This window comes from Phascolarctos cinereus, unplaced genomic scaffold (genome assembly GCF_003287225.1).
Source record: "Phascolarctos cinereus isolate Bilbo 61053 unplaced genomic scaffold, phaCin_HiC Scaffold_2;HRSCAF=192, whole genome shotgun sequence".
Classification (NCBI taxonomy): domain Eukaryota; kingdom Metazoa; phylum Chordata; class Mammalia; order Diprotodontia; family Phascolarctidae; genus Phascolarctos; species Phascolarctos cinereus.
The window spans coordinates 19,487,595-19,559,683 of record NW_027555625.1 but is presented as its reverse complement, the minus strand read 5'-3'; the positions used below and the strand labels follow the sequence as shown (position 1 = coordinate 19,559,683).

The 72,089-nt window shown below is 40.6% G+C and overlaps 1 protein-coding gene across 1 annotated transcript; it reads left to right on the top strand.

Moving 5' to 3' along the window:
* Positions 1 to 19,188: 19,188 nt before the first annotated feature.
* Positions 19,189 to 69,534, top strand: ADAM7 (ADAM metallopeptidase domain 7). Its single transcript, XM_078149101.1, has 21 exons — positions 19,189 to 19,259; positions 22,165 to 22,243; positions 24,511 to 24,587; positions 25,974 to 26,160; positions 26,973 to 27,035; positions 27,870 to 27,941; positions 31,509 to 31,678; positions 32,622 to 32,706; positions 35,402 to 35,532; positions 39,862 to 40,036; positions 42,224 to 42,313; positions 43,771 to 43,966; positions 46,651 to 46,753; positions 49,309 to 49,495; positions 54,494 to 54,574; positions 55,713 to 55,788; positions 56,998 to 57,103; positions 57,234 to 57,327; positions 59,888 to 59,953; positions 61,871 to 61,936; positions 69,340 to 69,534. The coding sequence occupies exons 1-21, from the start codon at positions 19,213 to 19,215 to the stop codon at positions 69,532 to 69,534; spliced, it is 2,346 nt and encodes a 781-aa protein (XP_078005227.1). The 5' UTR covers positions 19,189 to 19,212.
* Positions 69,535 to 72,089: the final 2,555 nt, after the last annotated feature.

Here is a 72,089-nt window from a genome sequence, read left to right as displayed (position 1 = left end):
CATCTCAGATCATTTCAGGGGGAAGACACCATAAGTTGGATCACGGAGGACTTCATGGAATAAGAGGTGCTTGAACCGAGGCTTGAAGGAAATTAGTGGTTCTATGAGGCAGAAAGGAGGACGGAGAACATGCCAGGCATCAGGCACAGCTCACGCAAAGGCAGGGTGATTGGAAATTTAATGTTATGTCTAAGGAAAAGTGAAAAGGCTAGTTTGAATATATTGAGGGACACAGAGTATGTGAAGGGAAGTGATGTATATAATTAACCTGGAAAGCAAACATGTATATGAGTGATAAGGCCAAATATGCTGACATACTCCTTTTCTACTTAGGGGAAGTAAACTAGCCTATGTTGGAAAGAAAGACTAGAATAAGATTGTGAAAAGCTTTAAATGACAAATAGAGAGATTTATGTTCTTTATTGAATGTAACACAGGTCCTGGTGTTTATTAAGTAGAGGGGAAACATGGACTGAAATGGAATTTAGAAATATCGCTTTCCCTAATGTGTGGAAGATACACTGGAGTGGGGAGAGCCTTCATCCAAGGACACCAGTTAGGAGGTGATGGCAGTAGTCAAGGCATATGGTATGTCAAGAGACACAAATTCTAGTCTGACTTTCCTGCTGACTCATTGTGTGACCTTAGGTTTAATTAACTCTCCCTGGGGCTCAGTTTACTCCTTTGTAAATGAAAGGCTTCAAGTGAACCATGTCTAAGGTATTTTTCAACTACTTCATAGGGCTAGGCTAGGCTACAACCACTCCAGCACATTGTGATCTAATCCAAAAATAATTCATTAAATGCCTATTTTTTGCAAGGCATTATGAGAGATGTTGAGGATAGATGCAAAAATATACACCCTCAAACTTTATTTTCTTCAAGGACTTTCTAATCTACTGGAGATTGGAGCATACAAGATATCAACAGATAAGTATATGCATCATAATTAGAGGGGTCAAGCCCAACAGCTAGAGGTATCAGGGAAGGATTCCCAGAGGTGGAGGTACATGAGTTCAACCTTGAAGAAAGCCAAGGAATCTAAGAGGAAGAAAGAGGAAAAAAGAATGTATTCCAGGTATGGTATACAGCCTGTGAGAAGACATGGAGACAGGGAATCAGGTGCCAAGTTTGGGGAGCTAAAAATAAGTCAGTTTGGTGTCACAAGGCAAAATAAACATTTTTGCAGGATGATCATGGTGATGATGATAATGATGATGCCAATGACAGCAATGATGATGGCAATGATGGTGAGGATGGTGTAATTTTGATAAATTATTAAGTGGCAATTGAACCAAAAAGACATTAGCCACTTAGTTAAAAGTGATCTATTTCCCCTTACACATATACAAGTAGGAATAAGGACTGTACCCATGATTCATTTGATATAAGGTACTGCTAGAAGAGAAAATTCCCTCAACACATGCAGGTTAGCACCTTCTTTGCAACCTGCAGTTTTAAAGTTTCCTAGAACAGCAAGAAGTTAAATGACTTGTACAGGGTCACAAAGCCAGTAAGTGTCAGGGACAGGACTGAAATGCAAGTTTTCCTAGGTCCCAGGTAGCTCTTTACAGCACATTGATATCCTTTACAGTAATGAGTATGTAAAAAACAAAACAAAAAAAACCACGAGAGACAGATAGACAGACAGACAGACAGACAAATAGAGAGACAGACAGAGACAGAGACAGAAAGAGAGAGAGCTCAGGCTAGTGAGTCCAAATGCCTGGGTCTAGTATTGGTTCTGTCAATAATCCCCTTAGTGTCTGAGATTTTGGATCCAGGTCTCAGAAGACCCTATATTTGTTCTCTTTCATTCCTTCCCTTCCAGACCTAAGTTTATACATCAGATAAGAGAAAGCAAAAGAGAAAGAAATAAATACATTACTAACAAGCTTGTGAAAGAAGTTGCTCAGTCCAGAGTACTTGTCCTCCATATTCTGAACAAAATCAAAGCTTTGTGTTCTTACTTTCTAGAAGATGAAAACCCTCTTATCTGAGGCAAAAATATTTGAGGCAAATTCTGAAAAATAAAAACATACTGAATTATTAGGAGTTTAGGGCTTGGGAGCTCAAAGGCAAAGACTCTGGCCAGACAAGTCAGGATGACTCTTAGAAAGTTGTATAATGATTTCAGGGAACACTTCCGTGTGCCTGCACAAGAACATCACATATCTTTCAGGTTCTTCTCCCACCGCCACCCCCACCTTGGCGCAGTACAAGGTAAGCCAAAGGCCAGAGGACACACAGCCCTTCTCCAGTTTCTCCCAGCCACCCTGCCAGTGCCAGGACCGTCCAGCATGCTCTTGGGCTTTCTCCTGTGGATATTTCTGCTCATTTCTCAGACTAAAGGTAGGATTTCAGCTCTCTATCAGTGGTTTCTGCATATGCCTTTGGACGGATGGTGCCTATTGGGGTATCAAGGCTTTGAGAATGAACTATTCAGGAAATAAAGTAATCAATCAACCAGCAAACATTTGGGTGGCTGTTATATGTGCTAGACACTGGGAGCACAAAGCCAACAATGAGATAGGTCCTGCCCTTGAAGAGCTCATGGGCTAGCATGGGATACGATGCATCCATATATAAGTAGCTACAAAATATATGTGAGGTAAATGTGAGGTTGTTTCTGAAGAAGGAGGGCTCCTGGCAGCTCCGCCCAGCTGAGTCCTAGCTGGCCTCGTATTAGCAGCTTCAGCAACCTTGCAAGCTGTCTCTGTTCATCAGAGTGATGGCAGAAATCTCCATTGAGATGAATTGAACATAACTTCAAGGCTGATGTGGGAATAAAGACAAAGAATGACCACAAAAAAAAAAAGACGTGAAATCATTCAAGTGTTAAACAAAACCTTGCATATAAATGGTGATTACGGTTGACATTGATGGAAGTTTAAAAAGAAAAGGTAAAACAAAATAATACACTGAGAACAAGATGAACAGTGTGCAGGAGAGCTTTGGTGAAGCAGAGGCTTGGAGATTTAGTTTTCTAACTATCTGAGGTTAAATAGAAATAATCTCACGGCATCAATACAAGCTGCCTGTACTATAATTCTTTCTAATGAGTTAGCTTACTTAATAAGCAGTCTGATATTATGGACAAAACATTAGACTTGGGTTCGAATCCTGCCTTAGATGCTTGCTAGCTGTGTTTAGGTTACTACGCCTCTCCAAGCTTCAGTTTCTTTGGTTTACAAAGAGAACCATAATACCCTCATAAAATGATCATCGTTGTTCAGTTGTGTGACATCAGGAAGCAGAAGTCATGACCTGGGGTTTTCTTGGCAAAGATACTGCAGTAGTTTGCCATTTCCTTCTCTAGATCATTTTACAAATGAGGAAACTGAGGCAAACAAGATTAAGTGACTTGCCCCAGAACACACAGTTAGTTAATGTCTGAGGCTAGATTTGAACTCAAGTCTTCCTGACTCCAAGCCAGAGCTGTCTCCACTGTGCCACTTGGCTGCCTAAGCATAGCATCACAGATCTGGAATTCAAAGGGAACTGGGACCCCTCATTTTACAAATGAGGGAAGCTGAGGCCAATGGAGTGGAAGTGACTTGGCCAAGTCACACAGGTAATGAGAATCTGAGGCAGGATATGAACTCCGAACCTCTGAATTCAGAGCTGGTGCTATTGGCCCTGTGTTATGGTACTTCCTTGGCTACTTAATAGGATGATAATGAGGCTGGTGACTTTGCATAGCCCTGCCTCACTTCAGTCCAATTCACTTGCAAGTCATGACAGCTCTTTCCTGATGTCGTGGTCGTCTTTGAAATTGAAGGACGAACAATAATACCATAGGATGGTTATGAGACTCAAGGAAATGAGGTACAAGGAGGCCATTGCCAATGGTAAAGTGTTGTGAATGTCAGATATTGTTATCACTTCCTGCCTTAGTCTATATAGTATCTCAAACACCATGAATCATAGCATCTTAGATGTAGAAGGCTCAAGAGCTTGAGCTGACTCTGAGAGAAAATAAATAAATAAATGAAAGTTGTCTGAGGCTGCTTCTGATGAGAAGGGAATGTCTGACATTGTCTTGGGTGACTAACATGTTTGAAGTAAAGAAATCTGGGAAATGAAGTCAACAGCATCTTTGGCCACACCCTGTGAAGACACCAGTGGTGTTCATGGCAGATATGGCCTCTCTGGTTTTGTTACTAGACCTAGGAGTCATGTCTTCTTCTTGCTTTGGAAATGCAGATATTAGTGGGGTCTGTTGCCTCACTAGGGTAGTAAGATCACAGATTTAGAGCTGAAATGCACCTGAGAGAAAAACAAGTCCAACCATCTTATTTTACAGATGAGGTCCATGGAGCTTCAGTGATTTGTCCCAAGTCATACAGTTAATAAGCATCAGAATCTGGAACCTCCTATTGCAGATCTCCCACTTCCCCCCACTTCCCTCCCACTACTGTTGACAAGTGTGCAAAGATTCGAATGACCTACTTTGGCTCCCAGAAAATTTTTTTAAAAATCTAGTTTTGTCCCTCACAACCAGGACACTGTGACAAACAAAGGATAAGCATCATTTGTCTGATGGAAATTCCAGAAATCCACCATGGGTCTCTCCATTCCAGGGACTAATTTAGGCAGTCAAAAAACCCCAGAAAATCTTTGAAGCTTGGGGATTGGGGATCATCTAAATTTGCTTCTCTCACTCTTCTGTTCAGAAATATCCAGTGACTGTTTACTGCCAATTGAGGTATTTCAAATGTCTCTTGCCTGGCATTCAAGGCCCTTTGTAATATGGGACTGCATTCGATGTCTAGCAGGGTAGAGAGGGAAATTCAAAGTTGGATATTATCTAGTTATCACATGTTAACCTAGTCCAACCCATTTGGTTTATAGGTGAGGAAACTGAATAAGAGAGTGGTTAAGAGACATGCTCAAGGTCACACTGAGCTGAGAATTGATGCTAGCTTCTGACACGAGATGCACCAGACTTTTTGCTGGACTAAGTATGTTATTGCTTTCCTGCGTTCTGCACTCAAGCCACCTCCCTGATGCCATGATCTTCTTTGGGAACAAAGGATAAATCACAAGTCATCAAAGTGGACTATTCTCTACCCCCTGAACGAGCACAATGCTTCCTTGTCTCTGTACATTTGCTCAGGCTCTTCCCTATGTCCTAAACTGCCCTTCCTGTCCTCTTCATCAGCTGGAATCTAATCTTTCCTTTACAGCCTGGCTCAAGTTGTGCCCTGTCCATGAAGCCAAGCTATTCAGTGCGGAAGCACCACTCTGGCTTCACCCTTGGGCTTTCTGTAGTATTTTTACATGCCCCTTTCATGAATTCATCATGCATTAATGATATAGATTATGCTATTCTGTGCTTGTATTGAACCTCATGAACTCCATGAAGAAAGGGGCAGGTCTTATCTAAACTTTCTATCTCTCTAAATGTCCAGCACAGTGCTCTATCACAAGTGCTCAGTAAATGCTTTTATGTTGAATGAACCTTGTCCAGCCTCCCACACATTGCAGAAGCCCTTTCTGGTGTCAGTGAGCCAACATGCCACACAGTTCAAAAGCCACCCACCCTCCTTGGGTGTAATTACTGAGCAGGCTTGAGCCCAGGTGTGAAACTTGACAGGCTTCCATTGATAGGCTCATGGCTGGAAAAGAACATGTCTTAGTGGCTCTTCTTTAACACCCTGATGTTCTTAGCCCAAAGGCTTCCTAGGACATGTGGACTTTTTTTTTTTTACATTACAGAAATGGAAACTAGTCCATGTAGAGTAGATCAAGTTCCTGTTGTGATTCATAACATGGAAACAACATTTCCAAAAGGCTAAAATGCATTCCTGGCATGAGGACACATTCCAGTACAGTTTTCTCTCTTAGCTAGTTATGTGATTTTGACAAAGTCACTTTGCTTTTTGGGACCCTAATTTTCTCATGCATAATACGAAGGAATTGGGCAAGGCAACCTCTAAGATTTGCTCTAACACTCTTTTAATCTGATAAACAACTTGTTATTTAAGCTGACAATCAAATCTTCCCAATTTACTTCCCTTATTTTATTTTCTTCTACTAAGCAATTCAATTTAATTTGATAAGCATTTGTGACAGATACAAAGTTTGAGAGACATAGTTTCTGGGTAATTATTTTATTAATCCTACTAGCTATAATTAGTAAAAGGGGTCAGTGACAGTCTCAAGTACCAAAGACCCTCATGGAACCCACTCAATGCTTGTATGGACTTTGAAGAGTGGATGTTCCTGAGGATAACAATTAACTCTCATTGGTTAACAATTAATTAGAAGAATGAATATTATAGTGAGAGGCAGACCTATTATAATGAGAGGAGCTGGGGGACATGACTCTGATCACTCAGTCTTGGACAAAAAGAAATTTCCTATCCAATCTACCTGCCTCGGGCAAGCTAGACAAAAGGGAGTCCACCTCTGCTCAGACCTGGCTGAGTGGAACACAGTGGGCTGGAATTCACTTTAGACTACATTCGTTGTAAGGTTTTCTAGTTGGGTGGTACAACATCTCCCAAAAGAGTCAACCCCTGGAATTTGAGCAATTTTATCCACCAACAATGTCCTTCAGACACCGACAACCTCCAGGCTTCTGAAAAAATCCTGGTCCTAATTCAATAATTGGTTGGTATAAAAGAGAAATAATCATTTCTTTCACATTTATTAAGTCTCTGCTCCTTGTCATATATTCTGCTGAATGATTTGGATACAAAGACAAAACTGAAATCATCCCTGTCCTCAAGGAGCTTCCATTCTACTGGTGGGGAAGCATGTGTACATATAAGCAAATACAAAATGTGCATAAACTAGATACAAAGTAATTTCAAGAGGGATTCAACACTATGTGGGGGTGGCAGGAATCAGGAAAGTAACAATGTTATTAGTTGAAACACTGACTTTGGATTTATTTTTCACGAAAGTTCTTCCTGTTTAGATTGTTGTAGTGATCATCAATATTGTTTTCTTGGCTCTTCTTCACTTTGCATCCATTCATGTAAGTCTTTGCATGCTTCTCTGAATTCATCATATTCACTTTTTTTTTTTTTTACAACACAGTAATATTCCACATGGGCAGCAAGGTGGCACAATGAAGAGAGCACTGGGTCTAGAGTCAGGAAGACCTGACTGTACTGAAATGTGTCCTCACGCCAGGAATACATTTTAGCCCTTTGGAAATGTTGTCTCCATGTTATGAATCACACCAGGAGTTTGATCTACTATACGTGGACTAGTTTCCATTTCTCCAATGTCAAAAAAAAAAAAAAGACCTGAGCTCAAATCCAGCCTCAGACACTTATTAACTGTGTGATCCTGATCAAGTCACCTGTGAATCATTACAATTTTGGAAAGCAATATGGACTTATGCAAGTAAAATAGTTAACATGCCTATACTCTAGCACTAGAGATTCTACCACTGTGCATGTACCCCAAGAAGGTCATTTAAAATGTGATGTTTAAAAAGGTTTGAGAGACATTGCTTCTGGGTAATTTAATCTTTTGAGATTGTCTCAGATCATTGAATTACTGAGAATAGCTAAGTCATCCACAATTCTTTATCAAACAATATTGTTGTTACTGTGTACAATATTCTCCTTGTTCTGTTCACTTCACTATTCATCAGTTCATGTAAGTCTTTCTAGGTTTTTTTTTCTTTCTGAAATCATCCTGCTTGTCATCTCTTACAGCACAATAATATTCCATTACAACCACATACCACAGCTTGTTTAGCTATTCCCCAAATGATTGGCATCCCTTTGATTTCCAGTGCTTAGTCACCACAAAAATAGTTTCTGTAAATATATATTTTTTTTTTGGTAAAAATAAGCCCTTTCTTTTGGATGTCTTTGGGATATAGACCTAGCAGTGGTATTATTGGATCAAAAAGTATGCATAGTTTTATAGCCATTTGGGCATAGTTCCAAATTGCTCTCCAGAATGGTTGGATCAATTCACAGCTCTACCAGCTGGCATTAGTATCCCAGTTTCCCACATTCCCTCCAACATCCATCATTTTCCTTTTTTTGTCATATTAACAACTCTGACATACTACATCATACCTATCAGAGTGGCTAATAGTTTAACACTAATTTCTGCCTGCTTGCTTTCCAATATTCCCAGAATTTCTCATTAAATATCAATTTGTTTCCTAGGCAATTTATGATTTTGAATTATTAAAAACTGAGATTGGACTGTATTTCATAACTCTTTCCAAATTCTAATTCTATCTTGTCTAGTTGTTTCATCATTATGTTCTATTTTTTTTTCTTTTCTTCACCAACATCGAATCATTTTGATGACTCGTATTTTGTAATACAGTTTGAGATCTGGAAGACATATTTTTCTTTTCATTTTAAAAATTATTTCCTTTCACATACTAAGTCTTTTGTTTCTCCAAGATAATTTTGTAAATAATGTTTGATATTTTATTAAGTTCTGTCAAGCATCCCTTTGATAATTTGATTGATATAGCATTAAAACTATAAAATACCTTTTGTAGTAATTTTAATTTTGTAGTATTTTATTGACATTGATGACACAATAAATGAGATAAAACTGTCAATATTATTTTGAACAGGGACAGTTTTATTTCATCTTTCCTTTCTTTATGCCTTTGCTTTCTTTGTATTGTCTTATTACAATTGCTAGCATTTTTAGAATTACATCAAATAATGGTATAGATAGGAGACATTGTTAGTTATTCCTGCATTTATCAGGGAAGTTTCTAGTGTTTCCCTACTGTGTATGGTACTTTGTTTTGGATAGCTATAAAGATATATAGAAAGATAGATATGTAGATAGATATCAATATTAAAAAAGGTCCCTTCAACCTTATGTTTTGCAGGGATTTTAGAATAAAGTAGTGATATACTTTATCAGAGACTTGTTCTGTGCCTATTGAGATTATCTTGTGCTTTGTGGATTTTTAGAAAAATACAATTAATTATGTTGATTTTCCCATACCATTATACCATCTTTGTTCCCCTGATATAAATACAACTTGGTAATAATGAATGAATTCATAGCATGTTGGAAAAAAAAAAGAACTTTTGATATAATTTCATCCAAACAGCTCAGAATCAATGTGGTACTAATGGAGAGAGAGAGTTATATTTTTACATATGAGAATCAATTTTCAAATCCAGATCCACTAGACTTCAGATTTCAATCAACCAATCAATAATCATTTGTTACACACCTACTATGTGTTAGGGACTGGGGATCCAAAGAAAAACTGAAACAAGTTCCTGTCCTTAGGAAGTTTACATGATAACGACAGAGACAAAATTACACCTGCATACATGCATTCATTCTTACACATCTATTACTATGTATGCATATGTGTATATACCCATATATGTAGCAAATATAATCCTAGGTACTGGTCATTGCAGGGATGGGGCCATTAAAGGCTTCATGTGGAGGGTGGTGGTTGCAACAGACCAGATGATAGATGGTGATAAAAACTTAAATTATGGGCTTGGGGTGGGGGAGGTGGTGAGGATGGGATATTTGTGAGAGATACTGTGGTGATAGAAACAAGATGTGTCAAATGATTGAATATATGGGGTGAGGAGTCAAGCAAAACCTGGGTAATTGGGAGGATGATGTTTCCCTAGACCAAAAGAAGGAAGGGAATCTGGGAAGAGGGGTGAGCTTGGGGCAAAGATAATCAGGTCTATTTTAAATATGCTGAGTTTCAGATACCTTTGGAATATCCAGCTCAAAATGTCCAAAAAACAGTTGGGGATGTGAGTTTGAGCTCAGGAAAGAGATCTGGGTTAAGGGTCATCTGGATAGAAATGATAGATAAAAACTATAGGCGCTAATGAAGTTACTAAGTGAGAGAATCCAAGAAGCACCTGAATCCTTTTTCCTTTGTGCCATTCAACCTATGAAATCTTTCAGGATACAGATAAAAAGTAGGCCTATGGTTTCATCATTATAGGGCATTTCCAGGCGAGAATAATTCTTCTATCCACAGAAAGCAACACCTTTTCTGTCAAATATGACTCAACCCATTTCCCATCTTTTCCAAGAGGCTTTTCCAACTGCCCATCCAGTACCTTCCCTCTGAGATCACTTTCCACTTCAATTATAAATATGTGTTTATATATTATATACATATGTGTATGCTTATACATATGTGTATGTATAATTATGGGGGCAGCTAAGTGGTACAATAGATAGAATGCCCAGCCTGAAAGCAAGAAGACTCATCTTCCTGAGTTCACATCTGGCCTCAGACACTTACTAGCTGGGTGACCCTGGAGAAGTTACTTAACCCTCTTTGCCTCAGTTCCCTCATCTGCAAAATGAGCTGGAGAAGGAAATGGCAAACCACTCCAGTATGTTTGCCAAGAAAACCCCAAACAAGGTCATAAAGAGTCAGATATGACTGGACAACAAAAATATATAATTGTGTATAGTATATCTATAATAAACATACATATATGCATACACATGCATGTTTCTATATATACATATATGTATACATGTGTATATATGTATATATTTACACACAAACACAGACATAAACACATATACATATATACATATATATGTTCTATGTACATAGATATTAGCATGATGCCTCTACCATTAGAATATTAATTCCTTGAGGTTAGAGACTGTGTTTTGCCTTTCTTTGTATTCTTGTAGTAAGCACTTGGACAGCTAGGTTGGGCAACAGGTAGAACACCAGGCCTGCAGTCATGAAGACTTAACTTCCTCAATTCAAATCTGACCTCAGGTACTTACTAGCTGTGTGACCCTGGGCAAGTCATTTAACCTCATTTGCCTCAGTTTCCTCATCTGCAAAATGAGCTGGAGAAGGAAATGACAAACCACTCCATATCTTTGCCAAGAAAACCCCAAAGGGATCACAGAAAGTTGGACACAATTGAAAAATGACTGAAATTACAATAAAAAGCCAAACCTTAGCACTTAATAAATGCTTGTTGCTTGGAAGATTGGTTATAATGTTAGACATTTGCCAGGGTCAGAGAAGGCAAGAATCTTGCCCAGGGTTACGCAGCCAGTACTTGTTAGAGACAGAAGTTTAATTCAGCTCTTTCAGACTCCCAGACTAGCTCTCATCCCACTAATCATGTTTCCTCTCCCCCCAGCTGACAGCAGATTTCAAATGCAAATCTATCTCTGATGAGGTCAATATTCTGCCTATTCACACTAAAACGTAAGTGACTAATATCAGCTCCTTCTGCAAGAGCAGGTTCTTAGAGAGGAGCATAATCTAAGACAAGTAGTCCACTGATGAGGAGGGCCATGGTATGGTGATAAAAAGTATTGTACCAGTAATCGAGGGAGACTTGGTTTCGAAGATTATTCTCAAAAAACACTACCAAACTCTGACTCCTAAAGAACTATAAAGAAAAGAGAGAATGTCCAGAGAAAGTGAAGGGGGAAGGCAGTGAGTCAGTCAGTCAATAAACATTTGTTAAGCAGACTGTATGACAGGCTTCCTAATAAGCTCTGGAGATACAAAGAGAGACAAAGTCTCTGCCCTCAAGGAGGGAGACAATGCACAGAACTCTATACAAACAAGCTCCATAGAGTGTAAATGGGAAATAAGCAACAGAGAGAAGTCACTTTACTCTAGAGAGAAAAGAGTGTGATCAACAGAGGAGAAGAACTGAGAAAAGGCCTGAACACATTTCTTCAATTTTGACCATCTTTCTTAAGGTTTCCTGTCTTCTCACAAATAACCCCAGGGGTATGACAGGCACCTACTGCTGCTCATTCTTTTCTGCTGGGGAGACATTGTGGATGTTAACTGTTTTCTTTCCTTCTTTCCTCTTCTAGCAGCTGAAGACCTCAGGAAAGAGGCCTATGAAATGGTTTATCCTCAAAAGCGCCCTGTGCTTCAAAAAAGAGATACTGAGAAAAACCAAAAGCTTGGCCCACAGGTAGGACTTCTTTTTAATCAATCAATAAACATTTATTAAGTGCCTGCTATGTGCCAGGTACTGTGCTAAGTGCTGCAGATACAAAAAAATGCAAAAGACAATCCCTGCCCTCAAAGAGATTACAATCCAATGGGGGAGACAATATATAAACAAATACATACAAAGCAAAATGAGAATAAATAGGAAATAATTAGCAGAGGGAAGACACTAGAATTAAGAGGGGCTGGGAAAGGTTTCTTGTAGAAGGCAGGGTTTTAGTTGGGATTTAAACGGAGCCAGGGACGTCAGTAGTCAGAGCAGAGGAGGGAGAATGTTCCAGACATGGGGGACAGCCAGAGAAAATGCCCAGATAGATACTAATACATTGTTCCTTTTAGGGGTCACTGAGAAAGATGTCCTGTGCTTCCAGTCTAAAAGCCCACCCTGGTCCCTAAGCAAAGGAACAGAGATGTTTGTGACCTATTCACTGACAGTAGGCCTAGGCCTGGAAACAGACTTAGGGTCACAGAAAAGACTTGCTGTGAGAAGTCAACTCCCTGTCACACTGAGTCCCAGAGACCTCTATGGCCTTGGTTTCTGCTAGGGACATTTTCTCTTGTGACTTTCCATCAAACAAGTCTCAAAAGACCTCCTAGCAGTACGCAGGTCACACAATTCCCATGATCCAAATCTTCTACCCAAGTCTCATTTGCTCTCATAACAATAATTACAACACACATTTATATCAGGTCTGAAATAGGTTTTTTCCCTGAAGGTTCCTCTACATTTTGCAACAATCACTAAGGCAGATTAAGAACTAATTAGCTGATATAATTTTGCATCTTCACTCTTTTTTATTCTTTCAGGTAAGGAATGACTCTCTGGGAGAAGGAGTTCAAAACAATTTAGATGATGTAAAATGAGAGATATCAGTAAAATTCACTTTTAAACTGTTATATAGATTTTTAAAAGGCATTTTCCAAATATATTAGTATTTGTTTTCTCATTCTGAAATTATTTGTATAGACTGGTAGGTCATAAGTGGTTTTTTTTGGGGGGGTTGAGGTAATTGGGGTTGTGACTTGCTTAGGGTCATACAGCTAATAAATGTCTGAGATCAGATTTGAACTCAGATCCTCCTGACTCCAGGCTGGTGCTAATAAGTGTTTTAAGTAAGTTCTTCCCATTGACCTTGGATTTCAGGATGCCAATGAGACTCAATATTTAGTCACAGTTTTCTCTTTGGTAATTCTATGTTCAATGCATTTTGCCTAAAAAAGACTAGAGGATTATTCTCATCTCATTCTTCTCATCTTCTTTAATAGTTAGAAATAGCCTATGGATGAATCAATATTCTATTATTCTTCTTCTGTGTTTTAGTGTCGTGTGGAATATTATGCAGATAGATAAATGATTGCTTTCTATAATACCATAATTTTGTAATTGACTATAATTTAATTTTTTCTGCCCTTTTGATGGTTCACTGAGAAAATGTTCTAAAACAAGTCATCATTCTTGTTTCTTTATATTTAAAATCTTCAGATTATTGCACATGTGGATAAAATGACTATTTTAAAATTCAATAGAAGTATCAATGTGAACTCATCTTTCTTAAGCCCAATGAAAGCATCTTGGGGACAATTCCTGTATCAGTTAGAACAATAAGGATGATATGTACACCATCTGACTCCCACATGGATTTGATTTTTTTCTGCTAGGACTTCATATTTAGAACCTTTTTTATTCTGCAGACTTTGTAGCCTGTGACCATTTGGTATGGCAACACATATTAAAAACATTGAAATCAAATTTTAATGGTCCAATATTATGCCTGGGTGATTGCAGGCAGCACTTTTGTCTGTGATGATTCTCTGGCCTCAGTAGAATTTATATATTTGGTTCTCAAGGGTATTTTGAGATGTATATGTATAGACATGGATTTGTCTTCCATTAGTTTATGTAAGAAAGCTCTCCTTGACATGCAAGTCTAGTCAACAGGTTGTATTTACTAGGTATTTGGAATTAGTTTATGCTAAATTGGTACCAAGAATTATGCTAGGTTGTTGTCTTTTGTACTCAAAAAGGATCAAGATGCCATCACTATGTAAGCTTCAGGGCACAGTGTGTCAGACTGGCCTATCCTACCAATATGAGCTTTTAAGGCTCTACCACAGATCGGGCACAAATAGTCTGTATGAACATTTGGGACAGAAATATCTATTAATGTGTGCATATCACATTTCTTTTGAGCTACTAAAGTTCTGCTTTGCTCATAGAGCACAGTGCCTTCTTTGATGTGGGTATGATAGATGGTCCTGTGCCATTATCTCCCATGTCTCACAATTGAAACCAAAGTTCTTCAGAGAGACTTTAAGAATGTCCTTGTATCTTTTCTTCTGACCATCATGTGTACACCTTTCTTGTGTGAGTTCTTTGTAAAACAGTGTTTTTGACAAATGTGTATTTGGTAAATTTGGCATTCAAACAACGTCGCCAGCCCATTGAAGTCGCCCTCTCTGGAGTAGAGTTTGAATGCTTGGCAATTCAGCTAAAGAAAGTCCTCAGTGTCTGGTACCTTATCTTGCCAAGTGATCTTCAGAATCTTCATAAGGCAATTCAAATCAAAGTGATTCAGTTTCCTGGCATGGTGCAGGTAGACTGTCCAGGTTTCACAGGCCTACAGCAATAGTCAGCACAATGGCTCTGTAGACTTTCAGTTTGGTAGTCAGTCTAATACCTTTTATCTCCCACACTTTCCTTTGGAGCTTCCAAAACATTGAACTAGCTTTGGCAATGTGTGCAACAATCTCATCATCTATATGTACATCTCTAGAAAATATGCTGCCAAGGTAAGTACACTTACCCACAATATTCAAAATGTCTCCATTTACTGTCATTGATGGTTCTATGTATGGATGGTGTGCTGGCTGGTGGAGAACCTCTGTTGTGTGTGTGTGTTAAGTGTCAGGTCAAAATTAGCACAAGCTGCAGAGAATTGGTTGGTACTGTGTTGCATCTCAGCCTCAGAGGCTGCACTGAATGCACAACCATCTGTGAACAACACTTTACACCAACTCTCTCTCCACTTTTGTCTTCACTTGTAGTCTTTTCAAATTAAATAATTTACCGTCAGTGTGGCAGCTGGCCTTGATGCTGTTTTCATCCTCACTGAAAGCTTCCAACAACATCACTGAAAATATCATGCTAAAAAGTGTGGGAGCAAGCATACAGCCTTGCTTTACTCCACTGGTGACTGGGAAAGTGTGGGAGCATCATACATTATACAGAATCTGTGCAAGCATGATGTCATGGAACTGGTGCACAATGCTGATGAACTCTGGACAACCAAACTTTGCCAAGATCTCCTATAAGCCCACACGATTGACAGTATCAAAGGCCTTGTCAGATCAAGAAACATTGAGTACAGATCTCGGTTCTGCTCCCGGAATTTCTCCAGTGATCAGGCAACAAACACCATAAGAACCATTCCTCTGCTGTTCCTGGCTTTCAGGTAGATGACCATTTTCCAAGTGAAGGATTAGCCTATTAAGGATGACTCTGGCAAGAATCTGCTGGCAGTGACTAAGACAGACTTCCCTATGATTGTCAAAAAGGGCAACCTATTTCCTTTTACTTTCTAGAGATGGACACAGAGGCATCCTTGAACTTTTGGGAGAATAACTTCCTCTTGCCATATAACCCAAAAGACCTCAGTTAGCTTTTGAATGGGCAACAGACCCTCTGCCTTGTAAATCTAAGCTGGAATAGAATCAGCACCAGGTACTTCTCCACATGAGGGGAGCCTAATGACATTCAAAGCCTCTTCTTCAGTTGGAACTTCAGTGAGACTGGAATTTACTTCAACCTGAGATACTGAGACAACAGAATCAGCGTTGGTAGAAGATAGTCTGCTGAGAACATTATGCAAATATTTAGCCCATCTCTCCAGGATTCCATCCTTCTTATTAAATGTGGCTCCATCAGCACTGAGTAGTGTGTCTCAACAACTAGGTCTTTGGGCCATAAATAGCCTTCAGGACATCATAAAAGTGATTTAGATGGTTACTATTAGCATAAAACTGAATTTCATCTGCCTTCTTATAGAGCCAAGAATCCCGCATCTCTCTAAGCTTCACTTCTTTCTTTTGGATGGAGTTAAACACTGCCTTCTTAGAGATGGATGAACTATCCTGCTAGCAAACCCTGTGGAGTTCTCATTTTTCATTTAGTAATTTCTGAATTTCTCCATCATTTTCATCAAGCCAACCCTGATATTTGTGAGTGTTCTAGATGAGATAGAAATAAAAAAGAAAGGTAGTCCTTCATGCTGTAACTGGGGCGAGACAATACATAAAGAAGAATTCCCCCCTGAGGAAAGTAGAAGTGCCCCCACATTCTAAGGGACTTTGGTAGGAGAGATGACAAGGACATGAGGTCCTAAGAATGTGTGGTTAGATCAGATGGCTCTAGCAAAGATATGGTGTGCAAAGCAGCCGGCTAGATGTTAGGACCCCTGTGACTTCCTGAAAGCATCTTAGTTGGTCATTCCCAGGTCATCCAACTCATATGAACAGCTATATCCATTCCTCTGGACAGAGAGCATGGAGGAGTGCAGCTCACCATCATTGTGAAGTAAGACACTGAACTGTAGTTTTTTTAATCATTTCTACTGGGAAGAGGCTTGGGGGAGGGAATGGTAATATTGAGGCAGGAGAGAGGAATGATAAAGTAGCATTGACATACAAATTGGGTGAAAGAGTCACTTCCTGACATTTAATTCTTCTGGGCTTCCAGTATCTGCCTGGGACCTGATTAATACCTGTTCTTATTCAAAAACGAGATGACGTCTGGATGGCCTGGGAATGTAGAGGCAGGAAATGAAACAACCTTGTTGTTTACTCAAGACTAACTGGGAACAGGGCCCTGTAAGATATCATGTACCACCCCTACATGGATGGATTGTCTGAGATTGTCTCAGAGATGGCTGAGATTGTCTACTATAGTAAATCAATGTGAAGAGAGCTAGCAGGACCAACAGAAAAAAAGCAGCATAATGACAATATGGAATGACAGCAGCATCTGTGCAGAACCGGCTCTCCTTATGCATGCCCCAGACACAAGCATCCTCTGCATGGCTGTGCTCCACACTTGGTCATACATGTTCACTATATGTGTGCCCCTCTGTGAGTAGGATGGCAAGTTCAGTATAAGTCAGCAGCATGTGGTGGAAGTTTTCAACTGAAATTGAAATAATGGGCAGCTTTAGGGCAGACCTGGCTTCTCAGATTATTATATTGGAATATTGTGTTGAGTTATAGGCGCTGTGGTTTAAGAAAGACACTGAAAATTAATAAAGACATTCTCTAGACTGAGATAATCTAGAATGGGATAGCCATCATGTTGAGGTGCCTTAACTCCATGGTGTATGACATGATCTGAAGAAGCTGGGAAGGTTTATACTGGAGAAGACTCCAGGTTGACATGGTGGTTGTCTTTAAGTGTCTCCTCTGCTTGGCCTGGGGAGGGCAGGTAAGAGCCAGAGTAATGGGGAGAAATTGTGAAGAGGCAGAATTTATCTTGTTGTTGGGTAGGATGCCCCCAAATTTAGAGCTGTCCAAATGCAGAATGTGCTGCCTGGAGAGGTGAGGCCTTCTCCATCCTTTGATGTGTTTGAGTAAAGCCTAGATGACAACTTATCAGATATGTAATCGGGGATTCCTTTTTAGTGTGAATTTTATTTGACTGCAATTTTCCAATTTTGTCATTCTCTATGAGTACCCAGCCACATCTTCATATGTGTTAGCCCCTCCACCGATATTCCCTAGGAATTTCCTTTGCTGTGACTTATATTGTATATTTTTGTGAGAATTGGTATCTCAGGTTTATGGTGTGAAAGAGAAGGGGAATTTGTTACTATTTTTCTTGCAATATTATTTCATTAAGTATCTTACACGATGTCCTCTAACTAGAAAAAAAGCAAATGTATTAGACAACCCCCTTGTCATTCCTTTCGTAAGACATTCCATCTCCAGGGCATTTTCAGTGGCTGTCCCAAATTCTTTGGATCCTCTCCACCTCTAGACTTCCCCGCTAAAGTCCCATCTTCTACAGGGAACCTTTTCTAATCCACTCAATCATTCCTACTGCTTTCACTCTGTTGGTTATCTCCACCTTATCCTGTACATAGCTTGTTTGCACATATATGATTTCATGTTTTCTGCCACATTGAACTGTGAGCTCCTTGAAAGCAGTAACTCTCTTTTGTCTTTCTTTGTATCCCTGGAGCCGCACAGTGCCTGCTATATTATGAGAGCATAATAAATGCTTATTGACCAACTGATTGAGACTGGGCTTATCAGTGATGAGACTAAGTGAATTCCCTTGAAGGAACTGAGGCTTAGAGAAGTTCAGTGACTTGCCCAGAGCCATAGGGCTATTAAGTATGTGAGCTGGATTTGAATTCAGGTTGTCCTGGCTCCAAGTCACTATGTCTATATTCATTATGCTCTGAAACTGCCACAGATTTAGACTTTAAAGATTCTTTGTAGTCATTGAGCACCTACTATAGATGATGGATTTGAGGCCCAGGCAGGTTAATTGATTTGTCCAAGATCACATAACACACAGCTAATAAGTTACAAAGCCAGGATTTGAAACCTAGGTCCTCTAATACAAATCTAATGCTTTCTCCTGCTGTACCACTCTCTCACTAAAGTCATGTTTGAGCATTGTGAACACTGTGCTTGTCAAAGGAAATTGTTGCACTAATCTGTCCTTTATTTTAATAACAAAAACTCTTTTCTGTATTGTCAGGGTAAGAGCCAGAGAGGTGAGAGATCACTCAAAGGATATCAATGTCTTTTGTCATGTAAGAGACTGACATGCAGGCTATACCAGGAGCTTAGGACAGCTTAGGTTACCAACTGTTCCTTTCCTCACCATCACTGTCTCACAGATCTTCCTTGGTATCCTCATGTGTTCCATAGTTTTCTTTCTCAGTCAGAGTGATTACTTTTGTTTTCCTTTTTATTATAATGAAATGAGAAGAGTTCACTCTCTCTTTCCTTTTTATAGTACTTACCTTGGAGAGTTCATGCCCTGAAATTTGAGTAGCATTTGGTCTCAAATGATCTATGTAAAGTTATAGAAGAGAAAGAAAAGACATAAGGAAAACTGAATTAATTTCACCAAATTTTAATTAAGTGCTTACCACTTGTAAGTCACTCGGTAGGTGCAGATTGTCCTAATTACCATGAAGTAATTGGAATACCTATTTTTCTTCCAGGAAAAATATGATGCGGAAGTCTTCTATGAGATGATTCTTCATGGTAAACAAATGGTGCTTCATCTGAGAAAGACAGAGTGAGTGGCAGAATATTGAAGATGATAAGGATGCTTACATGGGATTATCCAAATTTTGCTGAATGTCTCTCCGGCAAACAAATATCCCAAATCTTCCTTTCTATTAGGAAAATTTTCTTTGTTGTTGATTCAGAGATTTGTAGAATCTCACGTTACCAGTTATCCAGTCTGATCTGTGTGTGGCCAGTCTTGTGCTCTATATCAGACCAGGTTGGACTTGAAAACCTCAGCAGTTGTAGGGGATGGGGGTACCCTGTAGGTCCTATAGCATCCAATTCTATTTCTGGAGTGCTCTAATTAATAGAAAGGTTTTCCTGGCATCAAGTGTCCATTTCCATCTTTGCAATTCCCTCTTTCTCCCCCAGTGATCACCATTGCTTTTACTTCTTCCTTCTAAGGCCAATTAATCAACCAAGAAGCATTTCAGGATTAGAGATCATAAAGCTGTTGATCCAGGGCTAGAAGGGGCCTTAGAGGCCATTGAATCCAGTCTACACTGGAGGTGCAGAAGACTTCATTGTCTACTCAAGGTCACACAGCTAAGGTAGGATTTAGAGCTAGGTCCTTCTGACTACAAGTCCAGTACTCTATCCCCCATGCTGCAAGGCCCCTTTAAGTATCTACTACATGGCATTGAAGATACAAAGAAAAAAAATAGTGTTCTCTCCCTTAAATAGCTTACATGTATTCAACTGGGAAAAAATGATATGTACACATAGAAATAAATAGAATATATAGAAAAGTGATGGGGAGGACATTCACATCTAGATGAATCTGGAAGGGTGTTGCATAGGAAATGAATCTAGAGCTAAGCTTTGAAGGGATCTAGGGATTCTGAAAAGCTGAGGAGAGGAACATGTTCCAGACATGGAGGAAAACCTGCACAAAGACAGAAGAAGAGATTGAACGTCATGAATGATGAACAGAACAGTTTGACTAAAATCTAGAATGAGTGGCAAGAGGTAATGTGTAATATGTTAGCAAGGCAGGGCAAAACCAGGGTGTGAAGGGTTTGGGATGTTGATCGGAGAGATTTGGTTTTGACTCCAAAAGCAAAAGGGAGGCATTGCAGGTTTTTGAGCAGGGGACTGACAAAGTCGGACGTCTGCTTTAGAGATATCACTTCCACAGCTGTGCGGAGAATGGATCTGCAAGGGAAGAGGTGAAGAGGAGGAGAGAATCACATGGCTTATACCACACATTCTAGAAGACACACAGATAAGAACAAGGCAGTGTCTTACATAGAAAACACACTTGAGAGGTAAAGAGCAAAGTTCTAGGTTATGTTCAGATCAAAAGAGAAAAGGTCGCTATTGATGGGTAGCCAGGAAGACTTCACAGGGGAGGTATTTGTGTCAGGCCTTAAATAACATGCAGGGACATAATAGCAAAAAAGGAAGAGAGGATATTCCCAAAGGTAGGATCAGACAATATCATAGATCTAGATCTGGAATAGACTTTGGGTCTATTCCTCATCATTTTAAAGATGAGGAAACCGAGGCCCAGGGAGTTAAATTACTTTCAAGTGTCCAAGGCAGGGTTTGAACTCATCTCCCTGACTCCAAGTCTAGTGTATGCTAGTGTGTGAGTAAAGGAATGGAGACAAGAGAATGCAATTTATGTTCCCGAAAAGCCACCTAGTTTGACTGGAACCTAGGGAGAGAGAGAGAGAGAGAGAGAGAGAGAGAGAGAGAGAGAGAGAGAGAGAGAGAGGAGATTAGCCCCAAAAGATTGTATATCCACACACCCCAACCTGAACTCATCCTCTCTCTCTCTCTCTCTCTCCTCTCTCTCTCTCTCTCTCTCTCTCTCTCTCTCTCTCTCTTTTAGGCAATAGGGGTTTAGTGACTTGCCCAGGGTCACACAGCTAGTAAGTGTCAAGTGTTTGGTCTGAGGTTGGATTTGAACTCAGGTCCTCCTGACTTCAGGGCCGGTGCTCTATCCACTGCACCACCTAGCTGCCCCAATGGACTCATCCTCTTAGTAATAGGTAACATTTACATAGGGACTACTATATACCAGGCACTATTCCAAGCACTTCACAAATGTCTCATATGAGTCTCACAACAACCCTGGGAGGCAGGTGTCATTTTACAGATGAGGAAACTAAAGCAAACAGAGATTAAATGACTTGCACAAGGTCACACAGGTGGCAAGTCTCTGAGGCTGCATTTGAACTCATATCTTCCTGACTCTAGGCCCAGTGCTCTATCTGCTGTGCCACCTGACTGCTGACAAACCTTCCTTCCATAATCTTGTCTCCTTCCCTCCCTTCCAATCTTCTCCCTTTTTCTTGTAGGCACTGCCATCTGCTTAGGCACGCAGATGAAAAACCTCAATCGTGTGTCATTTTTGCCTCTCTCTTATCTCCTATTTCTAAACCATTGCTATATCTTGTCAATACTTCCCCTTCCTCATCCCTTTTATCTGTCCCCTCTTTTCCACTCTCATGATCATCAGCCCACCATGAGCTCTTGCAACAGAGTCTATTGATGGAACTACTCTAATTGTCTCCCAATACCGGGAGGTTTCCTTCCTAGTTCTGCCAGAATCAATGTCCCCCTGATACTTACATTACTCTCTCACATGTTACAAATCAGGCCCTTCCACCAGATCAGATTCAGGCATTATTATCCCCATTTTAAAGATTAGTTAATTGAGGTTCCAAGATGATGTTACCTAACCATCAAATTACAGGCTCCTCAGCCAATCACTTATACTTTCATCTCTTGAGAAGATTAGTCTACTTAAACTGCTCTTAAAACATTATGAGTTTCAGCATCCTCTCTGACAGGAAGAAAAAGGACTTCACAAAGTATTGAGAACAGATGGGGGAATACTCCCATGAAAGCCTTTCTTGTTGGTATTATAACAAGGAGTAATTATCTTTTTGTTCTCTTTTCAGGGACCTTTTATCCCCAAACTACAGTGAAACACATTACTCCCAAGGAGGGGAGGAGATCACCATGAATCCTCAGTTCATGGTAGGAGACACAGTGTGGGGGTAGAGTGTGTTATACTGGACCTGGTGAATTTGAATCTCATCTCCGATATTGGCCAGTTTTCTCCTTTTGGTTGTGTCATGGGTGAAATTCAACAAAGGTAGACTGAGGCAATTTACTTCAAGAAATAAAATAGTTTATTAACAGGGCACAAACCTGTTAATAAGGCAGGTTGATGGCTGCCTCAGTTTTAAGACAAAGAATTGTAGCTGCACCTCATTTTTATAAACATAGACCAAAGAACAAAGTAGGTGAAGGAAATAATGCAATTTAAGATTGGCAGTATCATGGGGGTGAGGGCATCAAGATTGGTTACTTTATTTTTTTTGTCTTGTTTTGTTTTTTGCTAGGCAATGAGGTTAATGCTTGCCCAGGGTCACACAGCTAGTATTGTGTGTCTGAGGCCAGATTTGAACTCAGGTTCTCCTGACTCCAGGGCCTGTACTCTATTTACTATGCCACCTAGCTGCAGCATGGATTGGTAACTTTAAAGGAAGTCATTTACACTCACTTGTGGGACCAAGACCCTCCCTGTCTTAGAGGAATGTTTTATGAATAGAAGGGACCCAGCTGCATCCTCAGAGTGCTTGAGAGTAGTCGATTCACTGGTGCCTGGGAATGAAATGAGACCAACTTTAATCAGACAATGGGACCAGATGTGGGACTAGATCAGCTTGTATGTCCTCAAGGATGACATACTCATGTCATGGAATTTCTTAGGACATGAAATTATGAGGGATAACAAGTTTCCTGGGCACAAAGTAATTTGCAGGTGGTGCTGTGATAATAATTCCTTTGAATTAAAGTGTTTTATGAGAGTCTTGAACCTCTAAACCTAGCTCAGAGTTTTTCTTTAAAAGTCATCAATAGGGAGAATAAACTTTTGTCTCTATGAAAAAGAGAGACAACTTTTTTATTTTTTTTATTTTTTAATTTTTTTCTTAAGGAAGACAACTTTTGAACTCATGAGCTTCTTTACTCAGGGACAAAGAAAAGGCTTGGGATTTTATACAAAAAACAGAATAAGGTTATAGCATAGAATAAATTGTGAAATGGAATCACATATGAAATACAGAATCAATATTTGGTTTCTCAGGCAAGAAAATTATCCTACCAAACTTTTAGTTTCTGCATCACAGAAGGGTAGACCATGATAACTGTACGGATTATTTCAGTTAGGCACCAACATTTTATTAATTGTCTGATGAGTGTCATTGTGCTAAATGCCTAGGATATGAAGAAAAAAGGGCTTTTCCCTCGAGGATCTTCTATTCTCTTGAGTTTTTGTGTGACAAATTCTTTGTAATATTCAAAGTTAGAAAAATTTGCAGAGTTAATTATTATGAAAACATGCTCGGTTAATAACGTTAGGGTAGCAAAAAAAAAAAAGAGGTTTCAACTCATTCTCCTGTGAAATCATCAGTCCCTGATGCCATCTTCAGGTTCTTTCCTCTGAACCCAAAAGCTTTATCTAGACCAGTGGTGGGGAACCTGTGGCCTCGAGGCCACTTGTGAAGGTTAGATACAGTCAAGAGGAAACACTTGAGGACCTAGAGGGCTACATATGACCCACCCTATACAACCACCCCAAATGACCAAACTCCACTGCTTTCTCTTCTCTAAAAGAAAGATTTTGGAGTGGATGCTCCAAGGAGGCAGCCCTGGCATAGGGGAAAGAACCTTGACACTGGAGTCACAGGACCCAGGTGCAATCTCTCTGCCTTTGATGATGATTACCTGTGTGACCTTGGCCAAGTCATTTAACTGAACTAGGTCTCAGTTTCCTCATCTGTAAAAGAAGGGATTGGACAATTTGACCTTTAAAAAGTTTATTACATATTGAAATCTATGATCCTGTGAAATTGCAATCACAAAGATAAAGTTAATTCAGAATCCAAGGCTGTGGGGCAGCTAGGTGGTGCAGTGGATAGAGCACCGGCCTTGTATTCAGGAGGACCTGAGTTCAGATTCGGCGTCACACGCATAACACTTACTAGCTGTGTGACCCTGGGCAAGTCACTTAACCCCATTGCCTAGCCAACAAAACAAAACAAACAAACAAAAAAACAACAATCCAAGGCTGGTTTATGCTACATGTAAAATTAGCAGGTATTTGTTACTATCATTGTGATTGAGTAAAGTTGAATTGAAATGTGGCCAAGAAAACCTTGTATATAATATTATAATATTTCTCTCCCTCTCTCTCTCTCTCTCTCCGTCTCTCTCTTTCTCTCTGTCATCTCTGGTAGGATCACTGTTATTACCAAGGGCATATTCTTCATGAAAAGGACTCTGCTGCTAGCATTAGTACTTGTGATGGCTTGAGGTAAGAACCAGATCTTCAATACTCCCTCTGGTGAATAAGCATACTTGATAACAAATAGTGAATCTGTTTGACATCTGATGGACCGGAGTGTGTTTAATATCCAATTAGAATAGACTACCTTGATTTGTGGGGGTGGGATAGTTCTGGTCTCTTATGGTTCCTGGAAATACAGACATTTCAGGAAAAAAAATCAATAAATTGATGTGTTATTCCTGGACACCATACCAGCACTATAGTAATGATTCATGGGCCTCCTTTATTCACCAATCTGTGAAAGTGAAAGGTTGATGCTATAGAGATAATGAGCATAGCCTGGTTTTGTAAAACTTGAGAAAACAAAGTTGAAGGGGGGAAAAAAAGCATTTTTCAGCAAGAGGCTGTAGATTGTCAGAGCTAGAAGGGATATGAAAGTTTTATAGGGAAACTTAGATCCAAAAAAGGGAAGTGACTCACCCAAGAACCCATGATAAGTAGAGGCTCAGCTGGAACTTGGACTCAATGCTTCTGACTCCCAGTATGGCACTCTTTCCACTATACGTATTACCTCTCAGCTCCTTCTTAAAGGGCACACTGAATTCAACTATCAAATGTCTTTGCCTTTGGGGAAGGAAAACCAGTCATCTGGGTCCCAAACTTACACTTGGCTTTAAGTTCTCATCATATAGAACCAAGGTACCAGTGGGTGCTATTGTGATTTTGAGAGGAAAGAAGGTACTAAAAAAGATGGCAAGAAAGGAATGTGATGTGATGAAAAGACTCTACTATCTAGTCACCTGTGTGACCTTCAGGAAGTTATTTAGCTACTCTGGGCCTCAGTTTCCTCATCTGTAAAATGAGAGGGTTAGATGGCATGATTTGCCAAATAAATTCTTTCTAGCTCTAAATTTATGTTCCTATGAATGGTAGGAAGTTAGAGCTGGGCATTCGGGATTTCCTTTTCTTCTTCTGTGGTCACTTCATGTTGTGCCAGAGAAAAGACAGAATTAGGGGTGGCATCCAGGCTTCCGCCATTGAGCCTTCAGAAAGAACTGACTCAGCATCCTGGCCTGGCTGGGAGTTGGTTTTTTTTTTTTAAGAAGAACATTATTTCTGAGGCATCTAGGTGGTACTGGCACCTGAAGTCAGGAGGACCTGAGTTCAAATCCGGCCTCAGACACTTACTAGCTGTGTGACCCTGGGCTAGTCACTTAACCCTGATGCCTCATTTAAAAAAAAAAAACACGTTTCCCACATCTTCCCTACTCAACTACTGCATCTGGAGTCATAGTTTCCCCATGTTATTACATATGATTCCTTTTGAGTTGAAGCAATCAGAACTCCACGAATAGAATATGGTCACCTGTCCACAATCCCTAGGCAGACAGTCCGCATTCTCATGCTCCACAGGGGATACTTCAGGAAGCATGATCAAAGGTATCTCATCGAACCTCTAGAGCACTCTGATCAGGGAGAGCACGCCATCTTCAAATATGACCACAAGACCCAAGACACAAGCAATGGGAGCTGTGTGGTGGACAACTTCTCCAAGGCAGATGCCATCACTCAGGCCCCCAGGTCTGGCCTCAGTTTAGAAGTGAGTAGGCTTCTTAGCTTTTTATTTGTTTGCTTGTTTTGCTAATTCACAACACTTAGCACAGTGCCTGGCATATAGTAGACACTAAATTGTTGTTATCAACTTTCATGGTGGAAAATTATGTGTTTTATACCACAATCCAGAGAAATAAGGTGAAATACGATGGGGGGGAGAGAAAAAGACAGACAGAGAGAGACAGAGAGACAGAGAGAGAGACAGAGGGAGACAATGACAGAGACAGACAGACACACAGAGAGACAGAGAGATAGAGAGGAGCAAGACAGAAACAAGAGAGAGAGAAAGAAGAGAGAAGCAGGGAAAGACAAAGAGAAATAGATGAAGAGAGAGAAAGGGATAGACAAAAGGAATAAGAGAGAAAAAGAGAGAGGAGAGAGTGGTAAGAGGTAAGAAAACAATTGAATAAGAGCAACGGAGGAAAAAGCTAAAGATAAGAGAAAGTGAAAACCAGGAGAATGAGGAGAGAGATAAAAAGAAAAATAGGTAAGACTGAGGGAGAGGGAGATAGACAGGAGAGAAAAAAGTATAGTAAGGAGACAAAGAGAGAGAGACAGAGACAGAGACAGACAGACAGAAAAAAGAGACAGAGAAAGAGATATGAAGAGTCAGAAAAGAGTTGCATTTGTATTGTAGGTATTACTCTTAACTTCTTTAGCCAAGCCCCTCTCAGATTCCATTGCTTTATCTATGAAGTATTAATTAACAGATCTCTCCATATTGTTGTGGGATTATTCAGATGAAAGTCATTGGCAAGAAGGGCCATATTAACAGTTTCCTTTTAATCTGCCCCAAAGATGCAAATGTACTTAAAAGAAAAGAAGTATATTGAACTCTTCATTGTTGCTGATCATGCCTTGGTAAGTTTCCAGAGGAATGGCCTTCGGTCATCCAAAAGTTCAATAAATGCCCTTTTACCTCTTGGAGATGGTACAGGGTCCTGGAGTGGGTTACCTTGGAGCTTTATCTGAAGGGCTCCAACCTGAGCTCCACTGAGACGGTCTCTGCAATGGGTGTTGAATCTGTTTTTAGGGCTCTGTAGTACTGTAGGATTAGGAGCTGGAACAATAATGAAAAATAACAATGCACTTATGGAGGATTGTGAGTTTTACAAAGTGCTCTTACAACACTGAGAACACTGGCCACCCAGGTAGAAGCAATGTCAGTCAGTAATGAGGTCAGACACTGTTGCAGAGGAGTGAGAAGGGTGTGGGAGTTAAGAAACTAGAAGTAACAAATAGTCCTCCTCTGCCCCTCCCCTTGGACTTTGCTAAGAGATGAGAGACCTATGCACTATGGCACCACCTAGCTGCCCCAGGAATTTAAACTAGAATTTAAATAGCTGTAAATTCATGTTGTAGAAGGATTCTTTTTCAAATATACATAGCATTATGTGATGTTTAAGGAGCCGATGACTCTTTCATTCCTGACTCTAGGACCAGACTTTCTTCACGAACTGACTAAAAGTCATGATAAAAGGAAGAAAAAGACCTTTTTTTTTCTTCCATGATTGCTTTCGAATCTTTTCTTAGCTATAGGCATGAATGGAACGTTACCTGCCTCAATGGAGGAAACACCCACATTGATAAGGTCCCAGAGCCACTGTTGTATTGGGTCATCTCAGAATTTATAAGCTCTTTTCTAGAGCTTTTCTCTTTGTGTCTAACAGAGGCTTCCCAAAATTGTATTTCCAGTACCGAAGACATAACCATGTGCAGAAATGGCTGCGTACCCGGATTTTCAGCATGGTCAATTTTGTCAACATGGTAAGATGCATTGCAGTCTGACAGAAGTTCAAGTGCCACTGGACAGACTTTTCAGCCTAGGTCCTGCATTTTCTCGAGCAGTGCTGAGGAAGGAGCACAAACCACACAAACCGAGACAAATTCTGCTTGTTATTTTTATCATAAGTTATTTATCATAGCTACCTCAGGCAACTCCCTGGGACCAGATGGGTTGCAAATGGGCTTAATAAAGGAATCTTCTATTCCAGGAATCCCCAGGTTTCCAAAATCAAATTCTTCCTTTATTTCCCTACCTAAATGAAAACATGCTGATTCAGAATAGTTTGCCAAGTTCAGTCCTCACAACAGCAAGATGAGGTGTCACAAGTATGATTATCGTAATTTTGTTGTTCAGTCATTTTAGTTTCTTCCTGTCCCCATTTGGGGTTTTCTTGGCAAAGATACTTGAGTGATTTACCATTTCCTTCTCCAGCCCCTTTTACAGAGGAGGAAATTGAGGCAAAGAAGGTTAAGTGACTTGTCCAGGGTCACACAGCTAGGAAGTGTCTGAGGCCAGATTTAAACTCAGATCTTCCTGACTGTAGGCCTGGCACTCTATCCACTGTGCCACCATTACTGAATTTTACAGATGAGGAAATTATTGCTCAATCAATTAATCAACAAGTAATTATTAAGCATGAACAATATGTCCCTCTGATTCACAATTGATCATTTAGCATATATTGATCACCTACTGCATACTAGGCACTGTGACAAAAAAAAACTGGACCAGTGCTTGCCGTCACAGAACTTGAATTCTACTGGGAGAGAGAACATGTACATGTACCAGCTGAAGGAGAATTAATGACTAGATTTGTGATTTCACTGGTTTGGAGGGAACTCCCAGGCAAAGAAAGCTCCTTTACCAGTGCTGTCGTCACATTCTCTATAATACACAGTCGTAGAGAGTTTCCTGGCTCATTGAGAGGTGTAGTAACCTGCCTAGGGTTTCACAGTCAGTATGTGTGAGAAGCAAGACTTCCACCCAGGCCTCCCTGGTTTTGAGATCAGCTCACTGACCTTATACGATGCTCTTTCTCATATATAAGAATATACAGAAGAAATGAAGATCACACACACACACACACACACACACACACATACACACACACACGCACGCATACATGGGCAGCTAGGTAGTGCGGTGGATGGAGTTCTGGTCCTGGAGTCAGAAAGACTCATTTTTCTGAATTAAATCCATCCTCAGTTACTTACTAGCTGTGTGACCCTGGGCAAGTCACTTTACCCTGTTTGCCTCAGTTTCCTCATCTGTAAAATGAGCTGCAGAATGAAATGACAAGCCACTTTGCCAAGAAAAACCCCAATGAGCTCCAAAGAGTCAGATACAACTGAACAACAACTACCCCCAGGCTTCAACTACTGCTTTGTCTACACTCTTTTCCCTTCCCATTCTTTATCCCTCAGTGAATTGGTCCAAATCTACACTGTTCTGTACTCCTGAATCTCTTCTTCCTTTGCTCTACTGCCAGTCACCCCTTGCCAAAATGAAACCCTGGTGTATTCCACCATCTGCTTCTTCTCTTCCTACTCAGGTTCTGCTTCACAGAGCTGAAGAAATTTCCCATGGAACTGTGCAGTCTAGGCCCACTACAGCTGCCTACTATGGATTCAGTAAACACCTCTGTGATGAGGATTCTTAAATTGATTTGTCCTGCCCTAATCTTCTTCCTGTCCTCTAGTCTCACATCTCCAACTGTTTATTGGACATGTTGAACTGCATGCCCTGTAGACATCTGAAATTCAACAAGTATAGAAATAAACATCTCCTGTGGAAGGCCTTCTGCTCTTCCTAACTTCCATATTACTACTGAGGGCACCACCATCTTCCCAGTCACCCAGGCTTGGAATTCTCAGTGTCATCCTCAGCTCCTCACTCTTTCAACCCTGCCCCCACTCTATATTCAACCTATAGCCAAGGCCTGGTGATTTTCCTTTTATAACACCTTTTGAACATACCCTCTTTTCTGCTGTTACACGACCACCATCCATATCACCTCATGGCTAGACTATTGCAATAGTCTTTCCTCACTCCAGTCTCTCCTCCCCTCACCTCTCAAAATGATCGTAAAACTTAGGTCTGACCCTGCCACACACCTACTCAATAAACTCCAATAGTTTTCTCTCTCTTTCTCTCTCTCCTACAATAGAAATGGAAAATCCGCTGTTTGGTGGTCAAAGACCTTCATGACCATCTCACCTTCACACACATCTCCAGTCTTCTTAAACCTTACACTGCCTTCCCCCTACCTAAACACACTTGCATCTTCTCTGTGGCCTCTCCTATTCCTCAGAAGGAGACTTGATCTACATGGGGATGCTCTCCCTCTTCTTTTCCACCAGCTGGCTTCATTCAAGTGCCACATAAAATGCTCTCTCCTACAGGAAGCCTTTCCCAGTCCCCTTTAAATCTAGCACCTTCCCTCTATCGATTATTTCCAAGTTATCCAACATATAGTTAGCTTATACATATTTGCTTGCATACTGACTCCCTTATTAGACGATAAGCTCCTCATTTATTGTTGTTTTAGTTGTGTTCAACTCTTCTTGACCCCATTTGGGGGTTCCTTGGCAAAGATACTGGAGTGGTTTGCTTCTCCAGCTCATTTTACAAATGAGGAAACTGAGGCAAACAGGGTTCAGTGACTTGCCCAGGGTCATACAGCTAGTAAATATCTGAGGCTGCATTTGAACTCAGGAAGATGAGTCTTCCTGACTCCAGAGCCGGCACTCTGTGCACGATAGTGCCACCTAGCTTCCTCTAGGAGATCCTCTAGATCAGAGACTATTTTTGCCTATTTTTGTATTCCCAGTGCTTGGAACATATTAGGTGACATATACATACGTACATATACATATACATGGATATGCATGTGTATATACATATATATATGTATATATATATATATATATATACATACATATACACATAGACATACACACACACACACACACACACACACACACACATAATCTCTTCCCATTATAAAGTAAGCTTCTTGGGGATGGCACTGCCTTGCTTGTCTATTTGTTGTCCTTAGAACTTAGCACAGTGTCTGAAACCTTAGAAACATTTAATAACTGCTTTATCATATAATATCATACTATGTGCAAGATGCTGTGCTAAACTCGAGGAATAAACATAGGAAGCATGTAGGATAGTACCTACCCACAAAGAGCTTACATTCCAATGGGAAGAGGTAACATATAAAGTAGAGCTGCAAGAGGAAGAGGGGCTAGTTTCCACAGAAGTGGGGTATAGAGATGGCCCAGAAGGAGTTTGCAGGTCCTGGTAAAAGCACTGGAGAATACTAAAATTGGTAACTATGGATTTTCTTTTCTTTAAAAAATCTTTGATTCCAAAGAATATAATGCATTTTAGGTCAAGGAATATTTTGCCTTTGTCCTTATGTACTTCACATTTAGCTTAGTGATTAAAGGAAATTAGTAAATGTCAAAAAAAGGGAGGAAGGAAGGAAAAAAGGAGGGAGGGAGGGAAGGCACGAAAGTGTTTTTTTTTCCTTTGGACAGCTTTATAAGACCTTGAATACTCGAGTGATCTTGGTTGGTCTTGAAATGTGGACAAACGGAGATAAAATAGAAGTCAATTCAAACCTGGGTACCACCCTCCTTTACTTTGGTGGCTGGCAGGAGACAACCTTGAAAAAACGAAAGAATTTTGATCATGCTCTGCTACTCAGGTAGGTGATCCTCCTCCTCTCTGCTATTGGACAGGACATCCATCGGCTGGGAGACTTTCCCCTCTGCTCTGCAGACAAAGGCCTCTGGGAGGGAATTCATTTGGATTTGTTGGAGGTGGGAGGAGTGTATGGTTTAACACAGTACATTGAATCACAGTAAATTTCCCAATGTTCTCTTTTGTTATTTTTAGGAAAGCATTTTTTTTTCCTTCGCAATTCTAATGCATAATAGATAAAATGAAGCTGACATTGGAATTTGTCTTACTTTGGCCAAGCGATACAAGAAGGAAAAAATGCCTCTGAATTTCCCTTATCTCTCTCTCAATGCCTCTCCTCTCTCCACTGATGTTATCTGTGGCCTGTGCTCATTCTCTGGCCATGAGGATCCCCATGACCCAGCCCCTGTTAGGCTTGCCTCTACTTGGACAGCACCTGGGAGCCACAGATCTGGATGGAGTCTTTGACACCATCCAATCAAAACTCATCATACAAACGAAGACCCTCAGTCTAAGGGGGTGCAAAGGATTTATCCAAGGTCACATAGCTAGTAAGCATCAAAATAGGGAACTTGAAGCCAGATCTATGGACTCCAAAGCTATTATTCTCACCAGTTTCTTAAAAGGAAGGGACAGAGGTAAGGAAGAAATATATTCCAGGCATGAGACATAACCTGGACAAAGACACAGAGGTGGGAGATGGGATGTCCTTCATGGGGAATGGCAAGCCAGCCAGCTGGGCTTGAAGTGGGAATCATTATTACCCCAACTTTACAGGGTCATTGTGAGGATCAAATCCTGTAAGACACGCAAAGCAGTTTGTAAAACAATACACTATTAAAATGTCTGTTGTTTTATATTATTATTCTTTTCACACCAACAACACTGATTTGAGAAATGGCTGACCTCTTGTCATCATGAAGAATGTATTTCTCTCTTGCTTACAGCGGAAACTGGCTCTCACAGACTGCTCAGGGAACAGCATTCCCTGGAGGGATGTGTGTGCCCTACCATTCCTCCAGTATTGTAAAGGTGAGTTCTATTTAAAGTGACCAAGTGTGGTTTGGAGCAAAGGTGAATTTTCTGTTTTGTAGGGAATCCCCTCAGGAAGAGGCATAGCATATATGTGGGCACTTCTTCCTAGTGGGCTGAACTAGGGACGATTAATGGATCTAATGTGCAGAGGCAGATTTGGGCTGCAAGTCAGAGGAGGAAGGTGGCATCATTTAGTGAATAGAGCATAGGTTTGGAGTCAGAAAAGAACTGGGTTTGAATCATGCCTCAGACTTGGGTTGTTCAGTCATTTTCAGTCATGTCTGACTCTTCATGACCCCATTCGAGGTTTTCTTGGCATAAAGCTGGAGTGATTTGCCATTTAATTCTCCAACTTATTTTACAGAAGAGGAAACTGAGGCAAACTCAATCAAATGACTTGCCCAGGGTCACTTAGCTAGTCGGTGTCTGAGGACAGATTTGAACTCAGGAAGAAGAGTCCTTCTGACTCTAGGCCTGGCGTTCTGTGCTCCATGCCTAGCTGCCCCAGGCACTTGTCCAACCTTACGCAAATTATCTTATGTATCTGAATCTTAGTATCTCTTCTGTAAAATGAGGAGGTTAGATTCAGTGATCTTTAAGGATCCTTGCAATTCTAAATATGTTACACCAATATGCTGTTGCAAATAAAATCCTAACTATTAGAACTAACACAAAGTACAATAGGTCATCCCCTTGAAGCAGTGAGCTGCCCATGATTAGAAGCTATGGAGCTGAGGCTGGAGGATTACTTATCAGGTATGGGCTATATTAAGTGACCTTTGTGGTTTCTTCCAGCTGAGAGCCTGTGAAATATCCCCCAAAGTAGAGTAGGCCCTATCCTTCTTTTCCTTGGCAAATATGGGATGGAAGTTTTATAGATGACTTTAATAAAGAGGGAGGGAGAAAAATAAAAAAGTAGTTAGAATAAGGATTGTCCAAAATAAACAAATGATCCCTAAAGTCAAAATATCAAGATTATAAAATGTTGCATGCCCATAAATGGTAATTATTTATAACTACTTTCTATGGGACTTGATCGCTGATGCAGCAAAGAGAGAAGCCGTCCTTCTTTCTGATGAGAAAATACAGTGTAAACAACTTCATACATCATGCTCAGACATCCAGACAAAGACTTTCCAGAAGGCTCCAGGCCTGCTGAATATTCCTGGGGGATCTTATTTGCTCCTATTTCTTCCCAGCCAAAGCACCCTTTTTGACTTGGATCTCATATTTTGGCATGTACTCTGTGGAAAATCTCCACTCTCAAACTTCACTACACAGATCCCTAGAGAAAATAAAGATGGAAAAAATGATTGTAAGCCACTGCTCAGTGTCAATTACACTATCTTGAACCCTTTCGACTTTAGCTTTCCAAATGAGTATGTCCAATGTGCAGCCATGTGAAGGGTTCATGGTGTTATTCATTTTTTTTTTCAATATGACATTTCATGAATGAAACTTTGGCATCATAGACATAGGATGACTTGGTCTAGGCTGTTGTCAGTATAATGTTTAGGCTAATCACCTAATGATGTGGCATCCACTGACCAGATTGCAGCACTTTCCTCTAAGGCAGTAGACTCAAAGGACCAACACTGGGCCGCTAGGTGACCTCATTTGGATCCATCTCAATGTGTTAAAACAGATATAACTTGAATGCCATTCTTAGACATTTGTTAACCAATATATAGCCAAGTCACCTGACCTGTGTATTAATCAGATAGCTCCCTAAGACTTATCAACCAAGTCATAGATAGGTTAAGTTCTGGTCCAGTGAAGAGAATGTGCATATAAAGAGAGGACTGTGCTTTATTTATCTTTATAAACTCCACAATGCCTTGCACATGATAGGGGCTCAGAATATATTTGGCAAAATTATATATAAAAATAAAAGGAGATCGGTGAGCTATTTGATACCACAGAGCTTTATGAATCCAAAAGAATACAATTATCATACTGAGTGGCCAAATTATAATATCATAGAATGTCAGAGCCGGACAGCCCCCAGAATACAGAATGTCAGAATTTGAAGGGACCTTAGAACAGAGCCTGTGAGAGTTGAGAGAGAACTTAGAACACAGGATAGAACTTTGGGAGACATTTTAGAACACAAAACAGAACTAATATTTTTTTTTTTTAGAAATCTGGTCCAATACCCTCATTTTACAAAGAAGGAATTAATGTTAAAGAATGTGTTTTAGGTCATGAAGATAGTTCAGGGATTCATAGATCATTAGAACTGAAAGATACTTTAGAACAAAGAATGTCAGAGTGTGGAGACACCTTAGAACAAAGAATGTCCAAGCTGGATGAGACTGGGAAAAGAGAACATTAGAGCTGGGAGATATCTTAAAGCAAAAAATGGTAGAGCTGGGAGGAACCTTAGAACAGAGCACGTAAAAAATTGGAAGGGCTGTGAAAACAGAGAATATCAGAGCTTACAACATAGCATGTCAAGAGTAGGAGTGACCTCGAAATATGAAATTTTTCAGGGAATCTTAGAAATGATCTAGTCAAACCTCCTCATTTTAAAAAGGAGGGAATTGAACTCCAGAGAGGAAGTCAGTTATCCAAGATCACTGGGCAGCAAGTGGCAGATCCAGAATAACTCCCCATGCCTCATGCCTTCTAGGCCAAGTCTCTGCTCTACCCCATTGTATACTAGATATTACTAATGTATGTATTGTGCCAGGATCACTTACATGATACCAACATGGTGGCTGACAAAATGGTGCACGAGCTGGCTCACAGCCTTGGAATGCGGCATGACACCTATCCCTGTACCTGTACCTATGGACGATGTGTGATGGATGGAGGAGGAAGGTGAGACTGCTGCTTTTGAGGGGGAGAGAGGAGGAGGAGAGGAACAAATGTGATTTTTCTCTAAGTAGCTTCAGATCTCAATTCTATTCTGTGCATCTTTGTTGCTGTCCTGAGCAAGAGAATGTCTCTTGTGTTTTTACACCCCAATTTGTGTTCTATTCATGAATAAATAGCTTGAGATAAGGTCCTACTCATAGAAATATGGCAATATGTAATTGAAATTTCCATATAATCAGTCATCAGGGTGATCTTTCAGAAAATCAGGATTATGGCCCATAGGCACAAGTCCCAATAAGTTTGGTCTTAGACCTGCCCCTAGCACAGTTTCCTACATTCCCAGCCTGATCCCAATGATTGAAGAGGACCAGTTGATTCCCAAGGTCTCTATAAACCAATGAGAACATGCAGAAGGTCTCTGTATTTCTGGACCAAAGCAGATGTCTTGGGAATGATGCTACCTTAAAAGGGATTCCCAGGAATTGTTCTGGAATTCTGGAGGGAACTTCAAGGGTTAGTCATGACCAAAATTGCCCTACCATCCAGGGCCTGGACCCCTTAATCAAAGGACACTAAGAGTTCAGAAAATTGTCATTCTGACATTAACTTTGGAATTCCAAGTATGAATCTAAGTGCCAATCTACTTATATTTACTAAACATCTGATAAGTTCCCATTGCAGATTTTTTTTTTCCCTGTGAGGTCACCATAGATGGATATTTTATGGCAACTGACCTCAACAAACTTTAACTCACTAGAGAAACCAAGCTAATGCTCATAAATCAATCAACTAATCAATTTAAAAGAATATATTCAGCATCTACTGAGTGTGAGGCACAGGGAGTACAAAGATAAAAATGAACTAGTGCCTTCTCTCAGGGTGCTTACGTTCTATAGGGAGGGCACCATGTATATGTCAGGATAGTCTCAAAATAGATACCAGGTGATTTGAGGAGGGGAGGATGCTATCAGCTGGGACGGGCATTTCTCAAGTAGAAGATGACATTCAAGCAGGTCTTGAAGAAGATAAGGGATGCTAAGGGATGTGTGTGAAGGCCTGGAAGAGGTTTTATGGAAGGAGGTGAGATCTGTCCTGTACCCCAAGGACAGTAAGCGATCAACAGAGAAGAGGATGAGGCCAGACACACTGAGAGTATCACATTGTTTGCCTCCCCCCATTTTGGCAAGCATGGTAAGAAGCTGTAGGGTATCCAGAGGAGTAGAACCAGGATGCTGAAAGACCTTGAACCCATGATATAGAAGAGGATCACGCAGCTAAAGGAATGGGCATGTTTGGTCTGGAGAAGAGAGAGATAAAGGGCATTATAGGGAGTATGCCAGGAACTTGAATATAAATACAAAACATCCAATAGGACCCCATGGAACAAACCGTCTTGGTTTAAATAGCCAAACATTTGTTTGCTTATCAATACATATAAAAGTTTAGTAAAAATAATTAGATTTTAGTGCTCCCCAAGGCTCTGTGCCCTTTTCCTTCTATTAAATACGAATATATCTTATCTATACATATATACACACATACACATACATACATAGGTATGTGTGTATACATATACATACACACACACACACACACACACTCTCACTTGGTGATCTTACTTACCCATGGATTAAATTAGCGTTCTACTCAAATGATTTTCACGTCTATAGTCCATCTATATTCTCTGTCTGAGATCTAGTCTCATCTCACCAATTGCCTTTTGGCCATCTTAAACTGATTATCCTGTAAGCATCTCAAATCAACATTTCCAAAACAAAACATTCTTCCCAGACCACATCTCTTCCTAAATTCTCTATTTGTCTAGAGGGCGCAGCCATTACACTCACTCAGACTTGTAGCTTCAATATTATCCTCACCTCTTTACTTTTGCCTTACATAGCCAATTCTTTGACTAGCCTTGCCATCTCTCCCTCCACTACATCTATCTTAGAAATCTCTTACTGTCCATCAACCGAGGCACCATGGCAATTCAGAACCTTGTCACCTCTTCCTTGGACTATTGTAAAAGTCTTCTCATTGGTCTTCTTGTCTCCACTGTACCTTCCACTCAGTTGCCAAAATGATTTTCCTAAGGTGTAGGTCTTCCTGTGGTACCCTGTTATCATTACTCTCCAGTGGTGGTTTCTTCCAAGAGCAAAAGTAAAGTCCTCTAGTATTTAAATCCCTTAAATCCCTGGCCCCTTCTAACCTTCCTAGGCTCCTTCTCCTTTCCTTCTCTATCATTAGAGTTATTTCCAAATGAGATTGGTTACCTCCAGAGGTAATGGGTTTGCCTCATTGGAAATCTTCAACCAAAGGCTGGATGGTCACTCCTGGGTATACTGTAGCTGAGCTTCCTTTTCCTACTGACTGACAGTGCATGTTTGAAGCACAGTTCCTAGGAGAAGGAGAAAGGACCAGCAGGAACAGCAGCAGTAGTAGTAGTAGTAGCAATAGTAGCAGCAGCAGCAGCAGTAGTAGTAACTGTTGCTAATATTCATTTAGCATTTGAAGATTTGCAAAGCCCTTTATGTGTGTTATCACACTTGATCCTTACAACTCTGGGAGATGGGTGCCATTGTTATCCTTATTTTATAGAAAAGGGGACCTTAAGGCTGGGACAGAGACATACACTGAGTGAGTGTCTGAGGCAGGCTTCAGTTAGGTCTTCCTGATTCCAATTCCGATGCTCTTACCTCCATACCACCTAGCTGCCTCAGCCTATCTCTCCTTTATATCTCTACTCGTATTATCACTTCTACCTACTTACCACTGGAATCTTAGACCATATCTGGAACCTCCCCGGGCTCTGAGAGGTCAGATTTGGCCTTATCTTGTTCAGGCCCATAATTTTTCACGGTCATTTCCAAAGCATACACAACCACACATCTTTCATGCCCCATTTATGCACTATCTTTGTCATTAGAATGTAATCTGCATACAGAGAATTTTGCTTGTTTTTATTTATATTTCTAGCAATTAGCTTAATGATTGGCATATAGTAAGCATTTAATCAATATTTTATTTATTATGTATCCATCTGTCTATTTTTATCAATCAATCTGTCTATCCATAGCAATCTATCTATCTATCTATCCATCTATCTATCTATCCATCCATATCCATCCATCCATTTATCCATCTTTTTTTTTTGTTAGGCAATGGGGTTAAGTGGCTTGCCCAGGGTCACACAGCTAATAAGTGTTATGTGTCTGAGATTGGATTTGAACTCAGGTCCTCCTGAGTCCAGTGCCGGTGCTCTATCCACTGTGCCACCTAGCTGCCCCACCATTTATCTATCTATCTATCTATCTATCTATCTATCTATCTATCTATCTATTTATCTATCCATCCATCCATCCATTTATCTATCTAATCTATCTATCTCTCTTCAGCAAAAAAACAAAACAAAACAAAACAATTCTGATTTTAGTACCAATAGAAAAAAAAATCAATGCCTTCTCAGTTAAGTCTTATGACAGGAAAGCACAAGGTTCTTCTTGGATGGGTGTGAGCTAAGTGAAAGGCATCCCTCACCCTCCTGACTGCAGAGGGCAGCTGAATTGGCCATCTCCCTCATCCTCACAGTGCTTGGCACTCCCTTTCACATCTCCACATCTTTGCGCTGGCCATGCCCATGCCTGGAACACATTCCCTCTGCTTCAAGGAATGCTGTTCTTCTTTAAGATGCAGCTCAGGTACCATTTTCTGCCTGAAGTTTTTCCTGATCCCCACAACTGCTGATGCCTCCCCACAACCACCATATACTACTCCATATGTTTTGTATTAAGATATAGCCATATAGATATATGCATATGTATACACATCATATACATGCAGACATACATATATGCACAAACACATTCATATATCCACAAACATGTACATACACCTGCATACATACTTATATACAAACACATATATAAGTATAAATATGCACACATGCAGATATACATAAATGTGCACTTGGCATCTTGCCCATTAGATTGTGAGCTTCTTGCTACTAGGAATTGTGTTATTTGTGCTTGCAACCCCAGTACCTACCACACTGGCTGTCACATAGTAAGTGCATCATAAATGCATGTTGATTGATTTGATTGGTTTCTAATATAGTATATGAAAGATCTATTTTTTGGCAAAAAAAACCACTTCTTTCAGAAGGATCTCAATGCAATTCTGCTGGGAGTCTCCAAGAGTTAGATCAGGAGTAGAAGAAGGCTTTTAGCATGTATTAGAGATGACTGTGTCCTTCTGGGGCATGCCATCAGCCCTGCAGCGCACCTTTCCATCTTCAGGGCTAATCTTTCTCTTGTTCTGCTTTCTCATCCCCAGCATCCCCTCCCAAGGATTCAGCAAATGCAACAGGAACCAATATCGTCAATATCTCCTGGATTACAAGCCCATGTGCATCCTTAACATTCCACTTTCTAAGGACATAGTTACACTCCCAAAGTGTGGGAACCATATATTAGAAGTGGGAGAGGAGTGTGATTGTGGCAGCTTGGAGGTACTTATGGGGAGTGGGTGCTTATTAATGAACAGTTTCAAAAGGAAGGCAGAAATTCATTAATCCTGACAAGTTAGCAAAGAAGTGGTGGTATTTAAATTAAAATGCAGCCTTAAAACTCACAGGAGCTCACGTCCAGCCCTGTGTTATCATCGATGAATCATGACTCATACCAATGGGGTGTTCTGGAGACCAGGAGCACTCCAGTTTCCAGGTTCCTAACACCTCAGTGGTGGAAAGGATCTTGGAGGTCATCTCGTCTAACCTCTAGCCCTATGCCAGAAACTTTGCTCTAGAAAAATAGCAGGAGGTCAAAAGCTATGAGCCAGGCACTGTGCTAATCACTAGGATACAAATACAAACAAAACAAGACAGTTACTGCCTTCAAGCATCTTAGCATTCCAACGGGGGAAGGCACCACATAAAAGGGAACCAAAGGGGTCCCCACAAGGGGCATGAAGGCAAAGTCCATGGAGCTGGAAGCACAGCTGGCAAGAAGAATAAAATATGATGGGCCTGGGCCCATCCAAAAAGTGGGAGAGGTGGGCTGACCTGGTACCAGGAGATTGCGAGGTGAGGAGGCTGCTGAGTCATGACAGTGACATCCCTAAAGAGAGAAGCATAGCACAGGAGGGAAATGAACATGGCAAATTGTCCTCCAGCCTCTGCTTGAAGACTCTTTGTGACAGGGGTGTGATTGCCTCCCAAAGCAACTATTTCCAGTCTTAAGCAGCTCTAGTAGTTAAAATATTCCTTGTTCTGTTGAGCTAAAAATTTGCCTCGGTGCTCCTTCTGTAATTACTCTAAATTGGCACCATGGGGCCAGGTAGAATCAGTGTACTCTCCATTTCGTTTAAGTACAGAGTACCCCAAAAGTCAGTGTAGAACAACACTGTACTAAGACTTTTGGATACCCTGGATTTAAGGTCAATATCATGTCCCTTCTGATCTTTCTCTAGGGAACAAATTCCCAGTTCCCAGGATCTCAGACACCCTTGTTTTGAGGCCTTTCCCCATCTGGCTATCCTAAGGAGAAAGCAGATTGTATTGCCGTGACAGGGTATTGGACTTGGAGTGAAAGACTTGAGTTCTAATTCCAAGATACTATCTACTTCCCAGCTGTGTGATGCTCTATTTGTATTTCCTTGGGCCAACAAGTATTTATAAAGTCACCTGCAAAATACAGAGTTTGGCCTTGAAAACCTTGAAGGTCCCTCTTAGCTCTGACTTTCTGATTTTGTGATCCAAATTCATTCCCTTCATAATTGTTATAATGAGCCTTTGTAGGAAGGATGTCCCTTTCCCCACCATAGTCCAAAGGGACAAGTATATGTGAAAAAAAGTCCATAAACCAGGTAAGAGACCCTTCAGGATCCATCCCTTGGTATAACTATAGTCACTTAATCTCCCCAGGCCTTAGTTTTTTCTCCTGTAAAATGAAGGGTTGGATAAGATAGCCTCTAAAGTCTCTTCTAGCTGTGGTCTTATAAAGTACATGAGAAAACTAAGGCTTTGTCACATGGTGTGAAATTCTAGAGGGACCCAATAATATTTGCAACTTTTTGGCAGAAAGATTAATAGTACTTAGCTGATTTATTAATTAAAATAAGAAGCTCCAAGGTAGTTTATCATTGATCTCAATAGAGACAAGCTACTTCCTTAACCCTCTGACAATCACCCTTCCCACATACAGTAGTCTCACTAGCCATCTAAAAAAAGTTATTCCTGGTCCTTGAATACTGGTTGTTGTCCTTCCTTCTCAGAGGACCAAAATGACATCACTGATCAGAGACAGCTAGGGGGCACCATTTTGCATAGAGTTCTGGGTCTGGAGGCAGGAAGACTGGAGTTCAAATCTAGCCTCAGACACTTACCAGCTATATGACCCTAGGCAAGTCACTCAACCTCTATCTGCCTCAGTTTCCCCAAATCTAAAGTGGGAATAATAATAGCACCTACCTCCCAAAGTTTTTATAAGGAACAAATGATATATTCACAAAATGCTTAACACAGTGCCTGGAACATAGTAGACATGATAGAAATGTTTATTCCCCTTCCAATTGTCCTTTCAAAGAATTGTTTTACAAAGGTCTTTAGTATGTATTGTAGACGGGAGAAATAGTGAACTGCGCAGAGACCAATATGTAATGTAACAGCTGTCCTTGTCCCATTTCTCTTCATGTCAAGGACTGTACCAATGTTTGCTGTGAAGCCAAGAAGTGTACACTGAAGCCTGGAAGTGCCTGTGGAGGGGGAGAATGTTGCGAGTCTTGTAAGGTAGGATGCCTTCTTCTGCCCAGCTGACTCCAGACAGACACATAGACCAGAAAGCAATACCTTTCCCTAATTGTTTCACTGATGTGGGATGTCAATAGATGTATCTGTTTTTTTTAAATTTATTTTACATAGGTTTTAGTTATATCTTTTTTTTGTTTATTTTTCAATATGCTTAGATTTTCCTTTCCTCCTTCTCTTTTTTATTCATCTTCCTCCCAAACACAGAGCCATCTGTGATGAGGACTCTTCAAAAAAAAAAAGAAACAAAGAGTGGGAAAACACTAGCAAAATCAATAAATGCATCCAAATAATATGACATTGGAATGAAGGGTCCACACCTGTGGACCCCTGATTATGCAAAGCAGCAGCTGGGAGGTACCATGGAGAAAGCCCTGAACTTGGAAATCTTCCTTGTGACGCTGGGTCAGTTATTGTAGCTTTCTCAGACTGTGTAAAAGGCATCATCACTACATGTACCTCACAGGTTGTTATGAACCTCAATGAAGAGAACAGAGGATAGAAAGTGCTTTGCAAACTCTCCAAATGCTAGCTATTGTTATTATTGTAGCTGTAGCCTAGTCAAGACGAGATGAGACAGAATAGGATACTACTGCAACTCCCATCAAAGCAAACACCACCACTGAGAACAACTCAGACATGCAGACATTCTAAGCCTTTCTCCTGACTCTTACAAATTAGGAATGCAAGCATTGCAATGTCTGCTAGGAGCCAACCTCTTTACTAAGCACTTGGGATACAAAGAAAGGCAAAAAGAGGCCCTACCCTCAAGGAACTCCCATTCTAATGAGGGAGACAACATTAAAATATGTTGTTTCAGTCCTGTCTGACTCTCCATGACCCAATTTGGGGTTTTCTTGGCAAGGATACTGGAGTGACTTGCCATTTCCTTCTCCAGTTCATTTTATAAATGAGGAAACTGAGGCAAACAAGGTTAAGTGACTTGCCCAAGGTCACACAGCTAGTAAGTGTCTGAAGACACATTTGACCTCATAAAGATGAATCTTCCTGATTGCAAGCTCAGTGCTCTATCCACTGTGCCACCCAGGTGCCTAGTAAATATAAATAGGTAAGTATGAATTAAAATAGATAAATACAAATTATAGACAGAGTAGATGGGAGGTGGCCTACACAGAAAGGCATCAGCAATGGAGGGGACTGGGAAAACCTACTGTAGTTAATTTCCTCTAACTGGTGGTCACTCAGTGAATTCTAGATGGTCACTTGTGGATATGATAGTGGGATTTCCTTTCCAGGGATAATTTGGATTAGAGGGTCTCTGAGCTTCCTTCCAGTTCTGAAATGTGATTCTCCAAAAGGTCCATAACTTCTATTACCATCCACTGAAGCAAAATCATCTCATTTCTCCTCATGTCCTGAGTTTTGCCTCACTGAATAAAGGTCATGTTGTAAGTCTTGATCTCCTTTTTTTCCTGCAGATTAAGAAAGCTGGGGCCCTGTGCAGAACAGCCAAAGATGAGTGTGATCTGCCCGAGGTGTGTGATGGCTTCTCCCCTAAGTGTCCTGTGGACCAATTCCAAGTGAATGGATTTCCTTGCCAAAACTCTGAAGGCTATTGTTTCATGGGGAAATGCCCCACTCGAGACAGTCAGTGTTCTGAGATGTTCAAAGATGGTAAGAGTCAACTAGGCATAATGCATGAAGAATGGAATCCCTGCCTTGGTCCTTTTAAAGGCTGGGAGGATCCTGGCTTTGGAGATTCTGATCATGTGTGACCACTCCTCCTTGCTAAAATTACCATGCAAAGAAATTATGCAGCTAGGTTTAGTGGATAGAAGAGCAAGGCTGAGAATGTTCAAGTCCCACTTCTGACACATACAGGCTGTGTGACCCTGGACCGACCGGTCACTTACTATCTCAGTGTCCTGAGGCAACTCTCTAAGACAATAAATGCCACAGTAGAAGTTAATCTGGTTTGGCAGAAGGAATTTTCTCACCAGGATATTCCCACACCAATGAAATCACACGTCCTGATCAAAATTAACTACGGAGTTCCATGGAATGAACACTGGCTTTGGAATCTAGAATTTCCAGATTCAAATCCAAAGTCTTCTGCTTAATAACCATGTATGGGAGAAAGGAGGAGGGAGAAAAGAATTTGTTAAGTGCCCAGCCTGTGCCAGGCACTGTGCTAAGCACTTTATAAATATTATCTCTTTTAATCACTTAACCCTCCGAGATAAGTGCTGTTGTTAACCCCATTTTACAATTGAGGAAACTGAGGCAAATGTGAAGAGACTTACCCATGGTCACAAAGTTAGTAAGTGTCTGAGGCTGGATTTGAACTCAGGTTTTTTTGGACTCTAGCTCTACTATGCTATCCACTGAGCTGCCCAGCTGTGTGACTTTGTACAAATCTTGGGCCTCAGTTTCTCATATTTAAAATAACTAGTCTCTAAAATCTCTTCCAGCTCTAAGCTGGAATCCCATGATGTATTGCCCCTACCTGAAACCTCATCAGGTGTTACACTGGTGGCCAAGGCCAAAGCCAGTGGCATGTCAGAGAAGCAAAAGTTTAGGCAGGTAGTCTAGGCTGCAAAAGCTTTGAAGGTATGTCTGTCATCACAGAACCAGTCCAGCTGGTGTCCAAGATGCTCAGCACCAGAAGGGTAGCTGCTGGAGCATGTTGGTGGGAATTGTGGGTTTTTTTTTTTAATCTAAGGCAATTCTTTAAATTAGAGATGGGGTAGGGTTGGTGGGGGAGGATACTCTCTGCATCAGATGGATTCAGGATTCCTTGAAGTATTGCATAGAACTGTCCAACTTAAGGTATCCTTTCTCAAGATATGTATACACATACACAATCGTGTGTGTCATTGAATTGTTTCAGTCATGTCCAACTATCTGTGACCCCATTCAGGTTTGTTTGTTTGTTTTGGCAAAGATACTGCAGTGGTTGCCATTTCCATCTCCAGCTCATTTTACAGATGAGGAAACTGAGGCAAACAGGGTTAAATGACTTGCCCAGGGTCACCCAGCTAGTAAGTATCAGAGGATAGAGATGTAAACTCAGGAAGACAAGTCTTCCTGATTCCAAGCCCAATGTTCTATTCACTGCACCATATTTAGATAGATAGATGTGTGTGTGTATGTATGTATATATGTGTGTGTGTATGTGTGTGTATGAGAGAGAGAGAGTGAGAGAGAGAGAGACATTTGAAAAAGTGCCCCTTTGGGCATGCTCACCATTAGTTTAGTATCCAATGATATTTTCACAATGGAATCTCCCTTATAGACTCATAGAGTTAGAACTGACAAGAATCTTAAAACTTCTCCAGCTCAGTTCCCGCATTGCAAAGATGTGCTATTACATCAAAGATTATCAATCTGGGAGAATTCTTAGGTTCCTTAGTATGTCAGAGCTGGGAGGGGCCTTAGAAACGGGAATGCCAGAAATGGGGGAAAGGCTTAGGAACAGGGAATGTCAATGATGACAGGGAAGCTAGATCACAGAATGTCAGGGCTGGGAGGGGATTTAGATCGAAGACTGCCTGAGATGAGAGAAAGTTAAACATATGGTTCTACACAGACAGAGCTAGGAGGACTTAAAACACACTTGGCCATCTCAGATATACTTCAGTCCTTCTGCCTCATTTTGCAGCTTAAGAAAGAGAACCAGAAATGGGCAATCATTTGTTCCAGATAACAGAGCTGGTAAAGAGCAGATCAGGGAAGGGCAGGGTTTTGAATGGAGGCCTTTTGATTCTACATCCCAAGTTCTTTCCATTCATATCAGTTTATTATGTAGAGAGAATCACATAATCACAAATGTGGAGCTGAAAGTAACCCTAGAGGTCATCTATTCCAACTTTGTCATTTCACAGATGAGAAAACTGAGGCCCAGAGCAGGAAAGCGACTTGTTCAAAGTCACATAGCAGAGGGAAGATTCAAGATAATCAGTGTTTGACAGTGTTTCCCTCCTTACACATCTTTATTAATGTCTTGCCTAGAAGTAATAAGTATAATTCTTCTATTTAGCAGTTATCTTATTGTTCCTTAGGCCAGTTTCTAGCTTCATTTCTTACAAACCACCCCAACACTTGTGGATTGATGGTGGCCAAGTTAATTACAGAACAGTCTAATGAATTTGAATCCCAAGACTGGAAAGTCCATGAAGGCCAGAACCATGTTGTATCTAAGCTTTGTATCTCCCCCAGTGTTCTGTACACAGTAGATACTTATGAAATGTTTTTTTTTTGAATGAACAACTGAATCCCCTGTTTTATCTCTTGTTGTTTTCTATGTCTTTCTTTGTTTCTACTTTACTCTTTTATCGGTTTCTCATCCATCTTCCCAGAGGCTAAAAGTGGTCATGATATCTGCTACGAAAAAAATAAAGGAGGACATAAATTCGGTTACTGCAAAAAGGTGGACAACAGATTTATTCCCTGCAGTGAAAAGTAAGTGTCCTGTGGATAGAAATCAGTGCCCACCAGCAACATATTCCAAGTCAGCCTGTTGATTGTCTCACAAGCAGAATGAGGTAGCAGCTATTGATTCATCCTACAGATGACAGCTGAGGGAGGAGGCCACCCTCTCTCCTGATAGTTAATGGAGAAGACTAGATTGTATTCATTGGCTGAAGGACACGTGAGGTAAAGAGGGAAGGGCCAGAGCACACAAGACACTTAAAGAGGAAAGGAAGAGACATGACAACAGAAGAGGAAAAGAGGAAAGGGCAAGGAAGAAGAAAAGAAAAAGAAAAATGGGAAAATGAAATGGTGATATAGGTTATAGCATTAGATCAACTTTAAAGTCCATATAATCCATCCCTCTCATATTATAATTCAGGAAAATAAGGCCCATCCAGGTGAAGTGACATATGCAAAGACACAAAATTAGTAAATGGCAGGGCTCCAATTCAAACCCTAGTCCTCTGACATCAAATTCAGCATTCTTTCCACTGTGCTGTGTTGTATGTAAAACATGTAGTCACCTAACCTTTCTGGGTCTCATTTGCTTCATCTGTAAAATGATGGTGTTAGACAAAAAGGGATCCCTTCCAGAGAACCACAGAGTGGTGGGAGCAGGAGAGAAAGAGGAAACAGCAGAGAGAAGAAGAAAATAGGAAAGGGTCCAGAAAATTAGGATTTGTGGTCCCTGATTCCAGATCTATCAAATATTGCTAAGAGACCTTTAGCGTACCTCCCAACTTCTGGATATCTACACGGCTTCATCTTGCAATTTGTCCTATGATTATTTTGGAGAAACTAGAGAGCAAATAAATATCATCCTGTGCCCTATAAGCCACTGCAGACTATTTTTTCTCCAAAGAATCAATTCCTTGCCTCCTCAGCTCTTGACTTTTTCTTTTCTGACACCTTTCCACACTGAGCTGATAAGACTAGAACTGGAACCTTGGTTTGAGGAACCGAGGAAGGACATCTGGGAAGGGCTAGTGGTCAACTAGCCTCTAGCAGTCGATTTTTGGTCCTGCCCCGGCTCCTATCTTCCCTATTTATATTAAAGGCACCACCATTTGTCCACTTACCTAGATCCCTTGCCTCATAAGTATCCTCAATGTTTTTCTCTAGTACACTTCTCATATCCAATTTGTTACCAAGTCTTATCTATTACATTTTTTTTTACCTCTCTCCAACCCATTCATCCCTATACTCACACTTTAACCACCTTAGCTTAATCCCTCATACCTTCTCTCCATGACTGGCCTATCTTTCCCCCCATTCTTTTTTTTTTCCTCTAATAATATCTTTGATGTCCCATCTCCCCAGTACCTCCCCTGAGCTATTATAAAGGCCTCCTAATTGTTCTTCCTGCTTCAGTCTCTTCCTTCCCCAATCTGTCCACATGGATATCAAGCTGACATTCCCAAAGCATGAGTATGACCATGTCAGCCCCATGCTAGAAATTTCAGTGGCTTGCCATTGATTTAAGAATAAAATAAAAACTTCTTTCTGACATTTAATGCCCTTCACAGTCTGACTCCAGCCTGTGTTTCCCACACACTCGCCTTTACACATTGAATCCTAGGCAAACTCTTTTATGGCTCTTCAACATACACTACTTCCCATTTTCCATCTATCTGTCTTTTCTGGGCTGCCTACCATGCCTGGAATCCTCTCCCTCCTCAAACCTATTTCTCGGAATTCTGACTCCTTTCATGTCTCTGCTGAAGTGTAACACCTTTCCAGAGACCTTTCTTGAATTCCCCTTATGCTAGCACTGCCTCTGTAAATCACCCTGCTTTTATTTTTTGTAGATCCTAAGTTTTCTTATCTATGAACGTGATGTACCAGGGTTTTTTTTTAAGTGAAAAAAGAAAATGACACCAAAGTGATTAAATTTTGCTGCTGATATATATTATAAAGACAACAGTGTGTTGGGTGGAGATAACATTTTTTTTGCTTACCTTCTGTTTTGAAACAAATTCATTTACGTGCTAAGCCAAAGAAGATATTGGTAGTATCTGTCTTAGGAATTTGGGAAGAGAATATTTCCCCTCTCCTCCCACTTCCCAAACCTAAGCTCCTTGAAGGCTGGGACTATTGGCTTTTGTCTTTGTATTGCTAGGGCTTAGCACAGAAGGTATTAAATTAAAGCTTGTTTACTGTTGTTGTTTTCATGACATCAGGGAGGTGATGCCATCATATGCAAGTGAATTGGATTTAAGTGACAGAGAGCTGTGCAAAGTCACCAGCCTCATTTTCTCCTCTGGAGCCATCTAGATCCAGCAGGCAGAAATAGATCAGGACAACTACAGATTGCCCAGAATGCAGTTGGTGACCTAGTTTTCTTCAAGCTAAGGTCTGACTGAGGTAATACCGGTTCAGTGATTGAGGCTTAATAAGAAATGAGGCAGAGAATGGCCTCTTTACCTAGTCAAAAAATATGACCTGGGAGGGAAAGACCCTCAGGGATTCTAGTCAAAACAGAAACAATTGCTATTTACATTCAGACTGATTGATGATATGAGTATGTTCATGGGTCTTTACAGAGATCTGAAATGTGGGAAGATATACTGCACTGGAGGCCAGTACTTTCCAACCTATGGGGAGGACAAAACCTACCACCTTAAGATTCCAGAGCAGAATATTACAGTGGAATGCAAAACATTCTTCCCATTCCAGTACAGAGAAGATCTAGGCATGGTTGTTTCAGGAACAAAATGTGGGGATGGAAAGGTGAGTTTAAAAGGTTTTTTTTTTTGCTTCCTCCCTCTTTTCCTCCCTTTTTTCCTCCCTTGTCTCCTCCCTCCCTCCTTCCCTTCCTCTCTTACCTTCCTTTTTCCTCCCTCCTTCCTTCCTTCCCTTCCTTTCCTCCCCACCTCCTGTCTCTTTTTTTCCCTTTGTATAAAATTTTAATGTGACTTGCCCATTTCTTTAAGGAAAAAAATCATAGAAAATTATAATTGACTCCAAAGGGACCTGTGCATTAAGAAGCAAGAGACACTAGAATTTGTCCTGTTCTGGCCAAGGTATCAAGCAAGCATTTCCATTGATGAAATCTCAGTTGCAACTGATAATAAAATGCACTTGTTATGAGTGTGCTTAGGCAGTACTGCAAAAAGTGGAGACTTTCTTTTTGAGTCAATCTCACAAATTAATTATATCTACTCATGCTCTGGAATTTCACTGAGGCGGGAGTTCTCTTCAGCAATGCAGATTGTAGCCTATGTGTGCCTGCTGATGCCATGCCCCACTATGTCTCAACTGAATTCAATGCAGAGTGTCCATCCATGGCCCTTCCTCTGGATTTCTTGACAATGTATGGAGCATTTGAATATTCATTAGTTAACCTTTGCTCTTACCACATCTCTATCTTCTTTTCCACACGTTGCTCTCTCTGAGGTCTTTGATAATATAATTCCTGTACCATTCTCCATTTTTTGCATGTTGCAAATGACTTAGAAACAACACACAACTCTCTGTTGTCCTTTACACTCAGCTCTAATCCTTTATAGGGCCATCCTTCTCTGTTAGCCTTAAAATCAATTTTCTCTAACAAGGAGAGTGTGAGAGTGGTGGCATGGTTGTTGGGCCAAGGGAGTGGATTCTTCACTTAGAGCCAGTAAGATTTGTCTTTGAATCTCCTTTCATTGTATTATTTTATGTATCAGTTCTTCCCATAGAGCACTCCTCTTGATTCTGGGCATTTTTATTGGCTGTCCCCCCACATCTAGAATTCTTTCCTCCTCATCTCTGCCCCCTGGCTTCCTGGTGTCTTTCAAGGAATTACTAAAATGCCACCCTCGACAGAAAGCCTTTCCCAATCCCCTTAATTCCACCAGCCGCCTTCTCTTGATAATTTCCTATTTATCTTGCGTACATCTTATTTGTACGTAGCTGCTTGCATGAGTGAACTCCGCGAGAGCAGGTACTTGCTGTGGCTTTTCTTTGTAACCCCAGCATTGAGCACGAGGCCTGACATGTGCCGTGGTTCAGTCGTTTCAGTCATGTCTGACTCTTCATGACACCATTTGGAGTGTTCTTGGCAAGGATACTAGACTAATTTGCCATTTCCTTCTCCAGCTCATTTCACAGATGAGGAAACTGAGGCAAACACGGTTAAGTACTTGCCCAGGATCACACAACTAGAATGGATCTGCAGTATGATTTGAACTCTGGTATTCCTGACCACAGGCCAGGTGCTTTATCTACTGCACCACCGAGCTACCCTGTCTGGCACACAGTAGATGTGTAATAAATGCATGTTGATTTTATCTTGAGAAGTGACGATTCCCTTAAGCCTCACTTTCTTCTCCCATAAAATGGAGATAATATTAATGGATGACTTTTATATTGTAGTAGACAAAAGAAGCTGGATATTCACAATAAGGATGCATGAACAGTAGGAATCTCAAAAGTATAGAGTAATGAAGACAGAGTCAGTCTTGGAATCAAGATCTGGGTTCAGTTCCTGTCTCTGACAAACTGGCTGTGTGATCCTGGACAAGTCATTTAATTTCTATTTGTCCCAGGCTACTTGCTAAGACTATAAGTGCTATAATGGTGGCAAGAGTTACTTTGCCAGAAGTTCCCTATTCCAGTGAAATTACTGGTCTGTACTCTTTCTCTTCCAAAACACCCACACCCATACCCATACACACATGTGCATGCTCAAAAGTCTGACACAGACACATGCATACACACCCCACATATCCTACATCACCTGTGAGTATAAACTGGGAAATACATGGGTATCTATGGGTATACATACATACATACACACACATACATATATACACACACACATATATACACACATATATGTATGTGGATGTATGCATGTATGTATACATATACACATGTATATATTGCTTTGTAAAACTTAAAGTATCATAGACATTGAAACAAACATACACACAAACATGTATATTGAATGTGAAATAGCATACCTATTAAGTTGTGAGAGAAGATTGATTTTGAGGCTAAAAGAACGAAGAATGTAGAGTGAAGAAATAGATTCATATGTGAAGACAGGATTACTATAAATGCATGTAGATGGATAGATAGCTAGACTTAGACAAATATGGATATGTGCATTTTGTACGTGTATATCGGCATATGCATATGTATATACGTGTGTGTGTGTGTGTGTGTGTGTGTGTGTGTGTGTGTGTATAGGCTTGATCTTAAAAATAAATAGTTATTTTTAATTGTCTGCATTCCCTCTGGAGCTTCCTAAGGCCTGTGTTTCCCTCCATTTTTCCTGCTTGTCAGTCTACCAGATAAATTGGAGAAAGGGAAGCCTAAGGGAGTCAAGAAAGCTGCGTTCTAGTCCCTGTTCTCCTGGGTGTTAATTAGTGCTGTCGAAGATCTGGAATTATTAGTAATTAGCTATATGGGGAGCATTTTTCTATGGCTAATTAAAGGACAAAGCACCTTTGTTCCTTGAATGATTTAACAGTCCCATTTTTTTTTTGGGGGGTGGGAAGGGAAGGAGATGTCTACTGGGTAGCTACAGGATAAGGCAGAAGTCAATTAACCTTCCTGGGGCTAGGACTAATTAAGGTTCTTTCTAGCTCTACCATTCTTTCATTTCATAATTCTTGTGACTGCTTGTAAAAAGGATACATACATACATACACACACACACACACACACACACACACACACACACACACATATAAACAGGAAAGGAGGAGTTTTCTGGTCCTGTTCAAATTGAAAACACCAAAACATCCAAATAATCTGGTTTTGTGGCTGATCGGTATGCATGATCAAGAGAGTGGCATGGGTTAGGTGGCTAGAGAAAAACAAATATCCTCCTTTAGCTTCTCTTTGGTTTTGGTTCAAGTCTTTGTGTACTAAACCAAATGGTATCTTTGGGGATACCTAAAAGTATTAGCAATATGGTGCTGTCTTCCACCAGGCCCAGCTTCAGAATGTTAATTCTGTTCTTCCATCTCATCTTGGAGACATACTATGTGATATAGGCTCTACCACAGTGGAAGTAAAGGGAGCAGTAGTAGCCAGGAAGCATAGACAGACTCAATTGGTTGCAGGCCAGGGAGTCTGAAACTTGGAGGACACAGCTCTGAAGCAAAGAGATTCACTAGTATTGGCTCAGAAACCCCACACCTCAGCAAAGCATCCATCTGCTGTGAGTTTCTTTCTTTCCCCTTTTTACAGATAAAAATAAAGTTTTGTTAAATGCCTGGGCCTCAAATACTGGACCTTAATGTAAATGGCAATTGGGCATAGATGTTCTTTGAAGATAATCTAGTAAATTTGTGATCTCACTGTGATCTCATCTGTTATCATATGACTGATGCAGTTCACAACCCAGCCAAGCTGTCCTGGCCTGTGCTACTCTGAGTCTACTTTCTCCTATCAATTTATACACATGCTGCCCTAAGTGTCCTGGGTAGGGGTCTTCATCCTATTTTTTTGGTATCACCAGGATACAAGTATTTGTTCAGCATCAAGCAAGTTCAAGATACAGGGCTCAGTGCTCCTAGGGGCACAAGAAATGTAACACATAGTCTACGGCTCCTGGAAGCAGATGGTCTAGGAAAAGATGCAGATCTCTTCAAAGAGTCTATAATCCAGTTGAGAAGGCAATACATATGTGAATGAAGAGGCCACCAATGAAGACTGCCTTTGGATATCGTTTCAAAAAGTCAATATTCAGAAAGGGGGAAATGTGGAGAATTGAACTGGACTTCTCTCCCCAACCCCATTAGCTAACTTTGTTATTCAGGTTCAAGTTTTCAAGAAACATAGGAAAAATAATTCACTAAAAATCCATTGAATGGTTTGCAAATGACAGTGACATTCTTACTCCTTTATAAAAGATACAAGAAAACATATGCTTTCCTTCATCCATCTCACTGTTACCTCATGGGTCCCAGGCTTTGTCTGGCCTGAGTACAGTAAGTATAATAAATACTGTTAACTAGTCTCTAGTGATCAATTCTAGCAATTGCCCAGACTTGTAGGCATTATGTAGATCTTTAGAGCTTTGAGTTTCCTCCTCCTTGCTCTGCCAAGGAAGACAGAGAGAATTATATACCACCCTCTAGAATGTCCCAAATCCTATTCCTGCTCAGAGATTTCAAACACAAGGATTGATAGAATGCCTTAGGAGTCAGAGTCTGAACTCATGGATATTTAACAGTATTAGCAACTGTGTCTATCCCAGAATCATGAAGAATCTAGGAGTCAGAAGGGACCCTATGACCTTTTAGTTCAACCCATACATGAAGAAAATCCCCATTACAATCTACTTTTTAAAAAATCGATGTTTCTGCTTGAAAACCTCAAAGGAGGAAGAATCCACACCCTCTAAAAGTGGCTCCTTCCACTTTTGGATACCTCTAATTGTTTGGAATGTTTTTTCTTGATATCAACCTAAAGCTCCTTTTCACTTTTCCTCTTCTGGATAAAGGGATCTGATGGAACACAATGAACATAATTAGCATCCTTTTCCTGCTCAAAGTGCCTGTGATGTGTTTATCTTTATGTATATTGTATCCACCAGATGACAATAAGCCACTTGAAGCCAATGGCCATTTTTCATTTCTCTCTTTACCCCCAATATCTAGTACAGTGCTTGGCACATATAGGTAAGTAATAAATATTTGTTGAATTACCTGAATTGAACAATTAAGTAGAGTACATATTTAATGAATCAGAGTGGCAAGATAATGCCTATTCACCTCTATCTATGACTTCTAGGTGTGCAAAAATGGTGAATGTATGAATATTGAGACAGTCTATGATGCCACCAATTGCTCTTCCCAGTGCCCAGGAAATGCTGTAAGAGTTAATTTTTTAATATTTTCATATGTTATAAATTGTCTAGTTTCTTTTGATCTCACCCCTGATCCTACACAGATCCAAGTCATTTTAAGGATATCATTGAATGGATCCAGAGTATAATCGAATAGCAGATGGCTAGAATTGATTTTTTTCCCCTTTTTTTTTTATTGTGGATATGTCGATATACATATACACAGAGTAGATTTTTTTTCTTATTATTTTCCTGGCCATGTCAAACCAAAAGCTGGTAACTTTATTATGCGTATTTGGTTTAAGAACCTCTGACATTTGCTCCTTAATTATCCCGCTTCTGTTACTTACAACCTTATGGAAGTCACTTAAGCTTTCTTTATCTTTACCTGTAAAATAATAGGGTTGCATTTAATGGCCTCTAGAGTACCGTCCACTTGTATAAATCTATAATCCTATGACTAAAGTCTCAGATTTGGAATGCATCCTATCCAGGAAAATGGCCCAAGTCCAGTGCAAAGACTAGCAGGTATCAAAACTAGTCAAAAGTCCTTAGAAGAATGTAACTTTCCAGTATTGATTATAATAAATCACTAGACACCTACAATTATTGGTGATTAAGAGCTCTCTCTCTCTCTCCTCTCTCTCTCTCTCTCTCTCCTCTCTCCCTCTCTCTCTCTCTCCCTCTCTCCCTCTCTCCCTCTCTCCCTCTCTCTCTCTCCCTCTCTCTCTGTCTCCCTCTCTCCCTCTCTCTCTCTCTCTCTCTCTCTCTCTCTCTCTCTCTCTCTCCTCTCTCTCTCTCTCTCCCTCTCTCTCTCTCTCTCTCTCTCTTCCCCCCCCCGTCTGTCTCTGTCTCTGTCTGTCTGCCTCTCTCTCTGTCTCTCCTCTTTTTAGGACCACTTAGTAAACCAACGACTTTCATTTTGGAAAAGGTTTAACACTGACCCACTTCTTTGCCTAATGTCAACATTACCTAAGACAGCCAGACTGTTGTCTTTGCCCATAAGTTATCAGACTACATCACTAAAGATTTGTGGTGTTTTGTTTTGTTCTGTTCTGTTTTGTTTTAAGAAATGATTTTCAAAATGCCATAATTTAGGTCTAAAGAAAATATGACAGTGCTTGCTAGACATTTGAACTATTATTAGCCTATCTGTTCCTCCAGGTATGTGATAGCCAACTCCAATGTCAATGTGAAGGGCTGACACATCCTAATTGTGAGGACACCACGTTTACTACCAGTGAGTGACATGGTTCACAATATACCATCAATATACAAAGGCTCATCTTTTTGAACACTGCTTCTTTATTCATCTGTTCCACTGCTACTTCTGCATATGCCTGAATTTACTCACTTGTAATTTTGGGGAGAAGGGGTAAGAGAGACAAGTTTTATTAAACAGAAGCAGCTAGATGGTTGCAATAAATAGAGCTTAGAGTCAGAATGACCTGAATTCAAATTCTGCCTCAGACATGTACTGGCTGTGTGACCCTGGACAAATCACTTAACCTCTGTCTGCCTTAGTTTCCTTATCTGTAAAATGGGGATAATAATAGTACCTACTTCCCAGAGCTGTTCTGAGGATAAAATGAACTAATATTTGCAAAGCGTTTTGTAAACCTTTATGTGCTATAAATTCTAGTTATTATTAATACATTAGTAATGTCCAGTATAACTCACAAGATACTTAATAATTATACTATTACAACCATAACATGGTTACATATTTAATAAATATTTATAATTAACAATGTAATTATAGTCATACTAATTTCTAGTGGTTCCTTTTGTATGGAATGTTGGTAAAATACAGAGGCTGTGAATTTGGAAGACAGGCTATGGGTTTGAATCTCAGGTGTAGCATTCACTATCTGTGAAACCCTGGGCCATTGAATATACCCCTCCCCCTGAGACTTAGTTCCTACATGAGTAAAATGAGGTCCCTACCAGCTTTAACTCCTCGATCCCTTGATATGTAGTATTCCATGATCCTAAATGTGCATGTGTAAGTTTGGTCAGCCATGCTGCTCTTCTGTATCTAAGATGTCTTTCCTTCCCCCTCTCCTACCAAGATTTTTAAAAAAAGTTTTAGAAATAATGTTCCTTGCTGGAATAATTCTAACTGAATCTGGCTTCAGTCCTCTGAGAAGTCACAATAAAATGGGTTTTATAGATACTCAGTTAATTGCTTCCAGGCAAAATTTTGCTTGAATTGTGTTTCTGCTAGGCATAATGGAAGGATGGGCATAGCCCCAGCTTCTAATGGAGACAAGTCTTGTGCAGGCTTTAGCTTCATTAGTAATAAAGCAAGGCTATTTCAAAAATGAAAGCACTTGAGACAAGAAGTGTCAGGGACAGAAGTCAGATAGGGCCAAGGACTTGCTTTGTTAATATTTTAGCTCTGCTAAGTTCTTGCAGAGTACTATTACCCATGCCCTCCATGTTGCAGATATCTCTATTGTGGCTGGAGTGCTGACCATGGTCCTGGCCACAGTTGTGATTGCTGTTTTGTTTGTCCATCGCCAAAAGGCCAGTAAGCAGAAGCAAGTTCATGGGTAAAGCACCTTCTTTTAGATGGGGTAGAGGGGAATGTCTGGGTCTGCTGTCAAACAACGTTCTAGACATGGGAAAGAGGGGTGAGTTCAAAGTACTTGAGTAAACAAAGCTAACATTTTCCTCCCGCAGCCCTCCCACCACCACACCTTCATTGGGCAATCAAGGGCACTCAAGTGAGGAGCCACCGCAGACCAGGACCGAGCCAGTTGTTTGCGCCCAAGATGTAAGGAATTTACTGGAAACTATGTCACTTGCCTAGCACTGTTCTAGGTGCTGTGACATATAAAGATATTATAATGTGCATTCCTTTCACACAAGAAACTTACAATGTTTAGTGTTGTTGTCGCCTGTAACTTTGTGTTTTATCTGAACCTTTAATTTCAAAAGTATAGAGACCTCCCAATGAGAAAACTTCCTTTATCAAAAGATGTTAGCACCTGTTCCACAATATATTCATCAGTTAACAAGTATTTATTAAATGCCTGCTATGTGCCAAGAAATTTATAGTTTTACAAACTTTCCAGTAGTCACTGAAAATTTGTGAATTGTCAATAATAATGGTGGTGGTGATGGTAGTAGTAGTAGTAGTAGTAGGAGGAGGAGGAGGAGGAGGAGGAGGAGGATGTAGTAGCAGTAGATGTAGTAGTAGTTGTATCTACTACTTGTAGTTGTAGTAGTAGTGGTAGTTGTAGTAGTAGTAGTGGTGATGGTGATGGTGGTGGTGGTAGTAGTAGTAATAGTAGGAGGAGGAGGAGGAGGAGTGGTGGTGGTAGTAGTAGTTAGAATTTGCATATACATTGATCTTCGCAATCACTTATCAGGCAGATGTTATTATTTTCCCCATTTTACAGATGATGAAACTGTAATTGAGAGCATTAAATGGGCAAGATCCCAAAGTCTCAGAGTTAGTATAAACTTAACCCCAAGGTCATCCCTCACTCCTGTATACTACTTTGGCTTAGTTAAATTCCAATGTACTTAAGGAGATACCTTTGTGAAGTGGATAGAGTGCTGGACTTAGAGTCAGGAAGACATGCATTCATATTATCCAATAAGACTTGAATTCTAATCCTGCCTCAAGCCATTTAATAGCTGTGTGACCCTAGTCAAGTCACTTAACTACCATTAGCCTTAGTTTTCTCATCTGGAAAATGGGAATAACAATAGCACCTACCTCACAGGGTTATTGTAAAGATACAATGAGATAACATCTGTAAAGTTCTCTGGAAACCTTAAAGTGTCATATAGATGTTCCAAGTCTTTGTGCAGTTTTAAGGTACGAAATACTTTTTTTAGTTACATTTATTTTATTTTTAGCTTAGGAATAAAACAAGCATTCTTATAACATAGCATAATAAAAAAGATGATAATACTTGAAATTGCCAATCTGCTATGTACAACTTGCTATTCCTTTTAAATATATAATAAACTTATTATGTAAATCGATTTTCCTCTTTTTCCCCTCCTCCCCACCCTAGAGATGGCTACCATTAGACATAAATATGTACATATGTAAAATCATTAAGTAAAATCATAAGGTACTAAATCTTAAAGCTGCACTAAGACTTTTGGGATGTCCTGTATGACTGTTATGATAATTATCATTGTTGTTGTTAGGTTGACTCAGGTACTTAGTAAGTCTGTAATCCTGGGAAACTCTCTGAACTTCAGTTCCCTTAAATTTAAAAAGGGGAAAAATAATAGCTCCTAGCTCAATGTTTTTTTTTTGTTTTGTTGTTTTGTTTTGTTGTTTTTGTTTTTTCGTTTTAGGATTGAATGAGATAACACATTTAAAAGCCTTTGCAAACACTATATAAATGTTAGCTATTTATAATAATGCTACTGCTGCTGCTGCTGCTGATTATTAGTATTATTATTAAGATAATTTATAAATACACGAAATGGGATGATATTATAAGGTATGAAAGTGGCCCTAGTTACTCAGTCAGTCAATAGACATTCCCTCCATGCTTACTATGTGCCAGGCACTGGCTGCTAAAGACGATCCCTGCCCTCAAGTATCTCATGCTCCAGTGAGGGAGAGAATAAGCAAGTAAGAGTGCACAAACAAGCTATATAGAGGAGAAATTGGAGATTAGCAACAGAAGGAAGAAAGAGCGGGAAAGGCTTCCTGTAAAAGGTGGAATTTGATCTGGGACCAGAAGGAAGCTGGGGAAGCTAGGAGGCAGAAATGAGGAAGAAGAGCAGAGGTGCTTGAAGACTCTGTCATTAGCGTGACAGCACTAGGAGCTCCTTCCACTATGAGCTGAAGATTCATTGAATATGGAGCCACCATCAGACTCAGTGTCTGCCCTCCCCCAGCCAGCCTCGCTAGGCTCAGGGAATCTCTTCACCAGGTTGGCCACAGAAAGATGTAATTTGGGGCGCAGTGACTCTCAAGACTTTCTCCTAAGGCACAGACGACTTGTGCTCTGGTGAGTGAAGGGGATACTCAGTAACAAAACAGCAGGTCATTAAATTGTTAAGTATCTGTGGTGCAATGGGCTGGTCAGTGTCACTCAGGGGGTAGCATGTGTATCACAAGCTCACCTGGTCTGTATTTGAGCTGAGAATGAAGCCAGATTTCCACATAACCATTTGCCCAACTGGGAGAACACAATGCAGAGGAATGCTACCGAGTTTATTTTTTTATCTATAAATTCTCTAGAGGGAGTTTTAGGGTTGAAGTCGGGGAATTTATTTTGTTGGTTTGGAAAGTTTTCACATTGCCTTGAATGTCCGCCGTAACCTGAGGTTACCCATCAACATTTTTTTCTTATCAGCAAAATGCTTCAGACACCTTTGAGGATATCCCTGCTGGTTATTCAAGTCCACAGTACATTACCATGGTAAGCAGCTTCCCTCTTCTCTTTGTAACATGAATTTCTTTGATTTCTGTGTGTCCTTAGGGCTTCTGTTATGTCCTTGCATTACCTTTGCAGGAGGTTTTCTTAAACCCAGATCAATATTGAGGGGTAAAGGCCAGGCGTTCTAGCCTAAAGAGCAAAGGATTAGGAATACAGGCTGTATCGATTTCAAGACTTTAGGGAGCATATGCACAACCAGAGGTTTCCCCATTGTTCACATTAGGATTCAGCAAAGGCAGGAATGATTGAGCTCAACCAACTGGAACCATCCATTAATTTTCTCCTGAATTCAATTTCATGAAAAATAGACATTTCAAGACAACAAGCCCAAACCAGAGAATTAGTTTGTTGTTATTGTTGTTTTCAATATTGGATCAGTGGAGATTAGTCATAGGAACATTTCAGCCCTCAATTCTGTGCTTTCAGAGTTCAATCTTTCTTACCTGACAATACAAATTACAGTTCAGAATTATGACCATGACACAATCAAAGCGCTGCAACCATCATCTAAGAAAGGCTTAGGTTTTTTCATCAGATTATCCTCTTTGAAGAACGTATTAATATGTATGTATGCATATGTATATATACATGCATGTATGTGTATATGTATGTATATACATTACATAGAGAGTATATGTGTGTGCATATGTATGTGATAATCATAATCAGTAAGAGTTGGTCTTAAGAAGGGGATCTCTGATTAATCCTCAGTTTACCAGAACAAATATGTGGACAAGAATCCCAGTTAATCTCTTAGATTTCCCACTGTGCCCTAACTTTTATCATTCCATATATTGATCTCAATTATTTTGGTAGGGAAAGAATGATTTTTATGGTGGGGAAAGAGGAGCTTGTGGAGACAGTGATGGGTCAATGAAGTCTAATACAATTTAACTGGTTTGCTTTAGAGATCAGCTGGTAAGGAATCCAGAGGAGCTCCAGTCTCCAACCAAAATGTTAGAATAGTAAGTATCTTGTACATGGAAGATGGCACCAGAGTTCCCTCCATCCATATTTCATGCTCATCAAACATTGATGGTTTGTTGATTGATATTTTCTAGCCATGGCTAGAGAGAGAAGGGCTGGAATTAGATATACTGATACAGAAAGGGTCCTGACATGATTCTGCCAGGCACTTATTAATACCAGAAAGTCCAAGGGTTGAAGCCATAATTCAACAGTGGCATTGAAAAAGAATCCTGACCAAGTGATAGAATCTACTGCTAATTATAGAATAAAGATAGATTGCTTTGTAAAGCATAACCTACTTTTTTTCTTTATTGATATTTACTTAAAGTATTCTTATGAATTATATTAAAGTGTCTTTCATCTTGTAATATAATATTCAGGCCTTTATGAGACATAATTACTGTAAATTTATAGAATTGACTTAATTAGATCGTGGTCTCTAGAGTAAAAAAGGAATTTGGACACCAAATATTCCAAACCACAAATTTTATAAAAAAAAGGAAACTGAGACCCAGAAAGGAGAAGGGACCTGGCCAAGGTCATACAAGTGAGACAGACTGGGTTGAAGCCCAAGCCTCCAACAAGAAGACTTTTTTTTTTCCCCATTATACTACACTATCCCTCACTGTGGGATTTCTTTCCTCTTCATGCTGGATTCAAAGATTCTTAGAAGTTCTAAAGGCCAATATTCAATTTAAGGCTCCTGAGTTAGCTACTCCTGCATTAGACTAATCTACTGGAGGCTGAAATGGGCAAAGAATTTCCAAATCCAAGTTGATCAGTACAGATCATGGGCCCACTCCCACAAATGTAGCTAATGTCTAGTAGAGCAAAAGCCTGGAGATACCCTTCCACATTCTGAAGGTGTCTATTTCCCTCTAACCCCTCTCTCTAGCCATAACCTTTACTAAGTTTCTGTATTCTTTTTAGCCACCTGCAAAACCAAGGATTCCTCCACCACCAATTCCTACCATGACACCACCTTTCTCTCCCCAGGTGAGTAGATGATTATGCTTATCCAATCTAATCCAAGCTAGTCGAGTTCAGTCCAGTCTAATCTAGTCCAGTCTAGTCCAATTCCATTCATTCCAGTTCAGACCAGTCCAATCCAGTTCAGTCCAGTCCAATTCAATCCAATTGAATTCAGTCCAGTTTAATCCCAGTCCAAACCAATCTAATTTGGTCCAAGCCATTCCAACTCAATAAATATTTATTAAGAGATTTATTAGGAACTATAATATGCAAGAGCAAAGAATTACGCTGCTGGGCTGGGAATGCAGAGACGTGTCAAAAAATAGTTACCCCTCTTCAAGGAACTTACATTGGCATGGGAGAGAAGGTATACAACATGTGTATAGACAAGCATATTACATAGTACTCTGGGAAGAGGAAACAGGGGTAAATTCCAACAAGAAAGCTTGGGATTCTAAGAGGCAAAGTTGAAGAGAGAATGTTAAGTGATGGAAAACAGGCATGATGCACAGCCTATGCAGAAGCAAAGATGAAGAAGATGAAGTTGAAAGTTTAGGGAACAACAAATTGGTCGGTTTGATGCAAATATAGGATAAGTTAAAGAAAGTAAGGTGTAATAACCCCAGAGAAGTAGCCTCAACCCAGATTGTAAAGGCGTTTGATGGAAAGTAGAGGAGTTGGTGTGTTCATCTCTGCCTCCTGGCTTTCCTTCAAGTCCTAGCTAAAATCCCACCTTCTACAGGAAGCCTTTCCTGGTCCCCCTTAATTTTAGCTCCTTCCCTTTATTGATCACCTCTAATTTATACTAAAATAGTTTATTTGTAAATAATTGTTTACATGTGGTGTCCCAATACCACCTCCAGCTCCTTGGGAGCAGGGACTGTTTTTTGTCTTTCTTTGTAACCCCATAGACCTTAGCCCCATTCCTGGCACATAGTAAGCCCTTACTGAATTTTTGATTTACTGACTGACTGGTTATCCTAGAGACCAGAGGAGGACAGGAAATCATTCTTAAGTCCAAGGACAGCTGCTTATCCATGGAGGAAGTTGGGGAGGAGAGTAAGCAAAATTATAGCCTTTAAAAACAAACAATCATATGGCATCTTAATAATGCTCCCTGAATTCAATCGGAATTGAACTGAATTGAATCTTGATACCATCTTCCACCACCTTTTTTTCTTTTACAAATGAGGAAGTTAAAGATCAGAGACACTAATTGACTTTATCAAAGTCCCAGGGCTACTAACTGAGGGATCAGGATTCCAACCCAAGGCCCTCTGATTCCAAGTTTGGTGCTTTTTATACCATATCTGTGTCCTTCTGTGCTCAGTACTCTATCTGGGTGGGAGTGGAATAAAGAGGTACCTCAGCCTCACAAGCTCACTCAGCAAAAACACCAAGTAAATGGACACCACTGAATTCTCTTGGGAATTTCTAGCTCTGTAGTGATAAGCAGGTTGGAAAAACATGAAAAATTAAAATCCGAGGTCATCCAGATGGTCCATCTTAATCAGTCATTTTGACCAGCCATGAAAATATCATATGCTTAGACCATTGACAAGAAATAACCCATTCTAACAATTTCTTTCTGTTTAGGGGTTGAAATTAGAAGCCCAAAACAGCCCTACCAGGCTAAGTTGAGAATTCTGGATGGATGTGAGACCTTCATGACCTACAAAAGCTACATGTTATTGAATTTCTAAATGTCATGAAACAGAGCAGACAAGTTGTTTTTTAACACCACCACGTTGTATGAGACCCACTGTTTCAATGTATGTTCTGGTAATTTCCTCTTATGAGACTAGGGAACATCTGGCCAAATAGCCTCTGAGGTCCAGTTTATGCTATTACATCAAAACAATAAATTAGGACTTTGGGGGTGGAGTGGGGAAGAATAGGATATTCCCTACCTCATGGGAGAGTCAAGAAATTTCCTTTCACCTGAACACTATGCCTTGAATACAACTAGGCCCACACCAGCTTGAAAGGTGATAGGTGGGGCAAGGTAACTATGACAGTTAGGTCAATGCTGCCATGTACCAATTTATCTTCATTCTTTAGAAAACAAATACACCATTGTCCTGATTTGCCTTGTTTTATTCAATGGGAGCACTAGGTAGCAGTGACAGATCTCTTGGACTTGATGGCATTTGAGGTCTTTTGTGACTGTGGTGTTTAAAAAGTTGGAGAGCATAATTTCTGAGTAATTAGTCATTTTATTAATAATACCAGCATTTTAATAAAACAGGTCAGTAGATTCTTGAAAGCCAAAGACCCTCATGGAGGTGAGTTCAAGGATTATATGGCCTTGGAAAAGTGGTTGTTGCAGAGGGTGGCAATCAACTGGATTGTTTAACAAGTAATGAGAGAATGAATATTACAATGAGGGCTGGACCTATCCTAATGAACTTTGATCATGTCATTTACTTCTAAATTACCCCCAGCCTTGGATCAGAGTGAGGATAAATAGCAATTATTTTTTTTCTGTTTTGGCCAGAAACCCTGAAGGTCTTCCCCTCCCAAATTGATTTTTTTTTGACTAGGTAAAAGAGACCATTCTTTGCCTCATTTCTTACCTAGCCTTAAACACTGAAGGGACATTGTCTCAGTCAAACTGAAACCTGGGGAAGAACTTAGCTTAAAAAGGCCAAGGTCTCTCACTACATCTAGGGCATCTCCAATTGTCTTGATCTATATCTCGCCATACCTATATCTATATTCTTACCACTAGCCAGTGAAGCTAATGATTTAAATCCCTCACTTAAATCCAATTCATTTCCAAGTCATGTCATCACCTCCCATGATGTCATGGTCATCTTCTAGAATGAAGGACAAACAACAACCACCACCCGCAGCCTTGGGCAATCTAAACAAAGAATCTATACCCACCACCCAAGCCAGAACAGAAGACAATGGGCCAGGAGTTTCACCTTAGATTAGAAGTCTGATCTAGTTGAGTAGAATAGCAACACCCAAAATTAGGAGAATTTTAATTCTATCTTCCATCACTCCTGTCTGGGAGAGATTGGACAAGGAAATAGGACAAGGAGAAAAAAGCTGGGGTCTCCCAAATTTTAATAATTGGCTATTAATATGAGAGGGAAATAATCATTTCTCTCATAACTCTGAGGTGCTGTAACTCAACGACTTCCTTACGGCTTCTTTCCCCTAGCCTAGATAAAGCTACTTCCTTCAACCAATCCTTATACAGCATTTATTCCTCCATTTGGTCTGCGTTTCTATGAGCATTCTTCTTTGGCCAACATAGATCTTACTACTATAATTTATCTTAAAAGCTGGAGGGAGAAAATATGACTTTAATCAGAATTTTTCAAGGATCTCCTGATCTGTACACTGATAAAGACAACTCTCATCACGTATTGACAAAGACTTCTGAGATTCTTAAATATTTGGATTTATAACGAGGGCGTTTTGAGACTATAGCTTTACCATTTCCTCCCAACCTATCGTGAACACAGCATAAACTTTTCTGGAATTCATTTGCCCTACTTAAAAAAAAGTATCAGTATCTAAATATGTCACCCCTCCACAAGAAAACTATTGCTTGTGAGTGAAAGGAAGGGAGAAAAGGAAACAGGTTCATAGACTAGCCAACACACCATTTCAGTTTGACAGAATGTGTTCTTCTACACACATATTTCCAAATTTCTCTGGTCATGGAATGTGGGTGTATTGAATTTTCTCTGCTTTGGGGACAAGTTTGGTTATAATTAGTCAGTATTCAGCTTTTTATTCTTTGTTATTTCCATTTTCATGTGGCGTAATATTTTACTGGTTTAGCCTTCCTCACTGCATCAGTTTAGTTATCTTCTCATGCTTCTCTGTGGTCTTCATATTAATTTCATTGTACTAGATTCTTGGTGTGAAGTCCAAAGTACTGAGGTCTCACATGTCCTTTTCAGTTATAAATCTGTGATCTTTAATTTTATGAAGGAGGAAACTGAGGCCACAGAGAAAAGGGACCTTCCCGAGATCATGGAGGAAGGTTCACTTAAGTCTTCCTGTCCTTTGAGGCTCAATGGTGATGGAATCCCATGGAAAGCAGACCTTATAGATGCATATGACATAGAAGCTAGGAGACACTTCAGACACCACCTTGTCTAACCCCTTTACTTTATACAGAAGTAAACAGAGGCCAAAGGTTAATATCAGAGAAAGGGTTCAAGCCCAAGTTTGCTAACTCAGTCCTGACCCTTTTGCCTTCCTCTAAAGGGTTGAAATAGACGCTTCCCCAGGGGCATCAGCTCTTCTGGGGCAGGGGCCTCATTCTCAGGATTTATGATGAGCAGATGATGAAGGCCTTCCAGCTGGACCCTATACTCTAGTTCACCCTGCCCCCCCTCCTCCATAAAGTTGGAAAAGCCAGGATGGACACAGAGAAAAAAAAAAAAGGACCCCTAGGCTTAGCACTGAAGGGTTTGCTCACTGCACTGTATGCCCTGCCTGAAATTCCCCTCCTTTTCATCCAGGTAGAAGTGCTGAGGAGCCTGGGGGAGCATTTCTCTGCTACCTGGGTTGGTCAGTCATGGCCCAGGGCCTGAGAGCCCCTTCTCACCCTTCCATCCTGGTCCTCCCACCCACACTCTGCGGTCCTCCTTAGTCATGGGGAAGTTTGGTTCTCTCTCCCCACTCTGCACTTGTCTCTTCTAAAGAGTCTGGAAGCAAAATAGCGTTGGCTTGCCAGGCACATATGTGGGAGTGAAATTGCTAAAAAATGGTTCATGAAGACATTGGTATTAGGAGATAGCCTTAATATGTCAGGCTTTCTTCCCTGACCTTTGACCAGTCTGGAAGTCATTTACTGAGAGCCTGGATTTTGACCCTTCCCTCCCCACAAAGTGAAACTCCTTCCCCAGCTGGAGTGGGTGCTCACTCTGACCCTACCCCCATCTTCCCGTCACTATCTGCTCCCCATCTCCCCCCATCACCCAAATGCCATCTTTGCACTGGGCTTTTCGCTACTCCTCTTCCTCACAAGGAAACTGGTCAGATACCCTTTTATTTTCTGTGCCTTGTGGCAATTTTATCAATTTATGGACTTCAAGCCAGCAACAGAGTAAACATTTATTAATCATTTATTATGTCCCAATTATAGTGCTAGGCTTTGGGGATACAATAATAAAATTGAAATTCACTGTACTTGAGGATCTTAAATTTCATTATGAAAAAACAACACATAAACCTATAATCCCCCCTTGGTGTAAAGCCCAGTTGCCACAACCTGGTTATCGCTTTGATGCCCTTGACTCCTTGCACTTCCTCCCACATCATGCTCTGTGTCTTTGTCTTCTCACTGGCTGCCCCCCATGCCTGGAATGGCTCCCTCCCCACCTCCACCTCTTGGTTTCACTGCCTTCCTTCAAAAGTCAGCTCAAACCCAACCTCCTCCAGGGGGCCTTTAATGCTGCCCTCAGATGCTAATGCTTGCTCCTCTAAGCGTGTCTTCCACCTATTCTCTATACATCTGGTTCTTGTTGAGTCATTTTCAGCTGTGTCTGAATCTTTGTGACCCTGTGCGAGGTTTTCTTGGCGTGATACTGGAGTGGTTTGCCATTTCCTTCTCCATTCATACTACAGACAAGGAAACTGAGGCAAACACAGTTAAGTGACTTGCCCAGGGTCACACAGCTAGCAAGTGTCTGAGGCTGGATTTGAACTCAAGAAGATGAATCTTTCTGGCGCCAGTCCTTGCACTCTGTGCACTATGCCTAGTTGCCCCATATATCTTATAGCTACAGTTGTTTAAATGCTATCTGCCTCGTTCTAATGCATGTTCCAACGAAAGGGGCAGCAACTATTCTCAGCTTTCTTTTATTCCCCAACACTTCAGTAGATGCCTGAAAAAAATATAATATATACTTAATAAATATTTACTTACTGACTGTTACTATCATTACTATTTTTGTTACTATAATATTTTGTTTTTCATACAGCTCTTCTGCCCTAGCATACTGGCCATTCAAAACTGGAAGCATTATTGAGACCACTGAGCCCAAACATCTCTTGTTACAAAATGCAGTCCCAGAGAGAAGTGATTTGCCAAAGGTCACATTCAAGTCCATGACAGCATGAGGGCTAAAATTTAGGCCTCCCAGCTCCCAGTCCTAGACATGATCTGTTCTTCCATAGAAAGAAATAGTGGGGTAGAGTGATTAATGTGCTTATTTAGAGCTAAAGGAGATGGGTTCAAATCTTGCCTCTGCCACATCTTTATCTGTGTGACTTTAGGCAAGTCACTTAACTTCTCTCTCTCAGTCTCCATTTTTTTTAACCTATAAAATGAAAGGGTTTGTTTAATCAGAAAACTTGAGATATGGTAGATTTCGGGGAGGGATGTCTGTGAACTTGGATGGGAAAAATGCATTCTTATTGCTGCTGACTTTTGGATTTCTGTGTAATCCTATGGATTGCTATTTCATTTTTTACAAACATTCTTCTGAGAAAGCAGTCATAGGCTCTGCCAGATTGCCAAAGGTATTCATGATACCAAAAAGGTTAGGAACCTCAGGATGGACTTTGAGCTCCCTCCTAGGTTCCAATTTCCTGGACTTTTATGCCAACTCACATACTAGCAGTACGACCCTGGGCAAGTTACTAAACATCTCTGGGCCTCAGTTTTCCCATCTGAGAAATAAGGAAGTTGGAATTCATGGCTTCTGAGTTCCCTTCCATCTTGAAATCTCTGCTCCTAAAATAAAAAAGGGGCAGCTAGGCAGTGCAGTGGATAAAGTGCCAGGCCTGGAGTCAGGAGCACCCAAGTTCAAAAATAGCCTAAGATATGTACTAGCTGTGTGACCCTGGGCAAGTTACTTAATCCTGTTTGTCTCAGTTTCCTCATCTGTAAAATAAGTTGGACAAGCAAATGGCAAACCATTCCAGTGTCTTTGCCAAGAAAACCCCAAATGGGGTGACAGATGTGACTTCAGTCAACTGAATAACAACAAAATATTGAAAAAAAAATCTTACTGAAAAAATGAAACATTCTATCTACCCTAACAGCTAATCATGTGAGGAAGACAGGTTTCCTAATTTTAAAGGTTGAAGAACAGGTGAGACTCCATGGCAAAGATTGTTGTTAGCTAGGTGAGTGGGTTCTGAATTCTTAGGCCCAGCATCTAAATTCTCACTGTAGTAAGTCTCATGGCCACTAGATGGCAGGCCAGCTAACCAAATCCACCGTGAGCTCCATTGACCCACCACCAGGCTGTGGCTCACTTTTGCATTCTCTACAGGGGCTTCTTGACCCTGGTTTCCAGTGGGCTTCATTAGATGACAAATTCATCGTCCTGGGGACCTTAAGACTCCCAGAAAGCTTTGGATACTGTTGCCATGACTACACTGACCTCCCTCTTCCCCATAGGCACAGAGGGCCAGCAGACCCAGCAGCCTAATGTCTTCCTTCCCAGACAGCATCTCCCCTCCTTCCCCACCCCAGACATCTCATGCCTGCTCTCCCCAGACAAGCAGGCACCAGCTCCGTGATCGATAATATCAGGGCCAAGCAGAGCACAGCTGACATCCTTTGTGATGTACCCAGGCTAAACCAGGAGGTGGGGGCAGCGGGAGAGAATGCCAATAAATCTCATGGTTTTAGCTCTTGAAGCTGACATGGTTACAGGAGAGACATTAAGGTCATCGAGTCCATGTAAGTCTTCATTATACAAAAGAGGAAACTGAGGCCCAGATGCACTCAGTTACTTGTTCAAGGTCACAGAGCGAGTGTCTATGTGGCAGAATCCAGATCCAGCTGACTTTCCAACATTCTACCCCAAGTGTCCTCTTCTCACCTCCCTCAGTACCAAAGGGTTCCCAAACATCCTTGGCTGACACACATTTTATTTTATTTTTTCCAGACCAACTAATTAACGGATGCTTTCACCCACAGAACAACCATCAGAAATCCAAAGCTGTTTCCTTTGTCCCAAGAGCACCCTCATGGATAATCAATGTGATGAGAGGACAGAGGCACTTGTCACTCCAATGACTTGGAGGTCCTCTGTCGATAGCAATCAGCCGCTCCTCACCCAGTGGTGAGGGGGGCATCGATTCGATTCCTGGGTTTTTATTGGAAGTTTCCTGGTGCCTCATGTACCAAGAGCTGCTCATCTCGCTCCCAGCTCTTAGGAAACCTAAGAGCAGTTGTCTATAGAAGAAATAGGAGCTGCAACAGCTCATAGATAACTAACAATTCTCCCCAGGAAAGTGGTGTAAATGACAAGGGCCTGAAATGGATATTGATTGATATGAAAGAGGGTGGGAGGGGAGATGTGTACTTTAAGCTCTCTGATGTCTCTTAGGATCCTAGCAAGGATCCTAGAGGCCTGGATAGGAAAGGGTTACCTGAACCAACCAGAGGAATTGCCCTCCTCTGGCAACTAACTTTCTAAAAGGAACAAGACAAGCTTAATAAGTAAATCCACATCTCTGTATTTTGCTCAAGCATGTGTAAGGGCTTTCTTGCATAAATATCAATGCTGAAGATGGGAAATGGCACATAAATGAGATCCCCAAAGATGAGGGAATGCACTGAGGCAGTCTGTTTCTCACTTCAACTACCAAGAGACACGGGATCATGAAATGTAGAGCTACAAGGGGCCTCAGATATTTTAGGATCATGGGATCCCAGGTTTGGAGCTCCAAGACTCTGTAATCTAATCACATCTTATCAAACCCTTTCATTAGACATATCAAACAGAATCACAATATCCCATCTATTCATCCCAGAAGCACTTACTAAGGGGCCTCTGGACATGTTAAGATTCAAAGAAAAAGACAGTCCCTGATCACAAGAAGCTGACATACTGGAAAGAAAACTGTGGACACAGATGATGAAAGGCAAAATCTCATACAAAATAAATAAAAAATAATTCTGTGGGCTTGGGGGAATCATCAATATCTGGACCAACTTCAGAGTCCTTAGTGGAGATTTACTCCCACTCATCCTTGAAGTAGAAGCCACTCCAATAAGATGTTTCCAGAGGAGAAAGTGAGCCTGGTGACTTTGCACAGCCCTCCCTCACTTAAAACCAATTCACTTCCAACTCATGGCATCATCTTCCAGATGTCATGGTCCTTTTCAAGAAAGAAGGACAAACCACACACACACACAACTCAGACAAGAGGTCATCTGGCCTTACAAGCTGCCCATTCTATACTGAGGCACTTCTACTTGCTGTCCTAGGGGAGTGAAGAAGGCCTTGAACTCAGAGGACTAGATCTAGAGTCAGAAAGACCTGAGGTTGAATCCCACCCCAGATCTTTATTAGCTGTGTGACCCCAGGCAAGTCACTTAACCAATTTGTGCATTTGCAAAAGGGGGATAATAATGTCTATTTCCCAGAGTTCTTGTAAGTATGAAAGGAGATAATATGTAGAAAGGGTTTAGCACAGGGCTGCTGTTTTGTGTCCCTTGTTTTCCAAAGAGGACCAGTGATATCACAAGGTGATGTCTCGACTTCTGCATGAATTGGATTTGAGTGAGACAGAGCTACACAAAGTCCTCAGCTTCACTCTTTTCCGGAGTTAATGAAGTCTAGCTGCAAGACAAAAGTCAGGAGAGCTGGTGATGGCCTGGGATACAGTGGATGACCCTGGTGTCTTTGACATCTCACCAAACTCTAAGCACACTAAGCAACTTTCATGACCATCAGAACAAATTGTTCTCATCTACCCATTCCTCATATGCTTGGGGTAGAAACTTAATAACTCATGGACAGGTTTGAGGCCTGTTGGTTGCCCTCAAACTGGTTTGGCCCATCTGCCAAGATGGGCTGGGGTGTAGCCTCTGTGCATGGGGCAACTTCTTAGAGCCAGCTGTAAGAGCTGAGTAAACCAGGTGGACACCAAAGGTGGATGGGCAGCCTAAAAAGGGCTCAAGGAGCCCTCACACCACAGGTTCTGGTCCTCCAGAACACCTCAAAAATCCAATACACCTGGAACATTGGAGGTGTATAATAAATGTTTGTCGCCTTCGCCTCCCTGTCATGCCCCTGGGCAAATCAGATTCCTGGCCCTAATATGTAAAATGAGAACCATAACAGCATCTACTTTCCAAAGTTGTTGTGAGAATCAAATAAGATACTATCTATAAAGAGCTTATCACAGCGTGTGGAACTTAGTAGGCACTTAATACATGCTTATTCCCTCCCCACCCCCC

What these genes read in the sequence shown, in the direction of transcription:
- ADAM7 (XM_078149101.1), top strand. Translation starts at nt 19,213, where the DNA reads ATGATTCTTCATGGTAAACAAATGGTGCTTCATCTGAGAAAGACAGA. An exon ending in GGTCTGGCCTCAGTTTAGAA is followed by an intron (nt 26,161 to 26,972) that starts GTGAGTAGGCTT and finishes TCTGCCCCAAAG; the next exon opens with ATGCAAATGTACTTAAAAGA. An exon ending in CACCACCTTTCTCTCCCCAG is followed by an intron (nt 61,937 to 69,339) that starts GTGAGTAGATGA and finishes CTTCCTTCCCAG; the next exon opens with ACAGCATCTCCCCTCCTTCC.